Source organism: Xiphias gladius, chromosome 19 (assembly GCF_016859285.1).
Source record: "Xiphias gladius isolate SHS-SW01 ecotype Sanya breed wild chromosome 19, ASM1685928v1, whole genome shotgun sequence".
In the NCBI taxonomy this organism is placed as follows: domain Eukaryota; kingdom Metazoa; phylum Chordata; class Actinopteri; order Istiophoriformes; family Xiphiidae; genus Xiphias; species Xiphias gladius.
This window is the reverse complement of record NC_053418.1, coordinates 24,902,906-24,974,132: the sequence shown is the minus strand read 5'-3', so window position 1 is coordinate 24,974,132 and position 71,227 is coordinate 24,902,906. Positions and strand designations below refer to the sequence as shown.

Here is a 71,227-nt window from a genome sequence, read left to right as displayed (position 1 = left end):
ACAGTGGGTCACATGACCGTGTATGTGAAAGGTGTCTTTGTAGTGATGAACCCATAGAGAATTATCACCTGACTCTGCACCTCCCATCAGCTCGATATAGCATCTTAGCATCTTTCAGCTTATTGTTTTGGTTTAACAGCCCACAGCTTTACTGTTTTGGATCAGTTCCACTGCTCTCATAGCATTATTTTTGTTGCAGCTGGCGGCTGTTTTCAGTGAAAAAGCACTGATATGCCCAGCAACAACTGGCTAACAAACAAAGTTGGCAATTAGCTGTTGAAAATAGTGGAGCATTTAATGGGATAAGAGGCCAGATATTTCCCTCAGGAGTAGGTGGAGAGCCAAAACAGAGCGAAAAGCAGAGTGAATATTGAACTTTCATTTGCCAAGTGACCAGACACACAACTCCAAATAAAAGTTAATGTTGCTTCTTACCTGTGGGATGTGTAAAAGACCCAAATGTTTGTTAACAAGTTCAAAGCTTGTTTCCATTGCCGCCCAGTGGTTGAAAAATCAGTGATTGCAGGTTTAGATAAAAGGGAAATACATAAACTGCTTTCTAATCCTTCCCATTTCCTAATCTGTAACTCAAAGAAGAGGCTCTTTAAACTGAGGAGATTTTCAATACTTCTTTCACTCTTTCACCTCTACTTCCCAACATTTTCCTAAGGTGCTGTACTGACAGCTCCAGAGTCCCTGGATGCTGATGATCTGGAGTGACACATTGGCCTGATTCCTTCACAGTGAATGTAAAAGCTGTATTGTCCTGCAGATGGAAAGATAGACAGATAGGAAATTAGACAGAAGTCATTTTACCCATCATGTTGAAAAGTGCATTATGATTTTAACTCCCTCCTTAAACAACTATTTCATTTGAACTTAGGTTGGAGTTCAGCTTCTGAGTTGTTAAAAAACTTGTCAGTAAAGGACAACAAGTTTTGTAATGTCACCCTTTCAAATTCTATTTTAGAAAATTAAAAATAAACATAGTCACACTTTATTTTTTTTAAAATAGCCTTGTGGCTTTGCATATATACAGTAAGTCGGTCCGCTGATTGCAACATAGGCAAATCCACTACTATTCTCACATCATCACATTTTCACATTTCAAGGTCAGTTTATGTTTCTAAGTTCCTTACAACCCTTACACATTAAGACATTTATGGTGTTTGTTAGCGGTTCTACACCATCCGTGAGTTTTCTGTGTTTGATTTAGCTCGACTGCATCAGTGTGAGAGTGTGTGCTCACATATACAAGTTTATATTAGCAGAGGCCTTGCGGTTTGTTGAGTGAGGGTGGAAAAAAACTTTTTTCCACAGGCAGCGTGATTATTTTTACTTTTTCAAAGAACACTTTAAGACATTGAGAGACCCCTCCCTCACCTCTACAGTCCCTCCTCCACCTTCTCCTCCCCTAATAGTGAGTTACCCACATGCCTATGATGGCGCTTGGGGCGAAAAAAGAAAAAAAGGAAAAAAATGGGTAGGGGATAGGAGGGATAGCCATGGAGAGCCAGGGAGAGGGTGGGAAGGGAAACAGAGCTGATTATCCAAATACAGTCATTAAAGGGGAAATGTGTTTTTCAAGCTGTCAAGATGATTAATGGGCGAGAGCAAATCCTCACAAATGCTCTTGTTTAGTCTAACTGGCAGACATGATCCTGCCCATTGATTTATGGCAGGCCTGCTGTGTGAGACCATAGTGAGGTTAGAGGGTGTGTGTGTGTGCGTGTGTGTGTGTGTGTGTGTGTGTGTATGTGTGTGTTTGTGTGTGTAAAGTTAGGGTGTGTGTGTTCATGTTAAACTGTGGGTTCGTGTGCGCACGCATGTATGCATGTGTGTCGCAGCGTAGAGGGAGAAAGCAGTGTGTTGGTCCACATGACCAACGGCGTTGCGGAGGGATCAGAGCACAGAGGAGAGCAGTGAGTAAGTTCTCCTCAACAGCTTTCACCTTCTGCTCTGACAACTCAGCTACACAAACCAGAGGTTAGCCGAGCCATGACTGAACATCAACAACAGGATCGATGTTTCATCGAGAATGAATCAAACAGCTGTCTAGTAGTACTTAGGCTTTCATCTGTCACTTGCCAATATCCCTCCTCACAGATGAGATTGCAGCAAAATAAACAATATTTCTCTCATTGCTCAACTGTAGCTGATGTTTATCTGGCCATGTTGTAGATAACCTTACCTAAGAATACCACTTTATACTAATCAGCCTCAACATCAAAACCAGTAACTGGTTTTAATGTTGTGGCTGGCAAGGCAATACTCAGTTAGAAGTTAATAAACAGCACAGTGTCATGACATGTTTTTAAATTAGCACGTTTTGCATGCATGGAGAAAGTTATTTGCATTTAAAGGAATAGCTCAACATTTTCGGAAATGAGCTTATTTTTCTTTTTTGAGGTATGAGTAGATCGATATACCTCACATCTATGCTGTAAATATGAAGCTACTGGCAGGAGACAATTAGCTTAGCTTAGCATACAGACTGGAAACAGGGGGAAACAACTAGCCTGCTCTATCCAAAGTCAGCGAAATCCTCCTACCAGCACCTCTAAAGCTTCATATTTGGTGTACAGAAATGAGATTTTCTCCTCTAAATCTCATCAAAAGAACAGATAAGCATATCTCCAAAAATGTCAAACAACTCCACTGAACTCAAATAACTCGCTCCCTGTGTACAAAATGAGAGGAAGTTTTTTGTTATTTCTGTGGAATTTCCTGCACTTCAACAACAATCAAAAATATTCTTTCTAAACTCAGTTCCTTCACTCGGTCAAACCTTTTAGCTGACTTTTTTAACATGGCAAACAGGTGAAAAGGACCTGCCTAATTGCTTCTGTTGTTCCTAAATCAATTTGCTGGTGGAGGCACATACCATATTTCTTCAAATAAACACTGATAGTCAATTAGAAGCCCTATCTCCGATAATGGCCCAGGTCGTGGTCGATACGGAAAAATAAAGGCCGGCCCGCAAATACAGGCCGGGGAAAAAACAAGGTGCCTGTCATTTAATGTGCATGCTGGTATGTGACTGGTCATATGACACAGAATTTAAATTGATCGTATCGACTAGTACTGTTAGCCAGCTCTTCAAAATTTCGACGACCTTGCAATACTGTAATACAATTTGTTTTAAGAGAATACTTCCAATACGTGTGCCCAGTATGTTTTACAGGGTTCAAACTGACAGAATGGTGGCGTTTGATTCATTCTTTCTGAACCACTTTGCTTTGTCGTCCTTTCATCCCGTCCGGTTGTTGTTGCATATGGTGTGCCTGCAAATGTTTCTCAATAAAAGCCTTGCCAAGAAACGTAAGGTTTCTGTCCACTGAGGGCTTGAGTTTGAGTTGTACCCACTGCTGTTTGCAGTGACAAACGGCAGTGGATAAAAACAAGGCTTCCTACTAAAATATGACAAATTATACTTATCAAACAGAGGGAATTAGAAACAAAGGCTGGCCTCTAATACAAGCCTGCTTCAAATAAAGGCCCATTACCTTCTGCAGTTGAGGTAAATAAAAGCCCCAGTCCCTATTTGAGGAAATACGGTAATATGATATATAACATATATTCTGTGTGTCAGGGCGAATACTTGTTTGACAAAAGTCTGAGAGACTATGTTGCAGTGTGTTGGTACTTTTTCTTGCCCTTAATCTTGTCGATTCCTGGAAGGTTTCCAAGGTTTCTACTCAATTTACAGTACTAAACCAAAACATTTTGATATATAGTATGTGTATTTTCGCACTCTGTGTCATCCATTGACACATCCATGTACATTTGCTGCTCTAAATTCTTAATTTTGGGTAAAATATTATGGGTAAAAATCTATGCCATATTACTGATTCATTTTTAACAGCGACATCTGTTTTCTAGGAATTATTCTGGGAACAATTATCTGACAAAGAGGACCACAGACAAAGAAATGAGCAGCACCTACAGAAAGTGAAAAATCATCAACAAAAAAAACAAATTGGGAAAAACACATCACAGGATATCTAACACTTGTTTATCTGACAGGTGATCTCTGCAAAAGGAAAAACAATGAGCGACAGAGATTGCACAACTTCAAAAAAATATTACATTTCCTGGATGCTGAAGGGAGCTGGTGTTACCTTTTACGACCATACATTTCATCAAACATGCTACATAGATGAAGATGATAGTTGCACACATTTACAAAATCCATGTTTTTATTTTGTCTTTCCTGTCTGAATCCTCTTACTAGTTACTGGTGCAGAAATCCAGATTTTCCAGTCATAACTGAAGTTTCGTCTTATTGTATCTGAATTAACTGGGCCTTCAAGGGATTTTAAAACAAACTCCATGAATTTATTGCAAACACTTAATGACCCTGCTCTGATGGAAAGTCCCAGTGCACTCATCCCCTGAAGGTGAATACGTCACTGCGGGGCGGTCCAGTCCAGCTCTCTCGGCTGGTCCAGATGGATGGCTAGCAGCTGTTGGCCCTACAACCTCTTCCCTCAGCACAACCATTAGGCCTATCTGTCCGCAATTTCCTCATTCTTCCTCAGCTCCCTCTAAAGTCCACTGCGATCCCTTTCCCACACCCCCACAGCTCGGCATATCACCACACTGTATGTACACTGCAGTATCGTTTGGCCTGAGCAGGCCTGATCACATTCACAGGACCAATTACCCTGTCCACCCACACATGCATACGCACACAGGCATGCATGCACATAATCACACAGACACATGTCCTCAGATGAATTTCAGCAATAAGCAAAAGCAGGCAGACACCCATGAGGAAGATGTAAAAGGGAGATTTCTGCAACCAAGGGAAGATTAATGTAGCGCTGCAGAGAGAGGGCCAGTTGTGTAACTTTGTGCTTGGATCTCCTCTGGGACACTGCAGCACTGTGAAGAGCAGGACATCCTAAACCCTCAAATACTAATGTTAACAGATGATACTGAGAAAGGAAGAAAAGAGAAAAGGAGGATGAGAGTGGACATCCAAACCTTTAAAGTTAAATTGTGACGTATTGGTGTCATGACATTAATGTTGGGATCCAGCTAGAGCCTACAGGATGTGACAGACTGGATGAATTTCTCACTTTACTTTAAAGCTTGGTCAGATGGCCCAAAAATATGACTTTAAATTAATGCTAATGTTGGTCTGTGCAGTCCTCAAGTGCCCAAAAAGTCAGTTATTAGAGGTTTAAAGATATAGGTTTACACATTCTTTTGAGAATGTATTAGCAACACATAGTAGCTGTGGTTGGACTGACAAAAGCTTTTACCCTCCTGATGTTTTTGGGGCAAACAAAAATGTTTAGTTCCATTAAGATTTTTGATCACAAAAAGTTCTTTCATATTCCAGGTTTTTATGGCGTTTTGAAGACCTAACGATTTGAGAGAGGGTCGTGAGATAGAAGTCACCTGGAACCAGAGCTTAGCAATAATTACCCAATCCCGGTTTCAAAAAGGTTTTTGCTAAAATTTAAAGCCAAGCTTTATGTAGCATTTAGCTAGCTGAAACACAAGTGAAACCAAAAATGGCTAATAATAACACTAATTCCTAAAAACTGTCCCCAACATTTCTGCAACAAAGCCTTTTTCTGTGTAGAGCAGTTAAGAGGCGAATACAACCTGAGCTGACCCTGAGTCTGTTAGATCAGCTGAGTCCTGTTGGATTTGAAGCAATTCAATGGAAGAAGAGTGTCGGATCTTGGAAGGGGAGTCCAACAAAATCTGAGGCATGTAGCCCAGCTGTAAGATCATTCTCTGTGTATGTATACTGTATGCACTCCCAAATACTGTATATATTTACTGTATATATTCACTTAATGTATGTATACATGTTCAGTTTATTCCAGCTGCAAGCTCTGCACCAGCTCTCCCCCTCCAAGCCTCACAGCTACATCTGTGTCAGGAGAAATATATAGGTATGTGTGTCCATGTGTCAACTACTAATGATTAATGACCCACAGCCCTGCTTTCTTCTGCTTCCTTCCTCTCCAGTCATGTCACACACATCATCATGCGTCACCGTAATGGACGCCAGCAGATGGCTGTAGCAGCTCCTGCTTGGCCTCATGGATACAAACAGACCATAACATCCTCCACATGCAAACACACTCCTACATTTACATTTAAAGCGGCACTGGAAGACTTTGCATGTCAGTAGCCCCATAATGTGACATGAGTAAACTATGTCCTCCTCTTACCTCAAATGGAAGTCAGCTTTACGATGTTCCAGGTTTTTCTGGAGGCACTAGCTGCTGTTTTAAGAGGCCTTTTTACTTCAAAGTTTTGAAGTTGGCATGACTCTTGTCAAAGTAAGCGCTCAGGTTTTTAGTATTGTCCATACCTCAGGCGACAGAAAAAAAAGCTTATTTGCTTTTGTAACACCAAACTATATTGTGGCATTACTTGCAAGTAATAAAATGTTCCTTAGGTCATATTTCCTTTCTCATCCGTCAGACAACTGAACACCATGGGAGTTGAAGATGGGCTTTTATGGAGTTTTAGTAGGCTAGCGGTCTTCTCAACTTACACATAACTTGTCAGTTTAGCAACAGCAACAACTCTTTTCAATCTTTGCTTATTTTTCCTTTTTCTTCAAATCCTCAACTACGGTAAGCAACTTAAGTCAGAGAATATCTCCCCACGTCTAACACTTTTTTACTAAGAAGATCAATACGACTCTGGTATCTGTTCATTAAAGCTGCTATAATATATTTTATTGTCACCCAAATCTGCAGCTCTCCTCAGCCCAGAGTTTTATAGAGAGTCATCTCATCTCATTGTTTAGCTCACCATCCAGCGACTTTACTGTTTTGGTTCACAGATAACATAATTCCTGGCCACAGCAGGCAGCTTTTTTCTGAGATGAAGGTCTAAAAACCCAATGACAGATACACGTAACAACTAGCTTGTGAACAAAGCAAAGCATTTAGGAACAAAAGAGCCAGATATTAGCCCCCAGGAGTTGGTAGAAACCAAACATGGAGCTAAAAGAGACTGAATATTGGACTTACATTCACCAGGTGGCCAGAAACACAAATGAATGCTAATGTTGCTCTGTAACAAGCAACTGTTTTCTAACCTTTAACTGTTTCTTAATTCACCATATTCACTTAAAGGGTGATAATATGTTGGTGTTGTTTACAAAACAACTTTCACAAATGGCCAACACAATTCACATATTCTAGGTTTACATATGCAGCTACAGCCAGCAGCTGGTTAGCTTAGCTTAGCATAAAATCTGGAAACAGGAGAAAACAGCTAGCTTGGCTCACTCTGAAGATGTACAATTCACTAATGAACATGTTATTTCATGTTTTTCTGTGAAATTGTAAAAATGGAAAATTGTGGTTTTACAATTGTTTTTTGTTGACTTTTTTCTTGACCAGGCTTCCAGTCTTTACGGTCAACTAAGGTAAGCTAAACTATGCTAAACTAAGCTAAGCTAAGCTAATTGCCTTCTGACTCTAGCCACATATGTGGCAATATGAGAGTAGTATCAATTTTCTCATCGTACTCTTGGCAGGAGAGCAAATAACCTTATTTCCCAAGATGTCAAATATTTCTTTAATGAAAGAACAACAGTTCTCACCAACTTGTAATTTGAGCTGTATGTATTTTATTAGGCTCTTACCATACTATTACCCCTCTGTGAATTACCCAGTTATAATTTAACAAGAGCGTACGTTTTAATTCCTAAATTGCAACCAAGTAATATTAGATAGCTAGGATCAGACCTATTAGACCTACTAGACAATCATATATGTTAAAATATACTATGGCCAGGTAGCCTATGCTTGGGAATTGTTAGAGAAACCAAAAGTACACATGCACACACAAACCCAGTGAACACATCTCATCCATCAAAGAATCGCAGACTTTTCCAAACTCGTCCTGTCAAAAACACATAAGCATCGGACACAAAAAAAAAGCGGGACGCAAGTGTGTTCATGTGAGCACAAATGTCCTGAGCTGTCTGCTGATATGCTGTAATGTGCCGTAAGTGCGTGTGAAAGATAGGGAGAAAGACTGATAAAAGAGAGGGAAAGAGAAGGAAAGGGAGTGGTGCTGAAAAAGAAAGAGAAGAAATGGAGTGAGAATGGAAGATAATGAAAGAAAAAGAATGAGCAGTGGAAAAAGGGGCAGTGAGGAGAAAGAAAAGGGAGCAGCAGAGAGACAGAAAGCAAGCAAGTCTTGCATGTGTGTTCGTTCCCAGCCCTGTCAGGGCCCTGTCAGACTGTGATTTATGGCACCGAGACTGGGAGCAGTCTCTGCTGCCAGCTCAGTATTGTTACAACTGACAGCTAATGAGGCCGGACGGGCTTTCAAGCACAGCACTTAACAGAGGCCTCCGTCATCACAAGTCACGAGCTCTCTCCTCCTTCTTTTCTCCCCTCTCTTTCTCTCTCCCATTTATTTCTTCTTCCAGGGTGGCAGCAGTGTGGCGAGCTCCCACAACATTTCTGGGGGTGCAGAGAGAAAATAAGGCAGGCCGACAGAGATATATGGGCAACACTCTGTTACTGCTGCACTTCCACTCTCTTCCTCCCGCATGCTATTAAGCCAGAGGCTCAGCTCATATAAATGAAGGATAGAGGATGAAATACACAGAAGGAAAGATCTGGCTTCTATACTGCACTATACTTCTCTTCTTAAACTAAAATATTCCACTCTTTCTAAAATTACCCTGTCATGTTTTCAAAGCCTGGAGTTACATCTCTTTCTTTTCAGTCTGTGATTGTGTGAGTGTGATCTGTGTGAAGGTACCTGAACTTTGTAGCCTTCGCCGTGGTGTGTTTTGCCTTCAACACCCCTGGCCCAGGCTGCTTGGGCCACATTTTATAATCACTACCAGAGTCTCTGGAAGAGCTGCCCTCCCTCTCCTCCACCTCCTCCCTCGGCCCCTGGTTTCTTGTCAGTCGTGATTAATGGCACTAGGGCCCCGGCGCAGCTTACGCTGCCAGTTCCAGCGATGTTCCCTTGATACTTAATGAACTCTGACAAACTTCTTTTCCCTTGCTCTGTTGTTCCCTTTCCCCTCCACCACCTCGCCCATCCCTGTTTAAAATGCACGGCACAGAGCTGCCACTGCAGCACCTAGGGGTTAGCTCTGGTCCTTTGTAAATTTCTCAAGAGGCTAGTGTCTAAAAATAATGCGCACAGCCATTTTAGTGTCAAGACCCTTAGTTGTTTATCAGCTAGATGCTCGTTGCTTATTAAGGATGAAATAAATCGACTTTTTGAGTTTTGCAGTGATTGCACTTTTTAATTTGTAGATTGTAGTCTAATTTTCTTCAGTGAACGTAAAACTTTCTGTTTGTTTCTGGGTGCTAACAGCTAATCGTATCCAATGCAAAAGAATGAACGATTAAAATAAATACCTTCTACAATATAACTGTGAAAACCTGGCAGACTGGAGTAGTGTGATCTTTCTCTCAATACATTTCTCATGGAAATCAAACAGCGTGCATCAGTTGGTCTTTGTTGCCATCTGCTGTTCAAATTAGGAAAGTGGGTGAAATAACTTTTCTCATCAAAATTAATGATGTTTAGATCTAGAAAATGTACAAGAAATTCTAATACAACCAAAGATGTGAAATAAATATGTGAGAATAACATAATTATTTATTTTTTTTTTAAAACCTTTAAAAACACCATGTAAAACAGATATTTCACACACAGTGAACGCTCTCTAGTTCTACAATATAATACCTGAAGTTCATTAGAGGTTGTTGGTAAAATATATATACATTAGCAGAACACACAATGGAAATGACCATTGTAATGTCACTGTGATGGGCAGAAGCAGAATTGGAGGAAGTGAGTAAAAGTCCCAGTACATTAATCAAAAAATACTCTTTTACAAGTAAAAGTCCTCCAGTCCCCAACGTAGAGGTCGGACCCCTCCAAACATTCAAAAGATAATCTCAAGGGTAATGAGATTATTTAATGATGTAATTTTTTAATGTCAAATCGTAAGTTGAAAAGTAACTTGTAACTATAGTTTTCAGATAAATGTTATGAAGTAAAAAGTACAATGTTTTTTCTCTGAAATGTGGCAGTGCACAAGTATAAACTATCATAAAATGGAAGTACTCAAAGTAAAAAGACCTCAAAACTGTACCTAAACACAGTACTTAAGTAAATGGACTTAGTTATTTTCCACCACTGGACACAAGAGGCTACTGTATATACACTCACTGAGCAGTTTATTAGGAACACCAACACTGATACTAGGTAGGGCCTCCCTTTGCTCTCGAAACAGCCTCAGTTCTTCCAACAAGATGTTGGAAACTTTCCTTTTAGATTCTGCTCCATGTAGACATGACTGCATCACATCATTTCTTCAGATTTGTCAACTGCACATTCACGCTGCCAGTCTCCCGTTCTACCACATACCAAAAGGTGTTCTACTGGATTCAGATCTGGTGACTGGGGAGGCCACTGAAGTTCACTGAGCTCTCTTTCATTTTAATGAAACCAGTTTGAGACGACTTTTGCTTTGTGACATGGAGCATTATCCTGCTGGAAGTAACCATTAGAAGATGGTAAACTTTGGCCATAAAGGGATGCACATGGTCAGCAACAATACTCAGATTGGCTGTGGCATTCAAACTATGACTGATTGGTATATAGGGGTCCAAAGTGTGCCAAGAAAACATTCCCCACACCAGTACACCACCACCAGCACCCTGGACTGTGGACACAGGGCAGGTTGGGTCCACGGGTTCATGCTGTTGATGCCAAATTGTGACTCTACCATCGACTGCCTCAGCATAAATCCAGATTCATCAGACCAAGCCATGTTTTATCAGTCCGCGTCTGTCCAGTTTTGGTTGCCCACTGCAGCCTCAGATTTCTGGCCTTGGCTGACAGGAGTGGAAACTGATGTGGTCTTCTGTTGTTGTAGCCCATCCATCCGCCTCAAGGTTCAACGTGTTGGGCATTCTTTGCAGCTTTTCTGCTCAACACAGTTGTAAAGACTGGTTATCTGGGTTATCGTAGCCTTTCTGTCAGCTCTGACCTGTCTGGCCATTCACTTCTGACCTCTCTCATCAACAAGGTTTTTCTGTCCACAGAACTGCTGCTCACTGGATGTTTTTTGTTTTTGGCACCATTCTGAGTAAACTCTGGTGACTGTTGTGTGAAGATCCCAGGAGATCAGCAGTTTAAGAAATAGTCAAACATGCCTGTCTGGCACCAACAATCATGCCACAGTCAAAGTCACTGGGATCACAGTTTTTCCCCCATTCTAATGTTTGATGTGGACATTAACTGAAGCTCCTGACCTGTATCTGCATGATTTTTTGCATTGTACTGCTGCCACATGATGGACTGATTGAATAATTGCATGAATAAGAAGGTGTACAGGTGTTCCTAATAAAGTGCTCAGTGAGTGTATATAGTAAGTTGTTCTGTTTCTAGTCGTTCTAAGTGTCCAGCTTCTAAATCTATGAGGAAGATATGGATCAAGCTAAGGAGACCTTGCAACTAGGACAATAACAAACATTGGCCACAAAAAAAGACAAATTTGCTGGTGTGCTATGAACAGCTGCAAGGATGGTTTGAAAAAGAAAGTAGACATTAATGGCATCTTGTGTTTATGTCACCGCTATTGGATGATATAACTAGATCACTGAGTGTGTATCCTTTTGGGGGCATTTTAGGCCTTTATAAGACAGATTCAGCAGAGACATGACAGGAAATAAGTGAGACGGATAAACAATAGAGCTGAAGAGCGTGTATTCTTAACTGGGTAAAAGAAAGTATGCACAGTTTTTTCCTATCACAGTATCACAATACCACTTAAATTATGACAGAAAATCAGAGGAAGACTTCACTCTTGTAATGTTCCTGTGCGTAGGCTTCTGGCCCTAACCAGCTGTTTAATTTGCTTATGGCTTGGTCTATTGGTCAATATGATTGGTCTCAGTTTGTTTATACTGTACTTAGTTTCTTTACCTTTTTTTTTTTAGCCCAGTGACTGTTGTATGTAACCCTCTTTTCTTTCACCTGCAGAAGGTAGCCCAGTACTGTCACAGTAAAAGCACAACCCAGCCTGGGGGCTGGTCATGGACATCAAGCATGGTTTCTTTCCATGTTGCTGTGGGTTTCCTCTGCACACTTTGGTTTCCTCCCACACTCCAGAGACATACTGGCTAGGTGAATTGTTCATTTTTATTTAGTAAGTATTGTAAATAGTTTTTAAATTCAAATAAACAAGTGAATCATATCTACGTCTGTCTGATTTCTTGAATATAAATATAGTAAAAATAATAACGACCCCATAGCTGCCTTAATAAGTGTCACTCATCTTGAGGACCAGACCATAATACTTCCACTTACAATGATGGCAGAGAAAAGAGGAAGACATACAGCAATCCAGCTCAAGCTGATGCTTATGTTCCCATGGCCACCAGGGGCCCCAAACGAACAGATTTTGAAAAATCGGGTGTACACACTGTAGCACTGTCCATGTGTATTTGCCGGCCGTCCGCCAGAGGGTACTAATGCAGCAATGTCGATGCCGACCAGTACAACTCAAACGAAGAAGAGGAAGGTAAGCGGGTGCCAGGAGAAGACTACCTGCTCCACATCTGTTGTTGGTGTCTTCTCGGTTCCAATTACAGGTAAGACCTGCCGAGTAACGAGAACATGTGTTACTGTCCATTTAAACAAAGTATTTGGCACCTCCGGACAGTTTAGTATGACAGTAGCACGTCAAAAGGAGATAAGACGTGGTAAGATTCTTTTGCTAACTTGAAACAAAGCTTAATAAATATTTAGCCATGTGTTGTGCTTTAACACTGACACTGAAGTGAATGTTGTCACACCTAAGTAACTGATATTATATTTAAACAGGTCTTCCATTGGAAGAGGCTCCTTTCTTTGAGGCAACAATAACATAGTAACTTAGGTCCTGCTAATGCTGTTAGCCTCAAAGCCGTGGAAACCAAACGCCGTTCAAATGTTTGGATATTTTAAGTTGACTTGCTAATAAGTCATACATACCTGTCATAATTTGATTACTTTAAGTCTGTATACAAATCTTTGAATTCACCCCTTTCATGCGGCATACACATGTTACCTAAGATTTCGATTATTTTGGATTATTTTGGTGTTAACTTTGAATTGCTATAAAGCTGTAGTCGTTTCCATGCCGCTGAGGAAGCTGTGTCCGCCACTTTTCGAAAGCTTAAGATTTTATCAGACAGGTGCTCTTAGGTCGATCGTTTATGTGCTGAAAATTGCCAGAAGATCCTGTCTATTATTGCAAAACGTTAAACACTGAACCCCCCATGCGCCTTTGCCAAGATACCATTACCAGATTTCTAACTGCTTCCTTCAGTACTGTCCATGCGGGATGTCAAGAACAGTTACTGATCTTTATTACACACTATCTAACATGTAGCGGGCAGGGAAAGCTGTTCTTTTTGCAAAAACAGATGTTGTTATGTTTCCACTTTTCCGCATCTTTGTTCATTTCAGTTAAAATTGCAAAAAGTGTGCAAAGGAAAATTTTTAACTCATCATCAAAACAAAAAGCTGCAGGCCAGTGACATACAATGAACACAATTAAAACATAGTCAAACGCACATTGAAGAAAGATGTATATTTAATAAATGTATATATAATAAGGATTTAACAATTAAAGGGAAAATGAAAAACCTGCAGTATCAACACTATGAGTTGCAGACAAGTCCAGTGTTGAGGCAGCAGGGTCACCAGATTGTATCTCTGCAAATCCTTTCTAACCAGAGCAGAGACAGCTCCTCATCCAACTTCTTCAGCTCAAACGAGCCACATTAAAATGTGGGTCCAAAAGTCTGACACCAATATATGAAAGAATGAAAATATTGCTTCAAGATCGTAGCGACAGATATATTATGAGTATGACAAGGGGAGTATGACAAGGGGAGTTACAATGTTTTCGCACTTTAGCCTCAATCCTCTTTAAGTGTGACAAGGTCAATGAGTCCCAGCTGATGCCTGGCTAAGCCTGAGCTGAGAGGAGATAAACCAGTGAGCAAGAAGCCAACTCCAAAGTGTTACTACCTCACTACACTAGCTGCTGAGTGAATGCAGGTCATGTTGAATGGACGGATAGACAGTTTATCAGTCCCTTACAGTTTGGAGAGTGTAGGAACATTTGATTTTAATCAAGGTGGGACATTGTGAAAACCCCAAAAGGGAAACTCTGTTCCCATTTGTTCATTCTCACATGCTATCTCCCCTGTTTGCTTGCCAGGATGGCACAGTGGGGTGCCATATTCTCAATAATTGCCGCTCTTGGAGGAGCAGCACTTTTAGCCTCCGTGCACAAGATCGATGAGGGGCACACTGGAGTTTACTACAGGTGAGACTACAGCACACACTGTTGTTTTTTTTATTTTGAGCCTGACACATTAGTGTCAAAATGCTCCTCTGTAAAAGTGAGACAATAAAGAAGAGAGCATCTGCTTCAGGGGCTTTTTGCGTTAAGCAACCTAACTGTTAAACAGTGGGTTCTGCAAATACCTGCGAGTTAAGATTTCCAAAAATGCCAGCTGTGGTTCTGTGCCCCTGCACCTTCTTATAGTAGGTGCAGGATAACTTAAGTCTTATCCCTAGCACAGACATAAAGTAAATATGAGAGTTTCCATAACAGATGAGAAAAAATTAGCTATTGCCTGCTTCAAGTGGGGCTCTTTAAATAAAAGACGGCTAATGACTGAGACTGTGGTTTCTTGTGACTCATGATAGTGTGGTCCAAGAGCAAGGTTTGATTCTTTATCATGAAAAGAAATTCATCTGGGAAGATTCTTTTATCTCTTTCCCTAAGAAACAGGCTGACAGAGAATTGGGCATTGTGTGTAATATCTGTTATTGCTGTCAGCAGCAGAAGAAAGGGCAGTGGAAGCACCTGAGTCCTGCTGCTAACATTGGATACAAAAGTGAAACTGTCCCTCTTTATGTCCTGAATGATGGCTACCTTATATCTTATCATTCAGGCTTAGACCCACATATGTAAGTGGTTTTACCACAAGTAATCAGAATGTTTTTTTGTTTTTTCATTACAAGCTAAAATTCCCTCAGAGAGTTTTATTCAGGTCTGAAGCCTACCCCTGAGATATAATGATCAATTGTATGTCTCTCTGTATGTGTAACACAGGGGAGGGGCTCTCCTGACCACCACCAGCGGCCCTGGTTTCCATCTTATGCTTCCATTCATTACCACCTACAAGTCGGTTCAGGTGAGTCGAGTCAGGTCAGTTTTATTTACATAGCATAAAGTCACTAATCTCTCACATTCTGTACAGTATACAACACTCTCTGACCTTAGATCCTGTCCATATACTGTATAGGCACAATCCCAGTAACAGAGAATAAATAATAATAGAAATAAAGTAATGGGAATCACTACCAAAGAGGTCATAACTCTAGATGGTCCTGTTTCTTGAAATCTATATAAATATCTGAGCATTACGAGGTCACAATAAAAAGAAAGGAAAAGAGAAGTATAGACACAATATCTACATCTTTTCCCCAAACTCTTTCTGAACGTTTTGATACAATAACTTAGTATTGGGTATATTAGCATAAACGCACTCTAGCAGTTGCTAAATCAAAATTTGAGATGTGCAAAAATATATGTGCCCATTTTTGTTTCAAACTGGAATGAGGGGGCTTCTGTTGGATAAGACAATCACACAATCAGACAGTGATACTCTTAGCTGCTGTTGTACACATAACTAGTATAATCTTTTCATTGATGGACAGATCAAGCAAAGTGTCTCAACGTTGTAAAACTGATGGTGAGCATGTGATAATTTTGCAAAAGACTCATAAGAGGAGGAATGTAGAAAAGGAGCATACCATATAATATATGGGGGTCCTATTTATTAAAATTGACAGAAGGATGGTGTAGCCTTCATTACAAATAGTCTACGTGGTGAGTAATAAGCTCTGTGTACAAAATTATAATCAACAAATTGATTATTTGTAAAGTTGATACCAGTCCACGGGACATTGCAATTTCATAGCTGATTGCAACTGGAGATGAAAATAAAATGAGATTCCAGGAGGATGGAAGTTAGAATATCTTGAAATAATAGCATGACCGATACTGGATTTTTTAGGCCGATATGGATATTGATTTCTGGGACTTTAAAAGTTTAACAAGATATCAGTAGATGACATAACATTAAAAAAAAATCTTGATTTTTTTTTTTTTTTTTGAATGTGACCAAGATTTACATACTGACAATTTTGATTTTACGGTATGAAAGTGAACTTTTCAGTGGTCTCTGATGGACAAACAATGCAATGATGATACTGCAGTGTTTCCCCTATGGGCACCTGACAGCGGTGTTATGCTGCTGCTGAAAAATGAAGATCGCTGCTGAGTTTTTTACGAGAGGACAGGAGAGGGCTCCATCTTATTTAATTAACATTTCAATATTTTGCGCTACGACACCTCATATCCAGATCAATTCACACACCTTTGAGTGAAGCATATAAAGGAGAAACTTTGTGCTAAGCTGATGATGACAGCACAACGATTATAACAGCAAGCCCCAGGCAGATGTCAACAATGAAGCAAGCAATGCTGATCCCAGATTTAGGATTATAATTTGCCAAACACCAGTCCTGCAACTTCATGCGAGTATCGCACAGCAAGGTTACAGCAAATGCGCTCATTTGAGACTAATACCCAAGGAAACACATATCTGTGAAATGAGCAACATTTGGAAGATCAATCTTGATGCAAAGACAGTAGATAATCCATATGCACCGATTGTTTTCTTCTTCCTGGAGGCAGGCCTTATGCACGTCGGGCAAAGTGACACGCGAAAGCTGTCAATCTTGGCTGGATGTGTGAGCGATGGGTGGAGGGGATGATTGTGATGGGGAGAGGGAGAAACACAAAAACGTGCTCCTGACATCTGGTATGTCAGAAGATGATGTGAATCTTTATTTTTGCCTTGCAGACGACGCTGCAGACAGATGAGGTGAAGAATGTACCATGTGGCACAAGGTACGTTTTCTGTTTTGACTGGCTGGAGTTGTATCAGATTTGGTCTTCAGACTTATTAAACTCAGCATTTATCTTGTGCCGTACCCACTCCCACACAGTACATTGCGTAGAGTATTAAACACACGCTGTCAGAGTCAGAAGTTCATCAGTACATGTCTGAAGCACCGGCATCGCCCAGAGTGAAAACAGAATCCCTTTTATCACATACCAGTGTTTTGGATAAAAGTGTCTGTCAGATGGCAAATTTTAATGAACTACTTTCTGTTTTTTTCAGTGGAGGAGTGATGATTTACTTTGACCGCATAGAAGTGGTGAACTATCTCATTCCATCAGCAGGTAAACTCACCAGTGTTCAAATGGCCAAAAAATCTAACAATGTATTTAACTCGTGGTAAATACTCGTGGTATTTATTGTGGATACTGCAGCTGTGGGTCACTAAAACACATCTGAGGATAACAACATTGGCACCGACAGACATGTTAGACTCTATTTTTGGCAGCTGGTTCCAGCAGAACCAAATATATCTCTGTGTTATGGGTTTGCTGTCCTCTCTGAGCTGATTGAGCACTTGTTTTCCTCTCTGCAGTGTACGACATAGTGAGAAACTTCACAGCAGACTACGATAAAGCTTTGATATTCAACAAGGTTCACCATGAGCTCAACCAGTTCTGCAGTGTTCACTCACTGCAAGAGGTCTACATCGGCTTGTTTGGTAAGTGTGGTGAGCTCCAGTCTGGGTGTCAACTCACTACTAATTTGAAACACCGCAGTTTTTTTAATGGTACATAAAAAAGATTCAAAACTCCCTTAATTCATGGTTGTCTCTTTAGGTTACACACAACAGCTACTATGCATATGGACTTGGTGTTTTCTGTATTTTCATCCACTAGGCTAAAGTGAGCCCACTCTTGTGCATGTAAAAGCCACCTAACCAGTCCACAGAATGTAGACACAACCATGGTGTAATTACAAGAAACGTACTTATTTATCAGATGAGTAAACATGGAGACATATTATGGAGCAATTATTGCAAGATATCAGTAAGTTGACTGATATATTGAACAGAGAACAGATAAGTTGACTATATAGTAGTTGTCTTAATCGTACTGTTTTCAAGAGTCATTATACATATTTCACCTGAAAACCAACATAAAAATCATGTCGGTGCTCTGAGTGTAAGACATTTGAGGTGTGGATTTAATGTTTTCTGGCCCTGACTCAAAAGCTTCTTTCAGACATGCACCTTCATACATAAATGCGATGGCTATATCTAAGAGTTTGCTATCGCTACATAGCCAACATGAGCATTTACAGCCGTTTACTTACCAATCTAGGAGAAATCTTAAGAGTTTAACAGGAAACTTAATTCCTTTACTTGCCACTTCCCCTTCCTCTCATGTTAAACTGTCATAAAATGGAATTACAAGATGGGACAGGCTGGGGCTAGCAGGAGAACAGTATGATCCTTCTGCAGGTTCATCTACGGAAACCTTGTCACAACTTTTACTTCCTCTAGATTTTCAATTTTGATCATGCTTACTTCAGCACAAAAAAGACGTGATAGAAATAGAAACAAAACAAGAGTTACCAATGGTGTTGCTTTCCACCACTGTAGACAGCTGTTGGAGACTAAAGGAATGAAGTTTAAAGCTGAACTTGCAATATTTCTTCTAAACTGGCAAGTAAACAGCTGTTAATGCTAATGTTGGCTATGTAGCGATTGCAGAAAAATTACATATAGGCCTATAGGCCTTTTTAACGTCAGGATGTCAGTGTTACTTGAACATACCTAGTAACATTTTTAGCACGGCACAAGTCTGAATTGAATGCCGTCAGATTAACATAAAAACCACAAGCACAAAGCAGTTAAATACACAGAGATTAAATACACGCATTGTTGTTTTACTCAGTTTTCATCTCTCGTGAAATGAAAGTTTTCCCAATTTATCCTCTCGACGAGACAGTGTATCAGGCGATTCACTGTGAGAGGTAGGTATCACTCCCTTGTGCACCACATGCCAAGTACACTCACTGAGCACCTTATTAGGAACACCAAAGGCAGGGCCTCCCTTTGCTTTCAAAACAGCCTCAGTTCTTATTGGCATGGATTCCACAAGATGTTGGAAACATTTGTCAGCTGCACAATCAAGCACCAGTTTCCTGTTCTACCGCATCCCAAAGGTGTTCTGTTGGATTCAGATCTGGTGACTGGGGAAGACATTGAAGTTCATGATACCAGTTTAAGATGACTGTTGCATTGTGACTTGGTGCATTATCATGCTGGAAGTAGCCATTAGAAAATGATAAATTGTGACCATAAAGGGATGCACATGGTCAGCAACAATAATCAGACAGGCTGTGGCATTCAAACCATGAATGATTGGTGTCAAGCGAGCCAATCTGTGCCAAGAAAACATTCCCCACACCATTATACAACCATCACCAACCTGGACTGTTGACAGCAAATTCTGACCCGACCATCTGCTGCCTCAGCAGAAATCCAGATTCATCAGACCAGGATACGTTTTACCAGTCTGCGTCTGTCCAGTTTTGGTGAGCCTGTGACCACTGCAGCCTCAGACTTTTGGCCTTGGCACACAGGAGTGGAACTCAACGTGGTCTTCTGCTGTCGTTCTGGGCAGTTTTTCTGCTCACCACAGATGTAAAGAGTGGTTATCTGAGTTACCGTAGCCTTTCTTTACCATCTTTCTTTTTTTTTAAATATACCATTCTGAGTGAACTCCAGAGACTGTTGTGTTTGAAGAGACATTACAGACACCTATGTCTACATGTTAAAGAAAAAAGAACATTCTGAAAAGGGCTCAGTCTGATACTGCCCGCGTTTGAGTTTAAAATCAAAGAGACTTTCTACTGAAGTTGAGCACTCATCAGCTCACCCACCCTCTTCATGTACCTTTTCCCCCACAGACCAAATTGATGAAAACCTAAAGTTGACGCTACAAGAGGATCTAACATCCATGGCACCTGGACTTATCATACAGGTATAGTGAGACCACCGGAAAGGTTGCAGTCAAGTGAAAGTTGGTCAGATCCGACAGCTGAGATTCAGACTGTCTAAAACTCAGTTTTGTTTATCCAGAAACACCTGTTATATCTCTCTGTTCTAAGCCCCCAGACCCCATAAACAAAAAAAAATGTTTTTTTGTCAATGGTCTATCTGTAGGAATCCTATCCATAATGTTGTCAGACACTTATAATAATCTGAACATGTCAGTGGCAAAAACAACTAATTGAAGTACTTTGTCACAGAAAAATGCACCATTTGGTTACCGTGGTTGCATGGTATACAGTTCTTGCTCACTAGTGGACCGATTGCAAAGATTTTTGACCCTATCCATCATTTACACCCAAAAACATGTGAAAATAAGGCCCATGTTCAAAAATCCCAGAGTTATCCTGTAATCATAAACTGAAGGAGGAGACAAGGCAACTTTATGAAAAGTGGGTTGAGCAAGAAAATTACATAATTTCATCTTGGAATTACTCCAGGAATGCACTGTGTGTTTGTCTCGTCTCTCTAGAAGGACACTGGAAAATCCTCTAAAAGAGATCTAAACTCACACAGTAATTTAGTGCAGAAAAAGAGTATTGAAGTTATAAATAGTCATGTCACCCTAATGAAATACTGTATACAGACTTCTTGATGAGAAAAGTCTTTTTACAGTCTGTAGCCGTAAATCCATTTTTTTGGGGAAAGTTTAATAAAGAACAAAATTATGACTGACTTTAAAATAACCTGAGTTGTTTCCCCCTCGTATTGAATCTGGCCCCCTTTTACACCAACAGAAATGAAGACATTTCTTTTATGAGATTGACACACACCACTGGGCTTTAATTCTCTGGCCTTATGTTTCCTGTAAATCTCCAGAAACAGTTGAAATAACAGATTATAGTAATAATCGTACAGTTCACAGTGTCTGCAACTGCCTTTTATTTGAGAACCTCCCTTGGTGTTTTATTTTAGGTCAAGTTTCTTGTTACACTTTTGACTACTTCACATAGTTTTTCTGTCTTTTTTTCCGGCGGTCTCACTGGTAAACAGGCAGTCCGCGTGACAAAACCCAACATCCCAGAGAGCATTCGTCGGAACTACGAGCTCATGTGAGTTTTCTTTTTTTTCTGTGCCCAAAAGAAATGTTCCCTGACCTCTGAAGACTTTATAGTTTATTATTTTACCTCCCACATGGATGGACCTGATGGTCATCTAGCTTCCCCTGCTAAGTACTGTAGAAGAGGAAGAGTCTACTTGGCTTCATGAATCAACAGTATGTGCTTACTCACAGCTACTGTGATGAGAGGAAGAAATAGAGGACTCACAGTAAGCTATAGTCATATTGAGGGAAGCACTGCTATGCATCTGGCACTGTGGCAAGTGTAAGTCTTCAAGTCAGACACATGTAATGTTAGATAATGGACAGAATTTTGATCTTTAATGCAACATGCATGTCCCAAATGGTCTACTTTGTTATCTACAGGTTATGGCGTAATTGTAGTGGGTCTAATACTGCAATGTGTTCTACAGTACATACACAATTCCCAGGCATGTCTTTCAACTCTTTATTGCAAGACATCAGCATAAATTCCCTGCAACTGTAGAGGAAAAAAAACATGAACGGGCTCACTTTCTCTCTCTCTCTCTCTCTCTCTCTCTCTCTCTCCATCTCTCTCTCTCTCTCTCTGTCTCACTCTCTCTCTCTCTCCCCACACAGTGGGGAAATATTAAACAGTGGACTTACTTTTTTAAGTAATATAGTTAGTTAATGAAGTGCTCCTTGGACTTGAAAGTAAAACTGGGTTACTTACTGTAGGTAGTAAGTTAGTTAGTCGGACATGCTAACAATTGCAGTTTAGGTTAGAGCAGATGCACATACAGTTTAATCAATTTCTTTCTTGCTATGGCTATGATTGAACGATCTCTGTCCAGGGAAGAGGTTTATTACCAAGTCATCCAAGGGTCAGCTGAGGGGGAAAAAAAGAGACGTGTAAATCTTTACTTTCGTTTAACAAAACCGTGGGCATGCTTTGTAACCTGTGCTCTAAGATTTGTAATCCGTAGTTCTGTCAGGATTTCATTAGTTACCTGAGAAATGGGTGTCATTAGTTATCCAATACCTGAAACAATAAGGTGCCTAGGATGGCTGTCCAAGCTTGTATGAATTTTTTGTGAGTGAGTAATTAGAATTAATTTTGCTTCCAAACTTACTGGTAGGATCAGAATCAGTCGAGTATAGACCTGCTGATCACCCAGTTGTCTCTTGTTCTCAGTCACATGAGTCTTTGTCCTGCACAAAGCACCTCTACTTTCACTTTTAACATTACTAAGTAATGAATTGTAGGTAATTCCCAGACTGTGCCTGGGCCTAAAACCTCACCCAAACTCCCAATCCAGCATCTGAATCCTGTGCCCTCATAGACACATGGATGGCCTGCCTACGCACTAAATCTGGAATTTTATCTTTCTGAAAGCCTTTGCCGCATTGAAGGACATTCTCTTACTGAATGAATCATTTAAATTGGGGTTTAAGGGCTGTTCATCTCTCTGATAATCCTTCTAAATTAAAAGTCTAGCTGCTGATTTAAAGGAAAAATTAATTTCTTTTACAACGGGCTTATTAACATAGTCTGGACCACCTTTGCCAAGATTTATGACCACATTTCAACTGTTGAAAAATAATGTTTCCATTACTGGAGTCCAGGTTAAGCAATGCCAATTCCCACAATGTCACTCAGGCTGTAAAAACAAAAGCGAGCTCAAACATATTCTGAACCACTTATTAGAAAGTGAAACTAAAAGTATATTCGTCAAGAGAAAAGAGAACATTCCATAATGCAAGTTGCACATAGAGAGATATAGTAAGAAATAATATATTATTATTATTAGTCTTATTATTATTTTCTATTAGTCTTAATAATAATAATAATAATAATAATAATAATAATAATAATAATAATTAATAATAAGACTAATAATAATAATTGGAGCAGTGTGTGTTGAGCAGGATCATGGGGCAGTAGGTGGCCCACAGTCAGAGATCCAGACTCTGCAGCTCCAGATGCAAAAATACCTGCAGAAAAAAACAGGAGGAGAGAGGAGAGAGACAAGAAACCAATAAACTACGGAAGAAAGAAGAAGCCAAGTTTGCAACAAGCATTAATGGGATATGAATGCATATGGATGTAGAGGAGGAAAGAGGAGCTTGGTGCATCATGAGAAGTCCCCCAGCAGTCTAGGTTCAAGACAAGCCTGAGCCAGCCCTAACTACAAGAAAATGATGGTGGATGATTATTAAGGGCTGGTGAATAAATGTTACCATATCCCACAGGAAATCTACAAAGCTAAGACTCAGATACTCAGGTTGAATACCTGAGCAGAAATCAAGAATGGAAAAAAAACACTGAAAGTAAAAAGTTTAAATGCATATAGCAGTAAACACCATGTCTAGCTCTATATTATATGAAGTCAAGATCATCACCAAAGAAGTATCTCTGTCCAGATTTTGCCTGTGATGTTATGTAAAGTCTGTGAGGATGCAGTGTTCAGTTCATACGGGAGTTACTGTATTACCAGTTTCCGACCATTCCATAAATAAGCCCCATTCATATCAGCACCCAAGTCATTATTAATCAGATTTTTCTGAAAGCTCTGATATATCCAACTTGGTGCTTTAATGTAAAAAGTACTTGTAAAATAAAGGCAAACAAACATGGATGCCATATGTCAACCGAAGTCCAACATTAAAGGTAAATCGAAGGTTTGGGTTATACTGTCTAATTACTTATCTGCACGTTACATTTGGGAGGGATTATATTAGGAATAATGTCACCAAACTGAACATAACAATGATAACGGTGTACATTGTCCTGCCCTAATAGTGTCAACAGGAGAGTGAGGCAGGTGTCAATCAAGTCTACTCTGTACATGCCCACACAGTCCTGAGGATTCAGTGAAAATAGTGAAAACACCTGTATGGGTGTGTAGAGCCTTTAAATGGTAAAGTGTGCGGTAATGTTTGCAGGGAGAGTGAGAAGACGAAGCTGCTGATCTCTCAACAGACACAGAAGGTTGTGGAGAAGGAGGCAGAGACAGAAAGGATCAAAGCTGTGATAGGTGAGAAAAAAAAAGGAAAACAATTATAGTTACAGTTTGTTGTTCAGGGAGAAATGCATTAAAACACACTGCAGGTTGACGGTCTAATTATGATTCTTTGTTTTATAGAGGCTGAGAAAGTGGCACAAGTGGCAGAGATCAAGTTTGGACAGAAAGTCATGGAGAAGGAAACCGAAAAAAAGATCTCTGAAATTGAAGGTGTGTATCCACGGGTGGAGGAATTACTCAGATCCTTTGCTTAAAGAGGAACGCTCCTGATTTTACACTTTAAAGTCTGTTTACATGTGATGGGGAGTTCTACAGCATGTGAGAAAAAAGTTGTGTAAAGCCATTTGTGGCTCCAGAGGGAGCTGCATGAAATCTGATAAATGTCGTCATTTCATTTGAGTCCGCCAGCAGGGGCTGAAGACTAAAAGTTTGAAATGTGAAAAAATCTGGTGGTGTGGAGTTGATGAGAAGTGAGCTGACCAGAACTAGATGGTTCGAAGCTACATTAGCCACAACTAGCATAACACACCCAAATGTAATATAGGCGTCAGGGAAGAAGAATGTTTGAAATAAAAAAGAGAGTATATCTTGTTCTGCAGCGTCAGTTCTGATCATGGTTGCCATTAATTTGTGTGTCAGCAACGATAAACCCCAGCCATGGTTATGTCCCCAATCTAGGATTTGACTGTTGTTTTTCATTTTGGCATGGACAATGCTTTTCAATTACAAAAAAAGAAAAAAACTCCTGTGCACCTCCTCAAAAACTTATGATAGGGTTTTGCATTTGGTATTGGCAGGTCTATGCTGTCCTGATTTTTATTGTGGTATAGAAAAATTAATGTCTAAATGAAAAACAATTCATTGAGTTATTAAAGACGAAAAGCTAAATAACTGTCATTTTAACATGTTTTTCATTTAATTATGACACATAAAAGGCATACATTAATAGGAAATACATATAAGATGTGAATTGAATTATTTATTTCTTTGTTTGATTCATTTAATTTTAGGCATTTTAAGTCTTCCATACCATCAGACACAACTATTTTTTATTATGGGTCACAAAAAAAATAAGATTAGGAATAACAGATTTAATCTTTAACTATGTATTTTATTGTATAAGATTATCATAAATGTTTAAAATAATCTGAAAAAATTTCTAATTACTTTAGCTGTCAAATAGAGAAGGAGTAAAAAGAACAACCTCTGAAATTGATTAAAATGAAAGTGTAAAGTAGCATCGATTGGAAATTAAGTGCAAGTAGCTCGGAATTTTACAGTACTTAAGTAAACAACTTCAGTAAATGAACTTACTCTCAACCACTGTTTGTGTCCTAGAAAGGATCAGTCTTAGATTAAAAAAGAAAAAAGTGTAACTCATGTTTGTATTTACAAAACCTTCCTGCTTTCTTAGCTGTAAAGCAGAGTGGATTTTGTTAAACCCCGCTGCTGCTCTTGACTCACAGTGTTTGTTTGGGATTTATAGATGAGGCTTTCCTGGCCCGGCAGAAAGCCAAGGCAGATGCAGAGTTCTATACAGCACAGAGAACTGCCGAGGCCAATAAGGTAAAGAGATGACACAAACACACATCCAACCATAGCTGGGACAAATAAGGGCAAAAAAATCAAGACTTTTTTTTTTTTCTTGTTTGGCTTCTTTTGTTTTTTTGTAATTTGAGTTCTGTTACACCTCTTGCAGGTGAAGTTAACACCAGAGTACCTGCAGCTAATGAAGTACAAAGCCATCGCAGCCAACAGCAAAATTTACTTTGGGAACGACATACCCCAGATGTTTGTGGACTCTGCAGGGAGCTCCATCAAGGCCTCTGCAGCCATGGACATTGTGGGTGAGCAGATCCTGGACCTGGATTGAGTATTGGGACCCACAGGACTACCCAGGGTTGGAGGACTATCTGCTGAAGGGCAGTAGCCTGCCCCACAGGCTGGCTTGCTGGCAGGTTCTCCCTCTGGCCCAGAGAAGCTCTGCTGACCAGGGCCTGTATTTCTCAAACATCTCAGAATCACTGCTAGAAATCACATTGAAAGTTTGACTAGGAAATAAAATTCTTCTACCTCAGAGCAGAGGACCTGAGTTATTTTTGAGGCTTCTGTTTGTTCGGACAGAGAATGCCATAATCTAGACTCAGAACCATAAATTCGGGGGGGAGGAAAAACTAGATTAAATAGCATCACTTGTGGGTGTATGATAAGCTCATTCAAAACTGACATTTAGCTAAAACAGTAATGAAGGATTTAGCCCTGCTGCTGTTCTGCTTTGATGTTCTGTGTGGGAAGTGTACCCATTCCCAACATAACAGATCACAAATCCATTCTGACTTATGTGTTATCTCTTTATGTGACGTGTCCTAATTGAGCAATTGAAGCTGTATTATTTCCAACCTGTTGTTCTGAAGAACACAAGGCAAACATGTTTTCTAATCAAGTTTAGTTGCAGGGTAATTAATAATTATTCATCTTAATTAAGCTTTTAGGTGCAATGCATTCAGTCACAGTTGTGAACAACCCAAATCACGGCTATTTTAGCTGCATCGTCCATTGACCTTTTGCTAATCCTTATCACTTTAAGTTGCTGTTGCTAAACCTTTCATGCTGCAAGCTTTCTGTTCAAGCACGGCTATGTAGTTTAAAATGACACCGAAATTCTTAGTATTTTTCTAAAACATGGGTCCTTTACTTCAGACAGAGAGAGACAAAAGTAGGCTTCTAATTTTTAGCCTGTGATCAGTTATGGCTGAAACAGCTCCTTGGGCTAGCATACTTCTGTTGGTGTTGCTAGCAAATTAAGCTAACGTTAGCTCCATGAGTTGGTTGAAACGTTGTCTATGGCTGACTTTTTAATGTTGCCAACTAATTAAAATGGGAACCCAGTCAAAAGGGATCTCTTAAAAAGCGCTTGATGGCTACTTACAGCGCATGATATCATGCTAAAAGACTGAGGCTAAAGGTATATGTTACAGCAAACAGTCAGCATTGTTATCAGTTGATGATTTGTGTACAAGTCATGGTAATAAAGAAACCGCATTGTTCTTGTATTGCAGTGTAGAGCTTAGTGCTAGTATTATTAGTATCATAAGGAAAAGTGCGGGATCAGACTCTTTTATTCTTTCATTTGTAACCCTGTTTTGCTGCTTAGTCTAAATATTAATAATTTCAAACATATGTTTTCACTCTAATATTATAAAAGAAAAAGTAGGGTGAGGGATGAAGGATAACCAGTACAAACGTAACATTAACTTGGATAATAAGTTTAGACTGAGTTGCAGGTATTTCCCCAAAACCAATACAGAGTTGCTAATGTTAGCCTAGACTCTGATAGCATCCAGAACCAGCTTCCAAGTAGGCGGGTAAACTACATAGTATATGTGCTAGTTGTGAATAGGGTTTTTTTTTCCATAACCTGTAAACTCACAAAATAATGTATTTATGTGGAAGTAAAGTGAAACTACTACTATAGTTACTAAGCTTGCTAGCCAAACATGCTAACAATAGCAGTTTACGTTAGAGCATATGATACACTGTTTGATCAGTTTCTATTACTTTCTGCTCTTGTATATTGAATTTTGAAAAGTTGATTAAAAAAAGACACCATCCTCAAGACTCTGTAAATGAAGATTATCACTGTCTACAGTACATCCCCATGCACGCCACTTAAGGACAATCACTGTTTATCAAACCGGTTCAGTGAATGGTCGGTTGCAACAACTTAAAGTTTTCCCCTTGCCCCCCCCCCCAAAAAAAAATTTACAACCCAGTAAATCTCTCTGAAGAAACCATTTTATTTTCAATGACATCTACATTTTCAGAAGTCAAGGGCTGGGCCGCTCTGCAGCTCCTAAATCCTGGAGGAAATAGAATGACTTAAAAAGATGAATACAATTATTAAATTGTCGATACTCCTCTGCCTAAAAGGACCAAATATATGTGCCACTTGAGGATGGATAGCCTTGATTTCTTTCTCTGAACAGGTTGAAAAATACAGGCCCTGACCACATATGTCACTGTAGACAAATCACAAGGATAATGAATGTACAGTGTGGCTGTCAGATGTAACATAATCACTCCATTTGTTTGTTTTTATATGTTTTTGTAAAATTTATTTTCAGCACAGAGGAAATCTTGAATATTAATTTAATTTGTGCAACTGCATGAAGTTGTATCACACTTTGCTATAAATGTATGAACAATTCTATTTTTCACACTGTATCTTTAATGGAGACTATGATGTATTTGTGCAACTGTTTGTTTTATCTTTTCTGCATTAGGATTTTTATCCAAAACAGTGTCCACTCAGAAGAGATCATGTTTGGATCTGACACAAAAAACAGCTTTTGTACTCCAGTTTAATAACCAAACTACAGATATTTGATATCACCTACATTCAGATCATTTTTAATAATTTAAATAAACCATTTCATGTATGTCCTGTAAAAATCTTTACAGGATATGTACAGTAGTTAATTGCCTTTGAGTCTTTGGCAATATTACCCATTGCCCCGAAGAAGGAAAAGGTCGTAGGAACTGACACAGAAATTGACTGAACCATAGAAAGCAGTTTTGTGTATGTCAGAGTAGTCTGTAGGAGTCAATTACTCACTGTGGACACTTCGAATCTTGACTTGATCAGGACCAAAAAACCCACACCATTTTTGCACGACGGTTGTCCAGCTGTTGATGAAATGTTTAATTTGTTCCTCAGTTCTTTACATAGCTTTGTGGAAAAACTTCAACAGACTGTTAGGGTGTTGCACAGAATGCATGGGTTCCATTATTTCCAAATAACCGTTTCATCCACTGTGAGACATGACTCAGTTCATTTCCTAGCTCAAGGAGAAGGTAGTACCAATTTTGGTGTTGGGCATGTTTATGTATCATTTCAGGGAACTTGGTAGGTTTTTTGTTTTGTTTTTTTCCACAGTGACAAAATATTTCTTTTTTTCAGAAGCTAATGGCTTTTGTCTGTATTCACTGTAATCCGATAGAACTTCCATTTATCTTGTACAAAAACATTACAATCTGTGTTACTCAAACTCATTTGTTGTTGAAAGTTGACCCAGTTAGCCCTCAAAGTGACTTTTCTTTCTATTTACTCCTCTTTCTCAGATTAATTGAGATTTACAGTGACTTGAAAGGAAAATGTTTTTGCACTGATTTTGATCGTGAAGATGTGCAATGAAGATATTTCATTTGAAGTACTGTGGGTTATTCTTTAGGAAATCATTGGCATTATTAAGATTTTTTTATTTATATTGCAAGTGCAATGTTATGTAAAGGATGTATCTTATTAAAACCATTTCAAACACAATAAAACTTATAGTTATCTAAACAAGAGTAAAATTCCTACACTTACTGGTTAATTTTAAAAGTTGAAAAAAGTACTTCTGAGTAATAACATCACAAAAGCATCTTTACAGTATGTGCATTCTTCATCACAAGTCAATTTAAGAAACTTCATTTTATCCTTGAATATGAATAGTATTTACTTCCAAGGAGGGAGTTAAAGTATAATTAAAAACATACAGACATTAAAAAGTGATCAAAGATATTTCAGTTGTGAGACTGAATGGTTGGACTAGCTGGCACATGTCTTACACACATTGATACAATGGCTGCATTAACATGTTAAGGGGGCCCACTTTGTTTTAAAGGTCTGTTATGTCCCAAGAGTTTCTCATATATATTTTTTCCCAGAAAAAATGATGAATTGATTGTAGTTTCTGGGAAAATAAAAAGCTCTGAACTGTGTGATTAGTAAACTGAGTCTAAAAGCAGATATTGACTTTCAGAGGGGGAATACCGTACAATGAGATACACAAAATTCTGATAAGCTCCTAAAATCCAAGTACTGAACAAAGAAAGAATGACATGATATTTGATAAAATTCCAGTTTCTGTCTAACTCTCAATGGATACAAATATTCACATTGCACAATTTATTTGCAAAAATATTGCACATTGTGACCATATTTCCTACAACTTGACTGGTTGGCGAGGCGGTAATTCTAGTTTTGATTACATGCTGCATCTTTTGTCTCCTTTGTTCAAAAACAAAGAAAAAAAAAGAAAAGTAAATCAATGAGATGTAAAAGGTGTCAGTTTACATGTTCCCCTGAGTCCTTCATCATATCGTTTGGCTCATATTCTGCCAGTTTTGACCTGATCCCGTTCTGTCATACCTGCAGATGTCCACGAATTGATAGAAACAGTACCCAGATCTGCGTTAGCACAGCTCTCAATCAGCAGTCTCATCAGTTTCAGATCATATTGGTTCTTTGCATTGCTGAAAATGGTTCTTTCAATGAATCCTTCCTCTCCCAGAAAACCTCTAAAATACCAGCAACATGCTCAAGTGAAATTTTGTATGTGAACAGGAGAGAAAGACATATATATAGAAAAAGATATATATATATGTATGTATATATATATATATATATATATATATGTATGTATGTATGTATGTATGTGTATATATATATATATATGTATGTATGTATGTATGTATGTGTATCTATATATATATGTATGTATGTATGTATGTATGTATGTGTATATATATATATATATATGTATGTATGTATGTGTATATATATATATACACACACATATATGTATGTATGTGTGTATAATATCGGTGCGGGGCCCCTCCTACCAGCGACTGGCGGGGATAATACTCCAGCAGCATGATTCGCCTGCAGGAAGAAACGGGGCAGCAGCCAAGGAAAACAGCTAAACCACTTTTCTCTCATTTATTTTTGGACGAACGTATCCGGGGAAGGCTCTGATGGTACGTATGAAAAGTGAAGACCAAAGCGCGCTGACTACATTTCCTCTGAAGGGAGGTAATACTAGCCGAAAAGAGTTCGTTTGTGTAAGAGCTGGAGAAAGGAACCGCCAGGAGGTTCGCGCATGTGAGAAGATGTAGGAGGTGACGGTGCAGAAGTGGAAGCCGTGATGAATGCACCGTCCACAGACCCGCAAGAGGCATGCGCCCGCGTCCTCCAGGGGCTGTGGGATCAGGTGAGAGCAGGGCAGGAGGAGATCCTGCTCTCACCCTACCTGCCTGCGTCCTGCGCCTTCCTCACGCACGTGCTGTTCTGCGCTCCGTTCCTCGCGCTCGACGCGCTGGCCTGCGTCTGTCAGCGGGTCGGGTCGTGGAGGATCGCTGCAGGCTCGGGACCGCCGCCGCCTCTCCGGCGATGGTTTGACTGTTTCTGGAGGGTGCTGTACAGGTACCTGACCATCGTCCTTCCCGCCACCGCGCTGTTTCAGACCCTTAGGAGCCCCACGTTACCTGCGCTGGCTCCGTCCTGCTGGGAGCTCTTTGTTGAAGTCTGCGCATGTTTTCTCCTTTTTGACACCGTCTACTTCATATGGCACTTCTCCATGCACAGGTGAGCGGTACACGCCTGTGCTGTGTGCTAGGGTACCCTAAAATGTAGTCCGTCTCTGACAGGATAGGACTTCGACTTTATTCTCCTGGTGGCCCATTAAGGAGTCTGCATGCACCTGAGCGAAATATCAGCTGCTGGCAACTTTGATCCAAAAGTATTAATACTTGCTTCACTGTCCCAATCAATCTACATGTCATATTAATCAGTGGTGGAAAGTAATGAAGTACATTTAATCAAGTGCTGCACTTAAGTAATTCCTCAATTCCGAGGGAGATTCACTTTACTATTTTAATAGAACAGGTGAGGTGAGTGGCCCAGTAGCAAATCTGTTCTACTTGGCTTGGCAGAGTTTTGATTAATGACATTAAATGGGATTACAATGGGGAACAACAATGTTTTCATTAGGTAATATTGCTCCTAATATTACCACTCAAGAGCCAATCCTTAACATAGCTCTGAGTTTCTTTCCCTAACAGTTCACTTTAGATTCCACAATCACTTACATCAATCAGGTTTAACTCTTATAAGACAGAACTAAAGGGAAATTACTCATCTCTATGGAAAGGTTGCTGGAGATTCTGTAATAACCTATAAGCCACAATTACAGTATTTAATATGCACTTTTTTGAAAGAGCGCTCCAGTGATTTAGAACTGCATTTCCATTAAGCTGGGGGGATTTCACAGAACTGTTAAAAAATAAACGGATTGTCAACACTGAATCAGCAGAAGCTGAGATATCCTGATCTTTTTTTCCCCTATTAAATTCCTACTATTAAATTAAATTAAACAGTTTTCTTTAGACCCTCACTGCATGGTAAATGATCGCATCTTTAAAATAGATGTCTCGAGTCCAGTCTTCCATAACGAGTAAGCTGAGCTTCATGTGTAAAATTAGTGGAGCGCCCCTTTAACCTGAATTTGTGGGTTTTGAAAGTTGTCTTACGTCGTTGTACATGGGTAGTGGCACTAGTAGAAGTAGTAGAACAAACTTTCTATTTCATAGACTACCACAGAGACACTGACATCATGCCATTCTGGGATATTCTTGTGATTCTCCATTATGTTAAAAGAATGGAAAATCAGCTGTCTGTGTGCTCCACATCAGGTTTCCCTGGCTCTATTGCAACATCCACCATATCCACCACCAGCACCACATGCCCTTCGCTCTGGCAGCCCAGGATGCCAGCTCGACCGAGCTGCTGTCTCTGCTGCTGCTGGCTCTGAGCAGTGCCTGGGTGGTGGGCTGCCACCCTCTAGGCGAAATCTTCTTTCACCTCCTCAACAGCTGGATGGCGGTGGAAGACCACTGCGGCTACAATCTGCCCTGGGCTCTGCACAGACTGCTGCCCTGTCTGGGAGGAGCCCCCTTCCACCAAGCCCACCATAGCCTACGCACTGGCAACTATGCCCCCTACTTTACCCACTGGGACCACCTCTTTGGCACATACCATGCATGAGTGCTGTATTCACATCCAGTCAATATGTCAATATGAATTGAATGATTTTTTCTGCAAATGTTGCTTACTCCTGATCAGATTTTCATATGCACACTTAAGAAGGAATATGTTAACTTGCAAGTTTGACATTTCAGTAACATGTCCATTCAAGACATTTTAAGACTTGTGGCCGCAAAATACCATTTGTAATAAGACTGACTGTATTTTGAATATGTATGCTAGATCATTCCCTAAACAAGACTAAATATTGTATGTTTCCTTGTCAATTTCACCAAGTTAGTGGACAAATCTCATGTTCCCAAGCCATAAGATAGATATAACTTGTTAATAAATGAGCTTTATGTCCTGGGAGGTGGATCTTGTTCCCCTTACATATAGCCAAGCTGTTTCCCCCCATTTCCAGTCTTTATGCTAAGCTAAGGTAAAATGGCTGCTGGCTGTAGCTTCATATTTACTGTACAGACATGAGAGTGGTATCAATCTTCTCATCTAACTCTTGGCAAGTAAGCAAATGAGCGCATTTCCCAAAATGTTGAACTATTCCTTTAATGTCATTAAACATTTGGATATCAGTATTTCATTTATTATGAGAAGTCTGTAGTTTTTTGCAAAATGTAAATATTTCATTGGGACTTTATATAATGTAAGAATAACGTGTTTAAAGGGAACATCTTTGTACCAGAGCTGTTGTATAATTTATAATTTGCACCTTATTATATTTTTGAGTGTCTCTGGTGAGTTACTTTTATTACTTTTAGCAAAGAATGACAGTTTTAAGACTCTTTTTACCCTAGACTCCCTTTGTTAGGAAATCAGTTTGAGGATACTATTACTTGGCATGCATAAGCATGGGAACTACACTGAAAATCTGCTTTTCATTACTGACTCTCAAAATCGTCTTTTTAAAGTTGTGCAACATCAGGATCAAATGTAAATTGTTAAAATGTGTTTGTATGATTGGAGGTGCTTTTGTATATGAACATCAAGTAACGGCGCAAACTGTGCTTTTCCTGGGATGAGTGAGAGATGAGTACTGGGTGGTGGTGGTGCCAAGAGATGGAATGATAAATGTGACCCAAAACGGAAATAATCAGGCCTTATTACAGACCCCATGTCAGAGTCAGGGGGAGTCATGCAGCTTTGGATGACACACCAAAAAACACGTTCACAGCGAGACACACGTCAGCGTCCTGAAGCAGACGTCATGATGTCAGTCAGTGGAGCCATACAGGACTTTGAAGCACTTTGAACTGTTTGTACATGGAATTTTTCAATTTGTTTACTAATTGTTAGGTGTGCTCCTCAATTAACCACGTAGGCTAAATCCTTCACAAACTGCAACATAACAGCCAGCAGTGAGTTTAAAATTCTTTTAGACAGATGGAGCCGTGTCAAAACAAGAGAGAAAAAGCACAGAGCGCTCTGCAGTGGTCTTTATCATCCAAGCAAACACTTAAGACTTCCCATTTCATCATATTTCCTGAATTTTTGCCATTCAGTGACAAAGGCCAGATTCATATTTCTTCCCCCATTCTGTAAATATTCAATTAGTGAGCTTCACATAGCTGAGACCGCCTGTTGTCACAGTAACTGGCTGAGGTTCTTGCCCTCTGGTCTGTTACCATTTTTAGACGACCTCTGCTCTCATCTTACATGGGAGGTCAGCTGCTTTCTGAAACATCTCAGTGCACTTGTCATTAGTGGGCTGTTGCCAAAGACTTTCTTGAGGAAGCTTTAAGCAGCAAAAATCGCTGTAATAGGATTCTAGAACTGCAACTGCAGTTACGACACAAATTGTTTGGCTGCTTATAGATGAGAAATCAGTGTATATACAGCACGCTCAACAGCATATTAGAATTTTACTGTATGGTTATACCTAAAACCAAAATAACCATTTTGTCAAAATATGATTCAAGGACAAAGCAGGAGCCTCATATAATCATTGTTTCATAACAGCGAGGCAAAGGTATAATTATTGCATAAGTTATATTCATCCTGGACATAATACTCTGCAGCATTTTTTTAAACCGTCAATGTTGCAAAAATCTCTCAAAAGAAATATGCTTATAATATTTGCTTTCTTGCCAAGAGTTAAATGAGAAAATTGATACCACACTCATACCTGTCGGTTAAGTCTAAAGCTACAGCTAGGGGACGGTTAGCTTAGCTTAGCATAAAGACTGAAAACGGGAAACCGATACTTTCATTTTTCGTACCTCATATTTAACATACAGACATGACAGTGGTGTCAGTCTGGACACCTAACTCTTGGCAAGAAAGCAAATGAGAAAATATGTGGAACTGTATCCAGTTTGTAAAGTGGCCTTGCAGAAGTGAGGATTAGCATTAGTAGACATTCACTCAGGTCTGTATCTCCACTATACACGTCATGTTTTCTCCTAGATCTGTACTTGGGCACTTTAGCACTATACACACCTGAATGCCACAATCCAAGCTTTACATCATATCAAACTGTTTGCTTTGATATGTCAGTCTGTTCCTTAGTTTTTGATTTTCATCCTTGCCTTCAACTCTGCTGCTGTAGCAGCAGAATTAATCCCAACCGAGCACAGAAGTCTCACCTTTCATACAACATTAGTGTGACACAAATTCCTAATAAATAAAAAATAGAAGGTTTTACACATTTCAGAGCATGAATCTTATCTGTATCCTGAATTTACATCTTCAATGTGCATCGTGCAACATGGAAAGAACGACATAATGCTCTTGCGATATGGTTTAACATTGATAGAAAATTTAGTGAAAACAGAAAGAGATACGAGTCCAGATCTTTGTCTTAGGAACAGGTTTTACATCACAGCTGTCTGCATCTGCTCGCTGTCAGTGTGAGCAGCAGGCCATCCATTTTGTTCATTAGCAGGCCTTCCACTCAGTTTCCCATGGTTCTTTGTTTGTGTGTCATGTATGAACTATGACCTGCGAGCTGATACTGACTAAATGTTCTGAATGTGAGCAGTGCATTATATCATTGGTCTAGTAGTTTCTTCATAAAAGATGGAAAGGAAAGGCAACAGACCAAGATGCTTTGATTGATAATTGTAATGTTGAAAATGGATCATGTAAAATTAAATGTGAAAGACAATGTCAGTATGATAGTTTAGCCCCAAATATTTACGTTCATCTTGGTATGAGCTAATCTTAATGACATTTTGAATAACATGGTGTGTAAAGTTTCTGAAAAAGTAAGGATCAATTAATAAGTCATACTTAAGGCAACTTTTCATTTGAGATTCATTAAGTAATTGTTCTTTATTGTTTTAGAATTTGTTACCATTTCTCTTCCCAACAAAATTCATTTTATGCTGCAAATGCTTTGTCATGGTTACAAAATCTGCTCTACACTAAGTAACTTACAAATTTACATATATATCTACTCTGTTGTAAAAATTAATAAATTAGAACAATAAATAGTTTTTTATTTGACACAAGCAGCAGAGGTATCAAAAGGCTTATAACAAAAGAAAAATAACTGTATTTCCTCTGGGGATCCATAAAGGGAATGCGAGAAGGTGCCCCCTTTTCCACTCTTGATTTTGGCTAACAGATGATAACGTTCCAAAAAGGCCATTTGTAACGTAAAAGTGATGGATGACTCAACTGAGGAGTCTGAGATATGTTGGGGGCACATGGTGCTGGGTCAGTGAGTTGAGCCATTTAAGATTGTTTGTTGCCTAGGAATGTGGAAAACCTCTGCCCCCTTGTCCTGCCCCACCCCAACCCCCCAGCCCCCCAGCCGCCCAGCCCCGACCCCCCAACCCACCCAACCCCAACACCCTCATACCCCCATCCCACCAGCACCAGAAAAGATGCCCAGAATGGCGTCCAGTTCTCCAAGTCTGAGCGGTGGCATACATGTTTCTCAGCCCCCAACACCTTGCTATCGCTGTAGCTCGGGGGAGTGGAAAAGAGGCATGTGAAGTGGGAAACAGGGTTGGGAAAGATAACCCTGCCACCAGTACCCCCGCAAGGCACCTACATATCAGGAGGCTGCAGGAGGCAGGGGGTTGGCCTACAGAGTGCATGTCTTGTCAGGTTGCCTCAGAGAGGTCATTTCACTGCACCAGGACACATGAAGTGCTGATTAGTGTTTGCATCTAGTGGGGAGGCCAGAGATAAGTTTAGAGGAAGACAGATGTCGGGGAGAAGAAGAGGGAGGGGGATGGCTGGCCCACTAGTTCCCACCAGGCTGCACACACTGTAGGATGTGCTTGGTTTGTTCCTTAGGGAAATTTTGTGTCTTTTTATTGTTGTTGGTATCAGTATTAGCAACATGTTTACTGTAGATCTGCGGCACATTGTCTCTACACTGTCTAAATGATGGCAACTGATATTCATGATTTTGGCTGTGTAAGATGAAGTACTTGTTTCAGTTTTGCCATTTGAAACACATATTTGTCCACACTCATTCATTTGGAGTGCGTATAGTTTCAGAGTAACCCTTACAGAGATTCCAACAGTTGTCCCTTTGTTGAAGACATTCTTGGCTTTTCCAGCTTAATGTTAGTTCAGTTTCTTTCCTCCTCCTGTAAGACTTTACGAAGAGTTAAACGCTTTCAAAGCACGGACTATCTGCAGCCACACTCAGCCACCACCATGCCTTCAAACTTGTACTTGTAGGTCACCACACCTGTGTCATCCAGGTAGAGCAGGGAGATGGGGTCCAGCTTGGTGGGCACACAACACGCTCGTGCTGCCTTTTGAGGACTGTTGATGTTGACCAATGTCTGGACAATGGCATGCTTGGTGGGTGTGACATGCTTTGTCAGTGGGAAGGAGCAAATGCCAGTGCATTCAAAGGCATCATAACCAGTGGGTGCCAGGATCCAACTGTCCCATCCGATATCTTTGAACTCTACGTATAGAGATTGCTTTTTGCAGTGGTTGCCTTTGGCATTACGACGAATGCGGGATGCTGTGTCATAGATCAGATTGGAGCGCATTTGGATAAGGTCCTCTTCATCTGGCTCAGAATCTTCATCTCCCTCCTCCCTATCCCTCCCCAGTTCACTCCACAGGCCCGTCCCTAAGTCATTCCGCAGAACCATGTTAGAGGTTTCGTGGTCAATCATCTCATTCAGCTCACGCTTGTCATCACGATGATCACTGCTTTGGTCATCAGAGAAAACAATTAGCAAGGGTTTGTGTTTTTCCTCAGTACTGGTGTCAATCTTCATGTCTCCTTCAGGTGGATTCCTGTTGTGGTAGTCTTCTGTCACACCTTGAACATTATCATTAGCCATACTGGCAATGTGCACTTCCAACCGGTGTGTGGTGCCATGGTCAGATTTGCGCCAGCGTAGAACAGCAGCAGTGATGTCAAAGGCCTCCCAACCATTATCAGTACCGTAGACCTGGCGTGAAGCCAGCTCCACCAGCTCCATCCGCTCCCCTCCCCCTCTGAATCCATCTCCTCTCACGGTGTTCTCATCAGTCACGTTGTCATCTAGGTCATGTGATTCCAGTTCATAGATTGTGACCTTGCGGTCGACACCAGCATAGAGATGGCGGTCAGTCTGGACAAGTGTGTAGAGGCGAAGCTCGCCTGCTGTGATGCGTTCATGATGGGGAACTGACAAATTGAAGAGGAGAGGGTGACGCCTCACTTCTCCAACACCCACAAAACTGGGTGATGAATCTGGGGAAGAGAAATAAGTGGTCAGTTAAACTTCTGTACATTAAAACTTTTTAATAATGTCTTCAACTAAATTCTGCAACATATCCTAACCCTAGCCAAACCTAAACCTATTGAGGATTTCATCCTCTTTTTCATCCTTAATTGGGAAACAATTAACTATTCTATTCTATTTAAGCATAAAATACCACAGTGATATGATAATTGCCCTTCAAACAGAAGTAACAAGGAACAGGGATGTGGCTAAGGTGTGGATTTACTCATCTAAAATTTGGTTTGTACATGCTTGAAGTTAGCCTACTTAAAAACTTCAGTTTCAGTGCTTACATTCTTTAGCCTTGCAGACCAGAGTGTAATGAGTAAAATACAAATAATATTTACATAAAAACATCATGAAAGTAGACATAACAGCAAATAAGAAATAAATAGTAGTTCTAATTATTAATCCATCTTTATTATTAACATCATCATAGGAACAGTTGAGCTATACCTTCATTTTTGAAGCTGCGGATGATGTTGGCAGAGGGCATGGCAGTGTGGTCATTAGCAAAGCGGTTATAGAGCTCCATCATGTATTCAGGTGGCTCCTCTCGTGTGCTTCCAGGAGGCAGCGGAGGACCCAAGCCCGATAGGTTGAAAGTCCGCAGAAACTGTTCCTTTAGGCTCTCCAGCATGCTCTGCATATTCATGTTGCTGTCCTGCTCCAGCAGTGACGGATCCACCACCCCTCCATGCCCGTCTCCCAGTCCAGGAGCGGGGCGATGCCTCTGATGGGTGCTGGAGATGGGGCTGCTCTCACCACAGAGAGGCCCCTGAAAGAGCAGGACGGAAAACAGCAAGAGCACAGTCTTGGAGCTGCAGATGGTTCCCAGTTGAGAGACCCAAATGCTCGCCATGGAAAAAACAATCTGCAGCTCTCTATTTTATGCCCTCTGTGGTTGTCTATGGATGAGCTGATGCAACAATAAGACAAAATGACTGTGATCTCTGGACCCCTTAATCCAAAGGTTATTTAAATTTAAATTCTGTCAGTTCATCTGTAGCCTTAGAAAGTTCTGGCTCCCTGGCAGTAGTCAGTAGTGTTGTTGACCCTTGCACTGACCAATGTGATCCTCTCGTCAGGAGTGTGTCTTCCTGCTGCTCTCTTCTCAATCTCACAGCATTTATTCTCATGCACACCTTTTGATGTCCTTTGCGACAGTGGTGCAGTTCCGGTGACAGGGTGGCCAAGGCTTGTCTTTGTCCGTCCTACTCATCTCTGTTGTGGTCGCCCCTCTGTCAGTCTCTCTCTGTGCTCTGCTCTCTTCTTCCCAGCTCTTTCTTTCTGTCCCTTATCTATGATATGGTTGTCTCTGCATTGCTCAGTGCTTATGGTCTCTTTGCTGGTGTGTGTGTGTGTGTGTGTGTGTGTGTGTGTGTGTGTGTGTGTGTGTGTGTGTGTGTGTGTGTGTGTGTGTGTGTGTGTGTGTGTGTGTCTGTCTGTGTGTGCGTGCATGCCTTCAACTTTGTGTGATGCACATGAGCGTGTGTTATCTCACAACTTCCTTAATGAGGATTTTGTAAACACTGTCCTCTTCCTTGTGGAAGTGCTATTTTGTTTGGGTGGGTGCTCCAGGGTTGATATTCTTCATCTGTTTATTTGCTTTGTAAATGGTTGAGTTCTGCGAGCTGCTGTCTAGGCTCCATTGACCATTTCTTTTTGACAAAATACACCAAGGCTCTGTTGATATTGTTGACTGTAACAGGATATATCTATTAGACAACACTTGTCCAAATGAAATTGAAATTCAATGAGGTGTGAGGCCTTAATGATCAACAATGAAAGATACTGAGCTCACAATGAGTATAGAGAACATTTTAAGTAGCTCGTGAGGATAACAGAGTAGTACAAAATAATCATTTAGGTTCAATCAACAAAGCAACAATGTTATGTTATGATTGCTGAAATGCTCTGTGTATACTTCTTCTTCTGGCAAGTGGACACTGTCTGAAATGGGTTATCTGTGCACAAGAGGCTCCTTAAAAAATGCAAGAGCAAGCATGACGAGGAACATTAATAAGATTTCATCAAAGGTAGACAGAACTTTATAGATTAGTGTGACAGCGACAAGTGAAATGTGATGGCTATGAAAACTGGTTGACTCGTGGAGAAAGACTTCCACCATGGAATAAGTAATTACTCCATATATGTGAATACTCTACATGGTGAAGCAGACTAGCCCTGCTACCAACATGGGGTCAAGAGGTCGCTCAGATTTTTCTGATGAGAATATCAATTACTCACGCCGGCTCCTCGACAGATTTGCTGTCCGATTCGTCATCTGAACCTTCATACCACTACACAACTGTCCTTCATTCCTGAGCTTCTTTGCATGACCTGCAGATACACTCCTGATTGTGGCGTTTCACAGAGATGGGAAGGAATGAACTTTTTCCTGTCTCTGCCACTCATCTGCCAGGCTGACAGTTGACAGACATGCTGTTATCTGTCACACTGTTAAAATGCTGCCACAACAGACTATCACATCTTCCTGATGGCCCTAAGAAGGCTTGATAATGGCAATGTCCTTTTGCACACAAAACCAGACTCCTCCATATGGTCTCTATTATGGACCTCAATGTGGATTTATGAAGGTCAGGGTTGCTATTTTTGGACTGAACCTTCCAACAAAATATTTTAAATCAGTAAACCAGTATTGGGATTTTATGATTTTCTTCTGTTTCCTCCATAGTGTTATGTTTATTTAAGGATGGAAAGTGTGCTGAAAACTATCTCATTCCCAGATGATACCAACAAACTTTTCACGAAACCGATGTATTACTTATTAGTATTTGAATGCAGTGGAATAGCACTGGTATCAAGTAATTATGTTGAATGTGTCCAGCAGACACTGAGCAACATTAGCATTCATTTGGAGTCATTTCTGGCTGACCAACAAACATACCCTCCGTTTAGCCTTGATTTGGTCAAAAACTCCTGAGGGAAAAATCTGGCTCTATAGCAGCTAACTGCTCCTCTATACTCACCTGCTAGTTGCTAGTTTTGTCAGTTTGCTGTTTGGTGGGTAGGTAGCATACAGTTTTATTTTGCTTTTTTCTGAAAAGAGCTACTTGCTGTGTCTGGAAACAAGGTTGTTGGGAGTGCACCGAAACTGTAAGGTTGCAAGCTGTAAAACTAAAACAGTGAGCTGAAGGACACTGCAATATCTCATAGCTTAAAGCTGAGGGGAATGGCAGCGCCAGGAGACAATTCTCTGTGGGTTTATCTCTACGAGCGACCCCTCACATTACACGTAGTCATTTTAGCCTTTGTTAATATAAAAAAAAAATATTGATTAGTGCAGCTTTAATTGAATACTCCACATTCTCTGAGGTGAATAATAGAGATATCTGATTTTTCTCCATGCTAACGGCATGGCTCTGTGGATGGCAGTGTTGTTCAGTCGCTCTGTTGGGCCAAACGAGAATATATCAACAACTATTACAAACTATTAAGATGGTAACATTATACCTGTTTTTATTCCTGTCCTTAAAAGGACAGTGCCTCATTGTTTTCCATTTTCTCCCATTATCTTTGCTTTTTGCTTGACGAAGGTAGTCTTTTGTGATTGCAATTATGTGAAATTTCTAAAGGTACATTGATTTGTTGGTATAGAAAATAATGCATGTGGTGTAAGATTATGTTATGCATCAACAAAAACGCTTAAATTTGTGCATTTTTATTAATTTACCAATTAAATGACACATCAAATGATGAACTGATTATTTACGCCATATGATACATGGTATTTGTTTTGTCCACCATTAATATTATACAGTTCAGCTGTCCTCTGTTCAAAAACTGCAGTCTAAGCTGATGTTGTCTGGCCTTTCATTTCCATGGAAACTAATTTCTTCCATTTTAAAATTGCCAAATGACATGAAAATTTTCTAAAGAAACCATTTTCCAAGTACAGCGCTTCCTTTTCTGCATGTCACGATCTGGTGCAGCTGAACGAGGAATTTCATATACAGTGACATCACCTCTCCAGTAGGGAGAACAAACCTTTGCGTTTTAGGTCTTTATTGAGAACAGTGATATCAAAAACCTATTCAGATCTCTTCTTAACAGACTTTCCGCACAGACACAAACAAGTGGGTCAATAATTTATCCTCATGAGGAAACAGAGCTAAAATGGAAACAATCCAGTGCCATCCCACTGGAGGAACATTGTATTTTCCATAATCAGCTCCTGTGAAATTAGTTCTGTTGAGGGTTAACGGAGTCATAAATCCACATACATGTGAGTCTGAAAATGACTGTTAGGTTGGAGCTTGTGGCTTTGTGGTGAGGAACTGCTGAATGTCTCTTTGCAGCTCCTCATTGCGTCTCTGGGCCTCATCTCGACTGCGCTCGGCATTTCTCAGGCAGATTTCCAGAGCAGCCACACGGCGACGCTCTGCCTCCAGAGCAGAATGGAGCTCTGCCACTGTGGCCTTCAGCTCCTTGTTCTCTTGCTGCAGACTAAAAGACACAGTTAGAGACACAGAGGGGTTCAGGTATACAGTAAAAAGTCCAAAAAGAAACTCAGTCTATTTTGGACACAATTTTTGTCCTCGTATTTGTCACTGCAAAACAAATTAATCCAGTCCAAAAAGATGTCAAAACTTTGTCATGATACATGTTCTCAGTCACTATGTGTAATATTGACTCTTAAAATTTAAATTTCTTAAAAACTATGCCAATGGAGTGATGTTATTTCACCTGTTTCCAATGTAAATCAGTTTGTTTCAAGAGTTTCCTGGAATCAAGTGTCATTTTCTTGATTTTCTTGATTTTGACCTGTTTTATTAGTTTTTTCTGCAAAAATGGATGTAGGGGGCCAACTATGAAACCAAATTACTTGTTAAAACACTCATTTCATGTCCTCAGGAGAAGTTCCTGAATAATAACATTCTTTTTAACTTTTCAATTATGTCGCTCCATTGTCTTGGTGATGTTCATATCTGAACTATGTTCTGTAACCCTTGCAGTGACTAACAATACACTGCATACCTTAAGGTTATCAAGCTAAAATAGCTCTTGAAACGATTATTTAGAAGTTAAGTTTTCAGCAGAGAACATTGTGAAAGCATTGATTTGATAGTTTCATATCAGCTTATTAAATATTACCTTTAAAAGTTATATTGAAGAATGTGTACCTCATGTAAATTTGCTGAGGGTCCGTCTGGTGTGTAGCAAGTTAGCATTAAGGTAGTCACTGTCTGTCCATGTAATTCCTCAGCTGAACTCACCTGTCTACAAGCTGCTGGCTGTCTTTCATCAGCTCAGACTTGCTGTTGACCTGCTGACCTGAACCACCCACTGTCAGGGTCTCTGCACTCTTTTGATGAGCCAGCACCCGGGCAGGCCGGGACTCACTGTCAGGTTTTTGGGAGCCAGTAGTTGAAGAACTTGTGTTGTCACTTCTGCTTCGGGACGTGAGCCTATCCTCTCCCTCCTTGATACTCATCTGAGAGCCCCCGAACAACGACCCTGAACTCCGCAGGTCCAGGATCTTAAAAATGTCCTCTGACAATGTCCCGCTCTTCTCTTCCACACTCTCTTGGATGCGACTCCACCTGTTGAGAGCGTCGGCCTTAGCTGCCATCCCAGTGAGGGGGCAGTTGAAGGTGGGCAATGTCTGGGTGCGTTTCCGGGGACTTCCGAGCCAGTCGTCTGTGCAAGGGGATAGAGGCTCTGGACGGACAGTTCGGGGGCTGCCGTTTCCTCTGTCTGGGCCTGGACTGTCAGTGTCCTCTTCTTCTTCTGGAGACTCAGACAGAGACGCATCAGCCATCTGAGAAAAAACACATAATGGAAGACTAATTACAGATAAACATACTACATAGAAGTCTTTATGTGCAAATGTAGTTTTTGAGTGAGGGCGAAGAATCTGAGCCAGAAATAAACAGAAGAAAATCAGTTAAAGAAAGAAAACCATCAATCAATCCAAACAAATATTTTCATAAACTATGACTAAATAGTAACATCTTAAGTTTGGATGTTTCTCCATTAGCTGCACGTCTTTTAACTATATATGTGAGATCACTTAACCCACACTGTGTTAATTAGGTGCAATGCATGAACATTTATTTTTTTAAAGTTTGATTAAACTGTGAGTATGAGCAGAGCTGTATGTTTCTGAGATGTTGAGACTGTGTCCAAATGGTGAAAAAAACCAAAACATTAGGATCTGATGATGGTATGTTCACACAAATTGTATTTTATGTAGCGCCCAGATTAACCAGGTACTACTAGTACCTATGCCACAGGGTACTTATAGTACAGTAGACTGTATATGGATGCAGCTGATGGAATTAGCACTGTTTGTCAACTTTCACACTGGACAGATGGCAACTTCTTCCTACCAAAATAAATTCTTTTGGATATTCTGGTATGTGTTCTTCTTTCCTCTGACCTCATCCTGATTTTTGGATGTGTTCTGGTGTTATCCCTGTATAACACCAGCACAAACCTATAGACAGGACATTAAAGACATTCGAGAGGCTTAATGTACCTCTGCAGACTCCCAACCCACAAAGCTTCGGGGAGTGTTCTTCTGGCTCTCGGTCTTGTTTGAGGGAGGGGAGGGAAGCACGTCTTTGGAGAGAGGGAACAGAGTCTCATGCTGTCTGATCATCACTGTCATCAGCTTCTGGATCTGAGGAGTCGCTGCGAAGAGAAACAAACACAAATGTGAAAAGATTATGATCAAAATGACTTGTCTTTAGGTTCTTATGCAAATTCTTGATTCACTTTTCTTCAATCCTTTGAATATTCCCTTCAGCTGAATTACTTTTAGATTTCTATTGCACTTTTTTGTTCTTTTCTGTTATTTTTTACAGTTCAAATACACAGAAATACCATATATCAGTAAAAGTCTAAAAGGAGTAGCAGCAGCATTACTGAGACAGTACGTTAAGTTCGTGGAATTGATGAAGTAGTACATGGTTTTTGCTACTAAGTACCACAAATTACAAGGGTATCTAAATGAGACATGCCTTCCTAACTTGTGACGTCTTGTTTTGTAAAGGCTGTATTATTTCACTAACTATAGGGCCTAAAAAAGAGAAGGATGTAGCTATTTCACAGTGTTGCCACATGTCATTGCTTAATAAAAATGGTAGTGACATATCATTTGGATTCAGGTTATTTTCCACATGCTCAGCAATACAAATTTCACAGCCAATACAGAGAAATACTTTCTCTGATTAGGCTGTGATAAGACCAAAATATCAGACACATCCACATCATGTCAAGGTCATAAGGTAACACATTTTATCACTTCTATATCTTCTCAGCTTCTCACAGCTAATGTAGGGAGCAACATGTTTGTTGTGTTTGGTCAGGATCCACCAGTGGGCAATGTGTTCTTACCTTTCATCACAGTGATGGGGTCTTCTATCTGAGGTTTGAGCAGGTTGATCCCCATCACCGTAGCCAAGTTCTCCACATTCATCTTATTCACACTGGAGTGCTGCTGCACCTCAAACAAAAACCTGAAAACAAAAAGATGAGCCAGTAACAGATACAGCTGAGTATGTGTCTGGACTCAGAACTGATCCCAAAACAGCATTTGGACAGTGTTTTAAACCAAAAGGACTCTGTGAGACCTGGTAGATGTACAGTAAAGTGTCTTGCTCAAGGACATTATAGTGAACAATCAGTGACATGTCCTCTCCAACCACAAAGGGGGTCCTCTCTGGAATTTCCCATAATGCTCTGTGCTGCAGCTTCTACTCACCGGCACACATAACTGAGGAGGTTATAGTTAATTCTGGGGAGAAGAGCAATTTGTTTCTCCAACTTTTCCCAACCCTGAAAAGACACAGGAGCAATAGATTAAAGGACACACACACACACACTCAGAATATAACCTGACCTCTGCTTCATGTGCACACACACACATTTACATACACTCAGATGTGGACATATTGCAGCCTTTTTTAAATAAGCATACCTTCATGCTGCTGCAATCCAGCAAGTTGGTGCAGTCAAGGAAGTCTTGGTACTGAGTCCAGGGCACCACGGGCTCTGGCAGCTCCCGCAGGTACAGCTTGAGCAGTGACGCCACTGTGTGGACATCCGTGTCACTGCCGAAAGCAAAACATATCCAATGAATATCCTCTTACAGTATGACTGAAATTTATACCTTTATAACTCCATGTTAGAAAGTGTACAGTTTTGTCAGTACATGGAGCCAGTATTGGGTTTTTTTTTTTTTGGTTTGCTTAATTACATGCTCTATATGGAGGCTTAAATCTAATATAATGTTAACTGGATTGTACACATACATGCATAAACACATTATACGGGGCTGTTGTAGTTTAACATTTATTTTTTATTAATTGAGGGCTAAATGTTTACTACAAGTGTCCCGGAAAATAAAGTTTTGTCAAGGGTTTTTCCCATCACGACAAGACCTGTGTAAATGTTTTACTGGACTCATAAAAAAGCATTGACATGGTGGACTGTAGTGTAAACAAGGTTTTTTTTTTTAACTTTTTCTAATATCCACTGGTAAACCCAAAGTCCTCTAGGGATTCGCTGTTTGGGCCTTTGGGCTTAGTTTTGTATATTTAGCTCTGCATCAGGGCTGGATTCAATTGTGTTGTGTGCAATCTACCAAGAATAAAGTTAGTTGGGAAAACAAAAAATCTTGTATTCTTTATCTTATTTTTGGCCTGATATATGACATAAAACATCTTTAAGTAGCCCTTGCTGACTGAAACCATGCGCTCCTTAACTCAGTTCACATTAGATTACGGACAAAACATGTTAAAATGGATGTTTTAATCAACAGTGGTCTATCAGAGGAGCTTGTGATGTTGAGTAATACAGATGTCCTCGTGTTTTCCTGACAGTACAGGATGTGGTGTCGCCTTCAGCTCTGAGCAGGCCAAAATCTATCAGCCTCTCTAGATCTCTCTCATCTCTCCTTGCTCTCTCATAAAAAAAAAAGCTGATGCTGTTGATTGAATGAGGTTAGGACATTTTCACTTTATATAGTTACCAACCCATAGAGTTACCAACCAGGTTTAAAGAGGGCTTAAAATGATTTCCAATAACACTTTTTGTCTGTTTAAGTTTGTTTGAGATGTGTGACTCTGTTGGTTTGATGAATAAACCATTTTGTAACTACTGAATATTCAGTATTTCCTGTGTATTTGAAAAACAGTAATAACCTTACTTCATATAAAATATATGCCCCATATATATATATGCACAATACCACTTCCACTACAGCTCATAGATACTTGTGTTGAATTAGTTCAAAATGTTGTCTTAGAATCAGTTCAAGTTAAGGGATTCCAGTAAACAACCAGAGTATTGTTGCGGTAGACAATAAAGAAATCATGACTGTTTTTAATCAGATCATTCATATGGCTCTAGTCTGTACAGAGGGAACCATGAGTATGTTACCTGGGGAAGGAGGGCCTCTCTCCTGCATCAAAGGCGTCTCTGAACTGTTTGACAGCGTTGTCCTGCCCAGGCAGGCGGAAGATGCCTTCCTCATTCAGCCCGTTTTCTTTAATGTACTCCACACACGTCTGCACCAAGATCGGTACCATGTGAGGTCCAAAACGTTGCTCATACGTTATGGTGTCCATGAGACTCTTTCCAAACACTGCAGATATGCAAAGAGGTACCACATGACATCTTTGACCAGTAATGTTTGTACAGTATGACCAGAAAACATTTTTCCAAATCAACACAGTTTTTTACCTTTTTTACATGGTGTTTATGCCAATTGTAGGGTGGTGCCCTGTGTTTGACATTTTGGGAAATACACTTATTTGTTTTCATGCTAAGAGCTAGTTGAGAAGCTAGATATCACTTTCATGTCTCAATGGTAAATATGAGGCTATATCCAGGAAATGGTTTGCTTAGCTTAGCATAGAAACTGCAAACAGGAGAAATCAGCTCGTCACTGGCTAAGTCTTAGGCGGGAACTGTAACTTCTAGGGGTTTTGTCATCACCGTAAGGTTGCAAGGAAACCAGCAAAGACTCCAGGAAGTCACTGCTCCCAGCTAAGAAATTGTTTTGCACATGATCCCATGGAAAAACAGTATAGTTTTTGTGTTGATTAAACAAATGAAATGCAAGTAGGTGGATTTTGTTAACTTCAGACAGAGCTAGGCTAGCTGATTCCCCCTGTTTTGAGGCTTTATCCTAAGCTAATCTAACTGTCCCATGGCTTTGGCTTCATATGTAAGGGATAAATATGAGGCTGGCATCGGTCCTGTCCTGTAACTTTTGACAAAAGTGAACAAATAAGCGAATTTCTCAAAACATTTCTTACACTATTTCTTAAAAACACTTAACGATAGTCTTTAAGGGATTTTTGTCATGCTGAGTTATCATATATAGACTATACAGTATGTGATGATTCAGCAACAGATATACTTAGAGTATATGTACAATAATTTTCTGACGCACATCTACGTTGTATGCATTGACATTTCTGCAAAAGACCCCACGTCCCTACGTGCAAGGTAAGACTACAGTATATGAATAACCCAAACTTTATATTTTCACCGAACTTAATTTCTGAGAAAGTCTAGTCCAGTCAAAAACTGGATAGTTACCGTGTCCCACATAGTCTCAGGTTCCTTAACTTTATTTTATATGAATGAGGAAAAAAGTTTACTGAACCTCCACTTGTCGGTACTCCAATGACTCTGCGCAGAGTGCGGACCCACTCCTCCATGTCACTCTGGGAGTTTGCCATGAACACATATGGACATCGCTCTCTGTCTCCAGTTGGACCTGTGAAATGAGTATCATTGAAAATTGCGTCTTAGAGCAACATATCCTTGAGATATGCCATTCAGAACATGTCAAATCTATAAGAAGATTTCCAGAGTAGACTGAGATTGTTATCGATTCTTGGTAGTGTCTAACTTCCTACCATACAGATAAGTTTTGTCCCTTACAGAACAGATATCAGAAAGGGACATACAAACCAACTAGAATAGGTAGAATTTAAAAATGCTGGCATATAGGAAATGTTAAAGAAAGTTTTTTTCTGTAACATATAAAGAAGAAATAATAAGAAAGGGAAGACACAAGGCAACTGTTCTCAGGTGCTGGAATAAATATGCCATGCAAGGCCTGAATTCCATTTTAAAGGTCAATCATATACTTACATGGTATGATCTCGAAGAGGTACTTCCCAGGGTCATCTGAGTTCGGTGGGAGTTCGTTAACCTTACTGAACCGTAGCTGGATGACTCCCTGGAAACCAAAAAACAGGAGCACACACACACACACACACACACACACACACACACACACACACACACACACACACACACACACACACACACACAGAAAAATTGTAATGTAATGCCACCGTATGCTACTTCTAATATTAATACGTGTAAATTATGTCTTGTGAATGAGATAAAGATCTCAGCAAGTGTTTTCACTGTCGGTGTAGCAGTTTCTTTCATTTGGCAAAACTGTGTCACAAGGGCTTTTTCAGGAGTACAACACAGAGAAGGGCAAGAAAATGCTCCCTGCTGATCTGTTTTCATTTGATTTAGAGTCTACTCATGTTCACTGTTTACATTGCAGCATTTAATTTATTTCTGTTTTTACAACCGGGTCAAAAGTGGCAATGACTCTTAGACTTTTGGAGTAATTCCTAATAATTCTGTGGCTTTTGGAACCTATTCATCAGGAGGAGGATGTAGGGGCCTGTGCCTGCCCTTGTTCAATGTCCCAGAATGTAGTCATAGTTATTTGGGGGGGGGGGGGTTGTTTTTTTGTTGTTTTTTTTTACACTTACATGAACCTTCCTGTTTCATTACCTCTAATTTCTCAACAGGAAGTACATCATCAGGAAGGAAGAAAAATGAACAGATGCAAAAGAAGTGGTGAATAGAAATCAAACGTGGCACCATGAAGTGACAATATCATATTTTACATGATTAAACCAATAATATGTCCAAAGTTTCAAGGCCAAAGCCATTGCATTTTTTTTTTCTACTTTTTTTTTTGTGCTCTTTTTACATAGTATTATGGTCTACAAATTTGATCATGCTCTCTGCATAGATGGTGATAGCAGCGTAAGGGGTTTTAATACTCCACATGTACAGTATAACCATCCCCAGAAACTCATAGTTGGCCCACAGCTTGCACAGCACGTAAAGAGAGGATTGACAACTTGTGTTCATCCCATATAGACAGATCTACAGCATGATAACAAAGAGTACAGGGTCGTGACTGATGAATGTAACAGCTATGAGTGTAAACCAGTGCAGACATAAAAGTGCAACAAAAAAGACTTTACATGGCGGGAGATCTCTCTTGAGTGGCCTAAAGCATCATTCCTATTGTTTACAGGAAGTATGCAAAGTCAGCCACACAGCTAGCAAAGTTTACGCGGTGTCGAAATGATAAATGACCAATGGGCCTCTCTGTATAAGTAACTGCATGTGCCAAATTCAGAAGGTCATTGTAGCCTTTTCGTTTTGGAATATGTATGAATTGCTTTGGAAAAAATCTGCACAAGTTTTATACCAACAAAGTTAAAAAAAATAAATAAATAAATAAACCATAGCAAAGATAATAGCATTAATAAGGGCTACAATAAACCATATTCCCAGGGTCTCACCTGGACAGTGGTCTCCTTGTCATCTTTGTGGTAGGTCAGTGTGCTTCCTCTCAGCACAAAGTAACGCTGTTGCCAGTTCTTGCGTAAAGACCTCTGTTGTTTCTTGAGCCAGCCAGCCTTCAGCGGCCTCTCCATGGACCTGGCTGAGCGCGGTGAGCCCGGACCAGGGCCTCCTTCTCCAGGTATCACACTCTTGGATCGTGCTGCCGAACGCCACAAGAAAGCAGTTGGAAAAAAATTTCAAGAACAACAATCCCCAACATGCTGTGTCACAATCAAAGCTATGTAACATGACCTAAACATCAGCACTACTCAACTGCAGCAGAGCACTTCCCCTTTTTGATATGAGGAGGCATCAGCCTATCAAAGTTGAGAGACCTGCTCAACCGAGTCTATTTTTGTTCCCCACGCATTGAGGCTGAAAGGAAACTGCTGGTCTGGGCTGCCCAGTTTCCTGTGGAAGTTGCATGAATGCAGTTGTGAGTAGTCTGCAACAGACTGACCATCAAACAATATGCTAGAAAGGTCAGAGAGTCAAGAGTTGAGTCAAGTTCTGTGTAGATGTAACTTCAACTAAAACCAACATAAACAAATGTCATTTTAAGAAAATCGCCCTTGACTGATACTTGTCACCCGTGAGGTCTGTGACTGTGACAGGCCTTGATGGGAAGGTTTAATTCTGTGATGAAAGAACAAAGGCAGGGGTGTACGTGGCCCAGAGAAGACGGAGTCAGATGGAGACGGTCTGAGTAACACGCTGGGTGGTGGTACTGCAGAGACAGCCGGATTGAGATTGAGCCCTGCTGCTCAGTTGTTCTTAAATTCACCATGTCTTCTTAAGCAAGATGATAGAGGTGAAGAGAAGAAGAGGGGTAAACAGGAAGCTGCCACATAATTGTCGGAGGGCTGGCGAAACTTTGAGGGTCTCCACATAAAAGCTTGAGAGTCCTTTGGTCTAATTTTACAAGCATCACCCTCCCTTGATTAGTGGAAAGTTAAAGTGCCATTGAGGAACCCTGAGCCCACACACAGACGCCAGTGTCACACCACACCCTCAGCTGACAAACACACAGCTCCTTTAAAGTGGCCTCAATTCATGATGAGCTGAGAGTTCCTCAGCACCTCAAAGATGTGTTCAATGCCCACCATCAAAAGGATTTTACGTTGTAAGTAACGCTTTCCCGAAAAGATGGGTACGGTGCAGAAAGATATTCAGTTTCCTGCCGACTCTGGAGGCTTCCACAGTCCTGGTTGAAATGAAGTGCACCCTGAATTTTAAGTACATAACTCAGGATAGCTGAGTGGCTGCCTGAATTTCAATGATTACATACAATGTATAATTTAATTCAATTCAATTCAATTCAATTTTATTTATATAGCACCAAATCATAACAGAGGTTGTCTCAGGGTAATTTTCATATAGAGCATACTGTATACATACTGTATACGTAGGTACACTTACGTATAGACGGAAAAAAAGTCAGAGCTCTGCAGAAACCAAGCTCTTGCATCAGTTTCCTGCTGAAAGTCTGCATGACTCCCTTTCTAGGGTATAAAATTTGCCATCTGTCATGGTCACCAGCACAACTCAAGGTAAAAGAATCATGAGGGAGTCACCAGCTTTCAAGAGTTATACTTTCATACTGAATCAAGAGCATGACAGTAATAGTGGCTGATATTCAGTTGGCATGATGCAGATAAAATAAATGCACTGCATGTTGCTACTTCCTTCCACAGTGCTGAACAATCAGTAACACTGATTGTACAAATGATTAGAGTCGACGCAAACATGATGCATGTTGTGAGCAATAGCAGAACTGTACTGTGGAGAATTTATCCTGTCGCTGCTTGCGTACAAACTTCTTTTATCAGACTGTTGCACCTGTTGCGCCATCCAAGTCAGAGAGGAAACAAGGCATTATTATAAGTATAGACCGCTGTGCATTAACTTTCAAATCCATGACTGCACATAGTTTTGGTTTTATTTCAACCCCTGGAAGTTATTTTTAAGTTACTTAAGAAAAGCCCTTTAAGGTTTTGAATGTCAAGCAATATACAGCAATACAGCAATATATCATAGCAATATACAGTTCATTGTATATTAGATGACAGTGATTTGTTTCCAAAATGAAAAGGTCTGAAAATAACTCCGGTTACAATCACCACATGGCAAACAACCACCAATGTGCTCAAAAAACCCATTCTGAGAAAATAGGGGTCCAGAGCTATTATCAGAATCATTTTTATACATATCCGTATGATTGTGACTCACTCATACTGTAAATACAATGAAGCTATATGCAAAAACTTCTATTTTTGAAAAAAAGGAGAAAGTTTTTTGTTTTTTTTAAGTACACTGTACGCTATGTGGAAATTTTATTTCCTCTGTAGCATCTCTGGTGTCATGGAAATTGAAGAATTACTGTTAGTCAGTTCATACCCCTTCAGATGCCATTATCAGCTAAATGTCCAAAGTGGGAAAAGTGCCTGAAAATGTGAAGTGTGAAAGCGCTGCATACACACTGCCGACAGTAAGTGCAGCATTGTCACCAGCTTACCTATCCGAGCTGTCTCAGCCTTGAAGGTGCTGAAGTCCCAGTTGCGAGGTAGTTTCAGAGACATTGTCCTTAAATCATAGCACAGGTCAGTGGTTCATTTCACACATACACCCCACTGGAGCACATACACACACATACACGCACACACACACACACACACACACTGATACACACTCTCATACACACACACATCATCACATACACATACACAAAGTGAAGATATCGCAGATCACACTTCCTACTTCCTGGGTGTTAATTTTTCTTCTTTTTTTTTCAGCCCTTCAAAACACGTCCCCTCATGTTGCCTTTACTTCCATGTTCAAACTTGTTCCTATATGAGAACTGTGTAAATGGCTTCCAGGCAGATTCACTAAAGAGTTTCTAGGGCTACACATAGTGCGGAAATTTTCAAATGACTAATGTTCTTTGGTGTCAAAAAAAAACCCCTGAGTGTCTTCTTAAAGGAAATGGTTTTCACCTTTTGGTTTGACTCCTTCAGTAAGGATGTTGCTTCACAGCTCGGGCTGCATCAGAAAGGAGGCTGCAGCAGAGAGTCAGTATTTATTTATTTAGGTCTGTTTTAGGGCCAAAGCTTGAGGTATCATGCACTGGCCCTAGAATAAACTGAAAAATGTTACTCCTTCTCTAACGAAATAAATCACTATTTAGAAAATGGGTCAGTAAGTTTTAAGAAAACAACTGCATATCTATTTCAAAATAGGGAAGAAGACCGAGAGGGAAGAAACCAGTCACACACAGCCAACCACATGATTTTTTTTATATATCTTTAATTTTCTCTCAACCAAGGCGAAGCACATTTCAGCATCAAAAGGGTACAAGTTTGCGCTAGACAAACGTACAACTCAACACAAACCATTACACAGTTTAAGAATAATATACTGAAATCATACAGCTTTTTAAAAGGATCAATAACCACAAAATAAGTTGTCCACAAAGGGGAGCGTACACAGTATATGGGACAGTCACAACTGCCATACATTCCTTTAAGAGGGTCCCGGCCGGGCAGGATTCACAACTGCAAAATGGCACTGCGTTGATTAAAAATGGCACGGGGGGGTTTCCTGGGTGCCATGAAACAAAAAAGCACTGATAGTGTTATGTTTAGCCCTCATGTTCCGCCTCCATGTGAGCAAATCTCAACTTTAGGGGTACCGGAATGTATCAAACAGCAGTGCAAAGGGTCCAAAACCTTTCTGCTCAGATCCAGGATCAGTGTTACACTCAATACAGCAACCACATGAGCTCCAGCTCTCTCTAGTGGCCGTCTGTAACGGCAGACAGGAAAATGGCAGTACAGAGCTGCAGGGAAAAAACCTCAACGATCAATCCACTACAGAGGGGGTGAAGCCCAAGAAATGTAAGATATCCACAAGTGCTGAGACACCAGTCCTCACATTACTTTCTGGAAACTTCCTGTCTACTGAAAAGGAGATGATGCAACACAGTGCTACAAGTATCTGCATTGCTTCGACTTGCACTGTGATATAGAAGTTGATGCACACAACAGCTACCAGGGAAGAGCCAAAAAGACACCCGAGTGCACTAAAGTCACAGCAAGAAAAAACAGAGAGAAAATACCTTTCTGCTATCTCTGTACTCTTTACTATACGGCAACAATAGTACTTTAATAATTCCTCTAACCGAAAATACTAAAGAACACTCAACATATCTCTGAACATTTTCTTAAATGTACGATATAGTAACTTTGAAAAGGTTTGATTAGGATACAGTAAATAAAATAAATATATTAAATAGTTAAGACTGGTTGGATATCACACAAGTCAAACTCAAAGACATGTATGGAAAGACATCAATATAAATATGGAGTGACATTCAGATGCAAAACAGAAAAACGTGTAAAGCCATGCTTGGTTTATACAGTGGTTCATACCATCTGAAAGAATACTGATGTCAACTCTTAGAAATTGATTGCCATGTTGAAACCAAAGCAAATTCTGGGTTTAGAAAAAACAAAAAAAACAAAAAAACATTTGAGTCAATTTCTTATAAACATATATACATTTTTGAGGACAGAATCTGATGAGAGGAAATCTATGGTGGCAAAGTTTCCAAAATGACCCTGACAAGTGAAGCAGTCATTTACTGTACCTAGCATGTAATAATAACAGCATAATAGCATGTTTTTAAGCTGTTTTATATGATCACCATGTAAGGACACCGAGATACGGAGCTCCACATCCCTGCTACACTGACTACTGAATGACTGTTTATATTGCTGTTTCGACCTATAACAATGAATACTGAAACAGTTCTGTCTGGTTACGTTAACACCTACAGTATTACACTCACGCCGCCTCCACCGTGCATTTGGTTTCGCTGACAAGAAGAAATGAATTCTTTTACCTGATTGGATAAAAACAAAATGCTGAATGTGCACAAACTTGATGAGGTGATTAACTGAGTGTGCTGGGATGACTACAGCCAAATCTTTGTCTAACCAGAGGTGGACTCACCTACACTGAATATACTTTAGCTTTTTCTGCAGCGCCCTCATCTCCCCCTAACGACCCAGAAACTTGTAATTAATTAACCATTTGGAGATTTACTTGGTCACGTCAAGATAAACAATCTGGGCCTTTTCTATGTACCTATCGGATGTTTTAAACACAAGCTTCGTGAATTTGCTGTCCAACTGTTGCACATGGTAATCTATCAAGACCTCCGTCCGTTTGACTTCAAATGGAGTCAATGGCTCAAAATAACAAAACAGTTTGTGTTGGCAGCTTTAAGAGTATTCCAGCAATTTAGTAGTGCACTTCCATAAAGCTGGGGGACTCGCAAGAGACAGATTAAAATAAGAATCGCCAAAATTGATGCAGCTGAGGCCGAGATAACATGACCTTCAGTGGATAGTAAACCTCCCACAATGCATCTCAATAGCATCTTTCATTTGACCCTCCTCACAAATGCCCACACTTTTGAAATTCCACACCCCTCTTTGTCTCCGAGCGCATTCTGAGATATCTTGGATGACATCACTATGACATCATCAGGGTTATTTTGCCAGACTTTTAAAAAATCCTGCGGAGACCTTGTAGACATGATAGAACTGTTTACTCAGTTTGAGTAGTGCCCATGTTTATGTGTAAGAATCACTGCAGTGCCCCTTTGACATCTGCCAACATAACTATAGACTGTAGGTGAAATTCTTTTAGAAAGCTTGAAAAACAGAAATGAACCAACAGTAAGGGAGCTTCAGCTTTTATATTTTCACCACCAAATCAAACAAACATTTGCCAGTGGCATAAATATCACAGAGTCCTACTGCAAACCCTCTGGGAATGAATACTGGTGTGCATACAGTAGCTGACTGTATTGCCAAACACAAACTAAAGCATCAGATGCATGGTAACACAACTGGCACAACTTACAGCAAACGTTCCACTCAAACAGGTCATGTAAACCAGTGATAGTCACATATTCTGCTCCAAAGCTGTGAGCATGGCGAGGTTAGAACGCACAGAAGCAGAAACTGGTGTTTCTGCCTCTGTGTAGAACATCAACTGTGCCTTATTTGCACTGATACAGAAAGTCCCATCCCAACAGTGTCAGAAACAGAGGCCATAATGAACAATCCCACCACCTCACTTAACATGTGTAAAATCTTAAACAGCTCTTTGTTACAGATAAAAAGTATTAAACACAGAACCGGTCAATTAAACCAAAAAAATAAAAAATAAATACATAAAACAATACTGCAATCTATCTCTGAGAATCTTTCAGCTTTTGCCATGAAATAGCAACCAGGGGAAGGGAGATTGTTTCCAGATTGTGCCCATCCCTCTGGCCTTCAGAGATCTGTTTTCATTCACCACACAAGACCATCTTTCATGGAGCACAGCTACACAGCTCCTTAATGCGCAAAACCACCAACCGTGGGGAAACATCTGACTCAGAGACCGGATTCTGCGTTTGTCAGATTCAATCAAATATTTCAGTGTAACTTCACTTTTCATCTTACATTTCTGCATGATGACACATGGTAATATGATGACAATGATTTGGCCGAGCATGAGAGGCTTTGAAATGTTGAATGGCAGCAAACACAGGAAAAAGACGCGCACACATAAATGCACACAGTAGATGGCAAGAGTGAATTCAGTCTGAATAAAACAGACACGGACTTAAGATATAATCTAACATACCAAATATAAAAACCATCTATTAATAAATAGAAACAATCACAACAAAGAAAATTAAAAAGTATCTTTTCAGGGGGGGTGCAGCTGAAGTAACAATACAGTGAGTAACAGGGTTGACGGCAGTGCATTAAAACAAAAAACAAAAAGTACAATAAAATATTAACACACACTAATAGGTATATAAAGGATGTCCTGTATACAGGTAGAGGTGTACAGCTGACCAACACTTTGTTGAACGGTGTGAGAAGATACAAGTTGGCTATGATGGAAATGTGTAACAGTTCAGTAATTCACAACTCAACCTGAAAACACTGCTGTCAGAAATATGATTCACAGACTATATGAAAAAAGAACACACACGACTCTAATACCCAAATAAAATGGAATGACGCAAAGCTGTAGTTTTTTGTGGTTTTCTTTGTTGTTGGTCCTTTTTTTTTTTTTCCTTCAGATGTGTTCTCGCTCACACAAAGCACTGCGATACTCCCAGACCTCCAAGGCTGCACAGAACCCTCGGGTGCTGCCCTCCTGTTTCCCCTTCAGGGTGAGCCGGTGTGTGGGTGTGGGCAGATCTAGGCGACGGCCTCCTCCAGCGCTGGCAGCAGGCCCTTCTCTGTCAGGTGGGCCTTCAGGGAGTTGAATATGTGGAGCTGCTGATCAGCACGGAGGGCCAGGAGCTGCTGGATCACCTTGCTGGGATTGGGGCCCCTGAGAGAAGGCAGAGAGATGATCAAACACACATCCTCTCCTGAAAATCAACTCAACAGAAATGAGCAACCGTAACTAGGCATGGCAGGAGTATCGGGCTCATATTTCTCAACATGTTGATCGTTAGCATGTACGGCTAACTAGCTTACTTCCTACAGTACTCAAAACTTCTGAGGCTAAGAGTTGCCAAAGAAATTTGAAATGCTTATCTGCTGCGTAGAGCATTATTTGAGTGCACACGACGGCGTCGAGGACAAAATCTGACAATAAGCAAAGGTCAAACACAAAATATTTACATGTCACCATTTCATTCAGGTGCTGTGTGTTTACCTGATGAAGCTAGCAATGTAGACATTAACAAATGTGGCCATGAGGTACTGGCAGTCGAATCTGTCCATAATGCCGCCGTGACCCGGGATAGTGTTGGCAAAATCCTGAAAGGACAAGGGATAGTACACATGCTTGGACTCTTAACATAATATAAAAGACAGAAAAGTCATTAACAGTAATAAAATAAGTTAAATAAATGTGTACATAAGAAATAAATATATAGAATATTTTGCATGTGATCAAGCACAACACACATTATATTCTATGGCTATGTCAGACTATATAAAAGGGTTTTTTTGAGCAGGCCAACCCCAAGGCAACTATGCAAATATGAACAGGATAAGACTCAGACAGCCGCAGCAGACTGAAAGTGGAGTGGCTCCACATGTGCGCTGATTGATTACTGAAGGCCTAAGGTCATCTCTGGATGGTGTCCTGCATCTCTACCTTGATCTTGAAGGCCCTCTTGAAGCCACTGGCAAAGAACCCACCAAAGGGTCCCACGATGGAGGCAAAGCTGGAGAGAGCAATGCTGTGGATCTGGAATGGATAGAGGCGCACTGTGGTCTGTGGAGACAACAAGGAAGGGTTAGCTCACAACAGTCACACCACACAGGGACCAGCAGCAAACAACATTCAACCAGTGTTTTACAGTGGGACTGTCCAATAAAGGGCTCTTCCAATTTTTTTATTTATTTATTTTTTTTAAAATGAAGGAGGCTGCAGGTGAGTCTTACCCATCCAGTCACAGACTCCAGGATGCTGGGCAGGGCATAGTCCTGGAGCTGGAAAAGGTCAGATGGCTCACAGTCCACCTGGAAGCTGTTGGAGTCATTGTTGAACTCCACTGGACACACAAAGTAGCGGTAGCCGGCCATCACATAGGAGAGCTGGAAGGTGAGCAAGCTTAAGTTACTCGCTAGTCACATCACTTACAGCTCCAACACTAACCTGCTGGATACAGCTTGTGGGAGAACGTCAGGCCTTACACGTCAAAGTCCATTTACTAATCACAGGGTGTACTAATCAGCCTGTGAAAACAGCTGTATTATGTCTTATCTGGCTGTGGATTTATTCAAGATAACACTGATGACACAAGATATACGCAAACTATTTGGTCTGAAGATTATGAAATAGAAGAACCCTTTTCACATTTTTGTTGTCTTCATAAAAATATACTGCGTAAAAGTACTTAGAGTAAACTGAGTCACCAAGCCATGCTAGCACATATGGCAACATTACATTACAGCAAAAGGGTTACTGTATATAAACATACAATCAGCCGTCAGACCATGAGGCTCTGTTTCATGAATGTGTGAATATCTAAGGACTTTACAAAGGACATTTAAGGATTTTAGAAACTTGTGGGAGAACGTCGACACGGTGGTGGGAGGACCAGAGCACACAAAGGGCTAAATTCTCTATAAAGGCGTGTGGTGAAAAGGAAATGACATCTTACCATGATGCCAAACACAATGGTGGAGAAGAATCCACCAATGAATCCCTCCCATGTCTTCTTAGGTGACAGCTGCAGCAAACACAGTCGAGGTGTGGATACAAAGTTAATATATCACCATGCATAATGCAAGTCTGTACTGCGTTTGCCACACAGTACAGACTTGCCTTTGCATTACAACCAAAACTGGAGAGGAGAATAATCTTCAAATAACAGGTAGTAATTTATTACTAACGTGTGTGTTCTCTTGTTGCAAAACACCAGACATCTGGTGCTTGCATAATTGGTTTACAGAGCTAAAAAGAATGATGATACAAACCAACCTTGATAAGAGGGGTGCGGCCAAAGAAGAAACCAAACATGTAGGCCATAATGTCATTACAGATCACACAGGAAATTGGCACAATGAACCTATCCAGACACAGGAGAGTTCACATCAGTCATTATAAGACTAAATTAAAATATGTTTTATGTGTAGTGAGGCAATCTGGAAAAGTGACGATTTAATAGCTAATCGTCCGTACATGCTCAAGACAAAATAACATAATTGCATTTCAGCATAAATAGATTTTATTTCTGTGTATTTCCACTGATTTAGTTAAGCTGTACAGTATAAAAGGACACAAAGCACTGCTCACTTACCAGATCATCCCCTCAAACAAGTTGTGAATGATTAGGTGAGACTGAGTCACCACAATCAGCAGAGTCACATGGGTCCAACCAAACTGTGGAGAGAAGATTAACCAGCTATGTTTACACTAGGATAAGTTTATTTTTGCCTTCGGCACAAAGCGTTCTTATCTTGATAATGACAGAGCTTATTTAGAGCATAACTCTGAATATTTCTTGACAGCCTGGACATAGAGCAACAACATTTCTGAGACAAATGATTTCTTGGTAATACATTTCTGTAGGAGAATGACTTAAGGTTGATGTGAAGTTTTTCCTGGACAAACTCTGGTGGCAACAGACAAAATGTGACCGGATAATAGCTTCATTACTTCCAGAATGTGAGTGAAAAATGTGGACAGTGTAAGCACCTGCTCCTCGACAGTAGGAACTAGCTGTACTCCTCATTTCCTCACTTACAGGCAGCAGAGGAATGGACAAACTCAACTGTCAGGTGGGAGTGTTTGTGTAGGTGCAGCTGTAAAAGTGTCTGTGCTCTGCAAAACCTCCCCAGGATCAATACTGAACCAACTACTGACACAAGAGCAGAGGCTGTCTGTCAGTTGGTGAACAAAGACACATTCTTCTGTCTTGGGTCTCATCCTCTCTAATGACAGACCAGCTTCTCTGGCTACCACGAGTAACTGAACACAGTTGGAATTATCTGTGTGCCAGACATTTCAAGGAGAGCAGTCTCTGGCCCACTTCTCTGTTTACTTGAGGGCCTGTATTTTAGCCAGCCTCATCAATAACCCAGTAGCCTTGAGGCTGGTGGCCGGGAGGTGACCGGGTGCTACTTACCATGTAGAACTGAAGACGGTAGTGTTTCTTCACCAAACTCAGCACAAACATGCAAAAACCTGCAACAACGGGACAAATAATGTATGAAACACCTTAGAGGGACATAATCAGAAGCCTGGGAAGCTAGTCCCTTCACGAGTTTCAGATCGACATTTACTCTTTTCCAACATCTTAAAAGATCTCATGACAAAACACTGCAGATTTGGAGGTATAACACCATTATCTTCACACTGAAGACATGAGAAAGCAGGGCCATTCAGTTTCACCCTTAAACTAGTGGCAGGGGGCAGGGTGCTTCCTTCCTCACCACATCCTGTTTGCCATCAGTTAGCAGCTAAAGTACCACTGAATTACTAAGAGACAACCTGCAGCACAGGAAGTAGGACTTCTCCAGTTAGCATGGTGTCTGAAATAACCAACTTTGAAGTATTTAATCTAATATGGTTCACCAATCAGGGCCCCAAAGTTTTCAAAGCTGATATTCTAAATTTTGACATTCAATTTTTGATGACTTTTTTCTGTCTATGCAGTAAAATGTACTATACTACAACAAAATGTGGAACAACGCTGAACAACCTGAACGAATACATTCATCTTTTTGTGGCCGACTGGCAAGATGATGTGATGCATTTACAAAATAAAAAGATAACTGCACTTTGGAGGAAGTTATTCCATCCTTTCCACACACCAATATGAGAATAGACCTTGATAGGCTTTATTTTCAGTTCCAGTCTCTTCTAGTGTTTGCACCTGTGAGGTAGAGGGCAAAGGAGATGAAGCGGTGGTATTTGCTGAGGATGCGAAGCGGCTCCTCCCTCTGCACCAGCGTGAAGAAGTAATCTGTCACCGTCTCACCATAGAAGAAGTAGTTCACACACAGCAAGAAGTACCTGTGCGGCAAAAGGTTGGAGCAAAGATATTCCTCTGACAGCAATATGACAGCAGCTACTCAGACTCTGAATTCAGTATGCCTGCAGAAAAACCAGTAACATGCTGCATTTTGGTGCAAAGATGCATCATATTTCTTGCAGGGATTTGACAGTGGAAAAGCTCTGATTCGATAAAATCTTGAAAGGAATCTATCATGTGACTAAACTGTGCTCGTAGACTCGTGCAGAAATAGCACAAATAGTTTGCCCTTCCAAAGTGCTAACTGCACATAGTGCTTTGACTTTTCTTCAGGTTTTTCAGGCACATGGCATAGTGAATGTCAGGACTCTGCTATCTATCACACTGTACCAGAGGTTTTCAGACTATGAGGGGTGCCTCCCCCGGGCGGTGTGGAGAGACTGATATGAGGGCACAGAGTCGGACTTTGAAAACCTCTGCTTCTATATTCTACACCAAACACCACTGATGATTCACAGTATTTTTGCCATTTTTAATGATTGCCTTAATAATCTTCAGTCTACTCAAGATTTAAAACAGGTCAGAAAACAAACCTCAGGAAGTCTGCAACAAAACAGGAGACAAAAAAATAAGAAAGATGCAAACAAGGAAACTTGCTGCGCTCATGACACCTCTTTAAAATGTGGGACTGTGCAGCATGTGTATCCTCACCAGCTCAATGTCCTGAACCAGGGCAGGTGGTAGGAGTGGTAGACACTGTAGCCAATGGTGATGATTTCTTGGAAGCACTTGATCTGAACACAGAGGACCTGCACAGAGAAACACTCTGTCACCAGGGATGAAACTATTGGGAGCATCAGAACTGTGTGTCTGTGTGTGTGTGTGTGTGGGTGGTAGAATGTCTTGTGGCCTGCTGTCCTACTGACACAAAGTGGCTGACAGGGCCCATTTCGAGGGAATTCCCAGATGACAGAAGCAGCAATCCTGTTATTAGAGAGCCAAGATCCAATTAACTCATGAGATTACATTTTTTCATTTGTGTTCCAAAGTTCCAAAGTTCCAAGCATATAAATATGAGACCATGGCTTAAACATTACATTTTAAACCATGAATTTTGTTAACTGTTATAACTCTTTTTCCCCAGTGGTGTTTCACTCCACGGGAGCTACAAAAAAATACATGATTTCCCATTTTCTGTTGGACAGCTCAGCTCAAACCCCGTCCAACCTTTTGCACAGCATCTTCAGTGTTGTTTGTACTCACAATCATCATAAGCACCATGGGGCCCAGGTAGATGATGAAGAAGAAGAAGGAGATCATGGCTAGTGTGAGGATGCCTCGTACCCACCAGTTCTTCCATCTGAAAGAAGCACACAAACACTTCTGTTCAATGCCAGCTCGAAGTAGAATAAACCAGAGGTTAACAATCAAAACCCAACATTTGGTTTACAAATGGATCCACAGAAAAGTAAAAAAATAAAGATGAAAAATACTACTTTCTGATTGGCTGGCAGCTGTACACTAGAATTGTAAAACAGAAAACACATCTGTTTTTTTTTCACATATCAGGACACCTCAATGTGCATTATCCCTTACACATGTTGTGCTGATTCATTATGTGTATTGTGTAAACTGCCTTGTTTGTGTCATTCTGAATATATTTTCCAGAACTGCAGCTTTGAAAACAATAGTGTGACTGTGTCCATACACACACACACAACCCAAGTTAGATATTATTAATGTTTCTTCCAGAAATACAGATCCTACGGTTTAGTGACTTATATCCGCTGTTCAAAGAAAACTATGGGTGAGCAGGGATTCCTCTGGATGAGTCACCTCCACATGCGTACAAGTCCTAAGATGAATTCCAGGAAAAACATGGGCCCCTTGTTTAGGTTAGCAGCTCTACATAGAACATGTAGTGACTAACAGAACAACTCAGAATACCAAACTCAAAGCGGTCCCTTAGATAATGAGTGTCCAAAAACTATAGATATTTTTATTTTTGCTGGCCATCATAAATTCAGGGCAAGTTTACTCAACATGCTCAACACTCTGGTAAACAGACAGCTGTCATTACTGCACACAACACTCAGCAATGTGGTTCTCTCTTCAACAGTAAGCATACCTTGAGGAGAGTCCAGACAGGGCCTTGTTTAGAACCTCGGGGGTGTCATCAGGAGGGACGGGCACCTCTGGGACCCCTGAATCCACCTTTGACTCGCCGTCTAATACCCCATCTTTTTCCACCTTCAGCTCACTGTCTGAACCCTGACACGCATACAGACAGGCGGGAAAGAAGACACGGACATTTAGTAAGGATAGCAACAGAACCACAGGAGCAACCAAAGAATCACCAGAAACTATCTTTTTCATTTCATATACATTGATATTTTAGATTATTCCCTCCTAAATTCATTGAGAAGCGATGAAACATTTCAAGCATGGCTCTTACTTGTATATTAATATGACATTCAATTAATTTTGCTCCAAAATGTCTACTTTTATCTCTTTGCTACTATCTATGAATATGGCATTTGGCATCTGTATTTACATTTTTTCCAGTAGCACAGGGCGTATGCGGCTAAAGGAATGTAAATGAAGCTCCTCATTTCACAATGTAAACAGCCGACTAGAACTTACTGTACTGCCATGGGACGGCCTCAAACTAAAATCCCATGATACTGTATCTGGGTTAGGTGCATCTTGGTATTTCTTGCCCTTTACAGCACAAACACACAACACATCTTGCACCATTTCTCCAGCGCTTTGTTCCCCACAGAAAGAAGGATCCGCTGCCTCGGATGAGAATTTTCCTGAAAATACATTTTTCACTGTTTTGCTTAACTTCAATCAGAACAAACTGTCTGAGCTGGATACAGTAATTTATCATGAAACACACAGTGGGTATGGTTCACACTTGAACATGTATTTCTCTTATGTAACTTGTAATACCACATAATAATGTTGTTAGCTAATGATAGCGCACTTGGCTTTGGAACTAATGCAAGGTCATTACTGTAGGCAGTAAGCTAGTAAGCAAGGCATGCTAACGTGTGTAGCTTACATTACAGCTGTCAGATACACTGATTTGTCCAATTGCCTTGCTGCGTCCCTGTTTTTGGTTTTGGAAAGGTGATAGACACGGGCACAGTGCTCCAACAGGTGGAAAATTCAAAGCTTCACAGGCTTGCCCTGCCTAGTCAGGTTGCTACGCTATCATTGCTGAATTGTATTTGTCCGGTCCTTTCATAAACACCCTTAATTAAAAAAATACATATTTTTCTCTATACTGTAAACTGATATGTACTCAAACAAATATTGATATGTCAGTGAACAAATAGCCAGGGGTTCGTGGTATCACAGGTGGACATACTGTATTAAGCAAACAGCAGCAGGACTGCCAGTGCAGGGTTGCGTATGGGAGGCTGAACACTGCGCCAAATCGTCTCCCACCATATTGTCGATTTTTCAGAACCATCTGTTCACTGATCGATGCCTGCTTAAAAACATACTGCTCTCTGCCTCGCCATGGAAACAATAACCAAAGGAAGGATGTCATCAGATGGACGCAGTTACACACAGTTACAGCTCCTCTGGTGAACACAGAGAGGTTTCCTCAGGTCGCTCTGCCCCCCCCCGACCTCTCTGCAGCTGGTGACCAAATTAGGCTCACAGTTCTCACCTCACACTCACACGACAGATGGTCAGCTTGCTGTTCTTTGACACCCACTAAGTCTTACACACAGGCTTTAACAGTCAGACACCGCTACATTACTGCAGCTGGATATTTTCTATATTAATAATATACCTTTGTTACTTTTTGCATTAACAGCATGCCAGTTATTTTGTCTTATCATTTAACTGTGCTGTCTTATTTTATTTTGTGCCTCAATCAACATTATATGCCTTTACAATGGTGACAGCAGACATACTGCAAAGACTATGCTGGGGACATTTCTGTCATTATCAGCTTATTTTGACCTGTCTTAAATAGGTTAAAGTTGCTTGGTATAAGTCTGTGATAATGTAACCACCTCATAGTTATGTTTTTTATTCATATAAATCTCTGGTACGACAAATGAATAAAATGAGAACCATAACACCATATTACATCCATATTCAATGTGATGGTTCATTCAGGGGTCTCCCATGAATTCCAGGTTATGAAGTTGCTTTGAAATGATAAACCAATATACTTTGGGCAGTGGGCACTTAAATTGCATGAAATATGCTCTGAATATGATATGATATAGTGCAATTTTCAGTTTCTTGAAAGATCTACCTAATCTGCATCAATTGGGGAACCAGCCAAATTCACAATGAAATAAAAAATCTGTACCGACAGATCCAAGCACTTCATATTTGTGTACCGGTGATTCAGTTTGACAACAATATTAACTGATTTTATGACAGTATATGGCAGCTCAATTTCTTGTTCTTGTTCACATTATGACCAGGTACTTTCAGTTTATGGCATATTTTTCTGGTTATTACTAGATAACAAATTATTCAGATTTTTTCATTATAAAAGGAAACTGAGCACAAATCTGCTGTACGGATTCAGCTGAGAGATATAATATTGAGGCTGAGGATCACATTTTGTCATCTGCAACAGTCAGTTTGTGTCCCCTTTTGTTAGTGTCCCTAAGCAAAACACTGATTCCCGGTTAAAGCGAAAAGGGAAACATTTCATTGACTTTCCTTCAAATTCTATGAAACTCTTACAAACTAGTTTGCACTAGTCAGTAACTGTCAAAACCCGCCAACTGAATGCAGAAACATGCGCAAGAATACACACACACACACACAGACACACACACTCATTTTCCGCCTGCTGGTTTCTATGGAGACAATATCCGTCATTCAGGATGCTTGAGTTAAAAATAGGAGCTCATTTCACATAAACCCTCTTCCCCTTTCATGCGTTCTGGTAGATAAGGGGCAACCCTGAGTGTCTTTATTTTGTTTATCTCAAATTCATTAGAACAAGCTAGATGTAAAGCTGTGAAATGATGAGCACAATTATGTTCTAAGGCCCATCTTCACTGGGATTTCAGAGCCTTTAGACCAAGACATCTAAAGCCAGAGGAGTGTGGGTCCTTCACAAATAAAGCAACAAAAGGAAAAGATGAGGTTTGTCATCCAGACTTTCAGCCGTGTTGTGCTGAACTCAGACACAAATATTTAGAGCAACTCTTTTGAAACGTTTTGAATAGCCTAAGACCACGCATGATTTCGGTTGGTCATTCAATTTGATTCTCAATCTACTCTTTTTAGGCTCCACTTTTTACTTGGTATGATCAGGGTTAGAAGATCCAGTAGATCAACTAATTTACCTCATGCTGTGGATGATTCTGTGATGTTGTCTGTGGTCCTCCCTCACCTCAAGCAACCATGACAATTTCCTATTTCCCTGAATTCCCACATCACCTTGCAGGACACTTGTTGTGAATAACTGATTGCATAACCCAACAACTGCTCCACATTAGCACCACAAAAGCAACTTCAGTGAGTACTCTCTACTACGCTATTCTGAAACACATTACGACTAAGAGAAAATTAAATAAAAAGCGGCATATTTAGAAAAAAGCCCTGATCATGCCCTGTGTGGTTTGTTGTTGGGATGGAGCTACTGCCTCGACTGCTTCCCCATCTGCTTTCCGCCTCTCTCTAATCTTCTGTAATCATGTCTTCTGGTCCTGGATAGATCCCCACATCCATTCCGCCATCACCACACATCTCTCCCGGCGCCGACTATTCACTGGGAAACAACTATTACATCCATGTCGACAACATGGCTGTGTCTCTCTCTCTCTCTCTTGTGTTGCACTACAACGCGCGGTTAATTATAAGAGAGCTAGAGAGCAGAACGCCTGAAGCGGTTGTTATTGCGGTAGCAGTCCGACCAGCCAAGCTAATGCTGTTACACTGGCTGGGCCCATGAGCCCTAGCCGTTTAGCAGTCCCACAGTAAACAAGCTCCAGCGGCTGACTTTAGCTGACGCTGTCTGCAAAACAAACAGCTAACAGCAAAGACACTCTTCACCAGTTATGGAGCGATTCGCCTGAGACTTTCTGAACGCTTATGGAGCTCTGATGGGGGACCGTGTCTGTAGCTAGCTGCAAACGTCTTACCAATCATCAGTCAAATACTTCACATTTTACTGTTGCTTTGCTTTGGCAGCAAATAAAGAAGCCAATTCAAATATATAGCTTAAAGTTTTTTAGTGTGCGAGTAGAGCCATTCCGTACGTCAGCATATATCTGATGAAGAAAGCAGAGCTAAATGCAATAAAATGTCAACTTTTGCATTTGGCTTGCCTGGCGTTTCCCACCTGACCCACGGTCAGGAAGACCAGAAGTAGCATCAGCCAATCAAGTCTAAAATGTCAGTAGTTTGGCGGATGATTTGTAGAGCGAGCTTCAGTGGATTCTAACAGGTCTTTAGTTATAGATGTTGGTCTGCTAAGCAAGCGACCGTGTCCAAAGAGAAACACGTTAAAAACCCTGCGTTTTAATGGACTTTGAGATGACTTTTTCTATAGCTAACGTTACACGAGCCACTCACATTAATGCCTTAGAATGGCTGGCTAGCTAGCGTTAGCATCAGCTCCAAATGGCAGGACGGCGTCCTAGCTAACGATACCTTGTCCTCTGACGGCTGCTGTTGTAACGCTGGGTCAGGGTCTCTGGCTCCGCGGTGCCTTAGCTCTGCCATCTTAGCAGATCGTCGCCTAACGACAACAGCGAAGGTGCTGTGGCTCCGACACACAAACTTGTTATAAGAACTGACAGGTCTTCTGCTAACACTCAAGCTAGATTTCGCATTGGTACACTTTTCACTCGAAGAACCCAATGGTGTCGCTTAAAGACAACTTCCGGTTTTCAAAATATTAACGCCTATGTAATCATAAATGTAATCTACGTTGATTACATTTAAGGATTGTTATTTATCTAATACAACAACAAAAAAAAGACCAGAAAAAATAAGTTTTTATGCAAGGTAACACAAGTCTTGGGACAAAATAATATTGAAATTGACGTGAGGAATCTAAAGGTTTTATTTCTCCATAAGAATATAAATCCAGCAATATTCAAGACATATCTACTTTTCTGCATGTTCTTGTTCCAGCTGTGCTCTCGCAGCTGGACAAGTATTGAGCTTAACTAACTGGATGAGCAGCAGAAGCACATCTACCTCGAAAGGGATGGTACCAATTCTACCGCTCTTAACCTGATGAGAACTAAAACATAGAAACACAACTGGTTTCTATGTTTGATAGCCTTTTCGAGCACACTGAGATGTGAATAACGTTATCATATACTCATAGCTGTTCAAGTTTGCAAGTGGCAAAGGTGCGCTTTTATTTTTAAGGTATAGCTGCCTAATGTTTATTGTAGTAGTACTGTTGTGTTCTGGCTAACTTAAAGTAGCTATACTGTGCAATTGCAGATAATCCAAAACAGTACAGCATCAGATATTACTATGTGTAGCCTATAGCTCTGTAATGTGATATAGATAATATGTTACAGTGGCTGGTGCTGTTCTGCCACCCAGTGAGCCTTTGTCTATAAATTCTTAGTCAAATGAGGCCTTTTGAAAATTGAATGTTACTATTGCTCTTTATACACACAATTCATCATACATTATGCTATACAGTCACTCGCTCACACTGTCAGTATGATGACAGAGTGTATTCACTTTCCCAATAACCTCACCGACTGCAATACAAGTTACACTTTTTAAAACGTCCAAACAAAAATAATGCTCCTTCTTCTTCATGTATGGAGAATTCAGAACTTTAAAATATTGTATGTGTGGGGAAAAAAAGAAGGAAAGAAATTTTGATACCATTTATAGGACAAGTGTCTGGCATTATCAGTTTAATGGAGGCTAATGACAGCCAGTCAAGTTTCCATGAAGACTAGAACCTTTTAAACTATAATGGTAGTTTGCACTTTTAACACCAAGTGGCAGCAAAGGCTTGCTATAATTTTGTGTGTGTGTGTGTGTGTGTGTGTGTGTGTGTGTGTCAGCTCACAGAAGCCAGCAGTTATAAATACTTAATGACCTACCACTGTCGCAGCACAAGTGAAAAGGGGGTGAGCATTGCAGCCCAAATACAACAGTTCAATAGGATCTGACACCATACTGTAGGGTGGTCACTTTCTCTACAGGGCTGTGAAACAGACCAGGGTTGTTTAGCATCATCGGGGTGATGCACTTTACATTTCCATGCATCACTCAGACAACAATCTGCATAATCTGACAGACTAATCTTTAGGTTACATATAGTAGCGTAAACATTCCTCTTCTGTAATGATTTGCGTGACTTTCTTTGATTTTTGCTGCATTTTTCCAAAATGCGTTGCC

The 71,227-nt window shown here is 40.4% G+C and overlaps 5 protein-coding genes across 7 annotated transcripts; 2 read left to right on the top strand and 3 right to left on the bottom strand.

Moving 5' to 3' along the window:
• The first annotated feature begins 12,505 nt into the window (after positions 1-12,505).
• On the top strand, positions 12,506-27,884 carry erlin2 (ER lipid raft associated 2). Its single transcript, XM_040155626.1, has 12 exons — positions 12,506-12,626; positions 14,246-14,353; positions 15,149-15,230; positions 16,968-17,014; positions 17,289-17,350; positions 17,602-17,727; positions 19,944-20,017; positions 21,079-21,137; positions 24,053-24,144; positions 24,253-24,342; positions 25,619-25,698; positions 25,832-27,884. The coding sequence occupies exons 2-12, from the start codon at positions 14,247-14,249 to the stop codon at positions 26,003-26,005; spliced, it is 993 nt and encodes a 330-aa protein (XP_040011560.1). The 5' UTR covers positions 12,506-12,626; position 14,246; the 3' UTR covers positions 26,006-27,884.
• A 2,959-nt stretch (positions 27,885-30,843) lies between these two features.
• On the top strand, positions 30,844-33,459 carry ch25hl3 (cholesterol 25-hydroxylase like 3). The gene is made up of 2 exons (XM_040155648.1): positions 30,844-31,540; positions 32,647-33,459. Exons 1-2 carry the CDS (start codon positions 31,101-31,103, stop codon positions 32,996-32,998), a joined length of 792 nt encoding a protein of 263 aa, XP_040011582.1. The 5' UTR covers positions 30,844-31,100; the 3' UTR covers positions 32,999-33,459.
• A 3,347-nt stretch (positions 33,460-36,806) lies between these two features.
• On the bottom strand, positions 36,807-39,957 carry bmp10 (bone morphogenetic protein 10). Its single transcript, XM_040155695.1, has 2 exons — positions 39,142-39,957; positions 36,807-38,654 (listed from the first exon to the last, which is right to left on the bottom strand). The coding sequence occupies exons 1-2, from the start codon at positions 39,545-39,547 to the stop codon at positions 37,585-37,587; spliced, it is 1,476 nt and encodes a 491-aa protein (XP_040011629.1). The 5' UTR covers positions 39,548-39,957; the 3' UTR covers positions 36,807-37,584.
• Positions 39,958-42,249: 2,292 nt separating this feature from the next.
• Positions 42,250-54,255, bottom strand: arhgap25 (Rho GTPase activating protein 25). 3 transcript variants are annotated; one of them, XM_040155754.1, is made up of 12 exons: positions 54,063-54,255; positions 53,855-53,922; positions 51,297-51,499; positions 49,825-49,912; positions 49,331-49,444; positions 48,097-48,301; positions 46,634-46,766; positions 46,418-46,491; positions 46,051-46,172; positions 45,191-45,345; positions 43,926-44,470; positions 42,250-43,155 (listed from the first exon to the last, which is right to left on the bottom strand). In XM_040155754.1, the coding sequence occupies exons 2-12, from the start codon at positions 53,916-53,918 to the stop codon at positions 42,954-42,956; spliced, it is 1,905 nt and encodes a 634-aa protein (XP_040011688.1). In that variant the 5' UTR covers positions 53,919-53,922; positions 54,063-54,255; the 3' UTR covers positions 42,250-42,953. The 3 variants fall into 3 exon arrangements, with proteins under 3 accessions (XP_040011688.1, XP_040011689.1, XP_040011687.1); XM_040155755.1 differs by having other exon boundaries at positions 54,097-54,255; XM_040155753.1 differs by having other exon boundaries at positions 53,855-54,255.
• Positions 54,256-57,081: 2,826 nt separating this feature from the next.
• cds2 (CDP-diacylglycerol synthase (phosphatidate cytidylyltransferase) 2) lies at positions 57,082-69,718 on the bottom strand. Its single transcript, XM_040154739.1, has 13 exons — positions 69,500-69,718; positions 64,980-65,122; positions 64,115-64,211; positions 63,563-63,660; positions 62,753-62,892; positions 62,003-62,061; positions 61,175-61,257; positions 60,856-60,943; positions 60,536-60,604; positions 59,814-59,966; positions 59,524-59,643; positions 59,077-59,180; positions 57,082-58,746 (listed from the first exon to the last, which is right to left on the bottom strand). Exons 1-13 carry the CDS (start codon positions 69,569-69,571, stop codon positions 58,611-58,613), a joined length of 1,362 nt encoding a protein of 453 aa, XP_040010673.1. The 5' UTR covers positions 69,572-69,718; the 3' UTR covers positions 57,082-58,610.
• Between the last annotated feature and the right edge of the window lie 1,509 nt (positions 69,719-71,227).

Coding starts and splice junctions, on each gene's coding strand:
- erlin2 (XM_040155626.1), top strand. CDS start 14,247: ATGGCACAGTGGGGTGCCATATTCTCAATAATTGCCGCTCTTGGAGGA. Junction 14,354..15,148: donor CACACTGGAGTTTACTACAG/GTGAGACTACAG, acceptor TGTGTAACACAG/GGGAGGGGCTCTCCTGACCA. Junction 17,015..17,288: donor AATGTACCATGTGGCACAAG/GTACGTTTTCTG, acceptor TGTTTTTTTCAG/TGGAGGAGTGATGATTTACT.
- ch25hl3 (XM_040155648.1), top strand. CDS start 31,101: ATGAATGCACCGTCCACAGACCCGCAAGAGGCATGCGCCCGCGTCCTC. Junction 31,541..32,646: donor TGGCACTTCTCCATGCACAG/GTGAGCGGTACA, acceptor GCTCCACATCAG/GTTTCCCTGGCTCTATTGCA.
- bmp10 (XM_040155695.1), bottom strand. CDS start 39,547: ATGGCGAGCATTTGGGTCTCTCAACTGGGAACCATCTGCAGCTCCAAG. Junction 38,655..39,141: donor CCGCAGCTTCAAAAATGAAG/GTATAGCTCAAC, acceptor TCTCTTCCCCAG/ATTCATCACCCAGTTTTGTG.
- arhgap25 (XM_040155753.1), bottom strand. CDS start 53,918: ATGTCTCTGAAACTACCTCGCAACTGGGACTTCAGCACCTTCAAGGCT. Junction 45,346..46,050: donor CCCCATCACTGTGATGAAAG/GTAAGAACACAT, acceptor TTCTCTTCGCAG/CGACTCCTCAGATCCAGAAG. Junction 44,471..45,190: donor TGGGTTGGGAGTCTGCAGAG/GTACATTAAGCC, acceptor GTTTTTTCTCAG/ATGGCTGATGCGTCTCTGTC.
- cds2 (XM_040154739.1), bottom strand. CDS start 69,571: ATGGCAGAGCTAAGGCACCGCGGAGCCAGAGACCCTGACCCAGCGTTA. Junction 65,123..69,499: donor AGCAGCCGTCAGAGGACAAG/GTATCGTTAGCT, acceptor TATGCGTGTCAG/GGTTCAGACAGTGAGCTGAA. Junction 59,967..60,535: donor CCATTGTGTTTGGCATCATG/GTAAGATGTCAT, acceptor CTCACCTTCCAG/CTCTCCTATGTGATGGCCGG.